At 41.8% G+C, this 59,850-nt stretch overlaps 2 protein-coding genes across 14 annotated transcripts; both read right to left on the bottom strand.

The window, feature by feature from the left end:
• Positions 1-17,713: 17,713 nt before the first annotated feature.
• Positions 17,714-40,964, bottom strand: LOC109907520 (retinoic acid receptor RXR-beta-A). 13 transcript variants are annotated; one of them, XM_031793612.1, is made up of 13 exons: positions 40,304-40,961; positions 39,698-39,842; positions 32,142-32,371; positions 29,748-29,895; positions 28,995-29,174; positions 28,375-28,398; positions 26,669-26,835; positions 26,296-26,425; positions 25,932-26,064; positions 23,783-23,824; positions 23,089-23,180; positions 22,860-22,965; positions 17,714-22,763 (listed from the first exon to the last, which is right to left on the bottom strand). In XM_031793612.1, exons 2-13 carry the CDS (start codon positions 39,711-39,713, stop codon positions 22,616-22,618), a joined length of 1,416 nt encoding a protein of 471 aa, XP_031649472.1. In that variant the 5' UTR covers positions 39,714-39,842; positions 40,304-40,961; the 3' UTR covers positions 17,714-22,615. The 13 variants fall into 13 exon arrangements, with proteins under 13 accessions (XP_031649472.1, XP_020361106.1, XP_020361116.1 ...); XM_020505517.2 differs by having other exon boundaries at positions 40,316-40,961; XM_020505527.2 differs by having other exon boundaries at positions 39,720-39,842; positions 40,316-40,961.
• Positions 40,965-43,059: 2,095 nt separating this feature from the next.
• On the bottom strand, positions 43,060-52,849 carry slc39a7 (solute carrier family 39 member 7). The gene is made up of 8 exons (XM_020505516.2): positions 52,702-52,849; positions 51,568-52,058; positions 50,558-50,726; positions 50,211-50,288; positions 49,898-50,020; positions 47,715-47,831; positions 45,344-45,540; positions 43,060-45,098 (listed from the first exon to the last, which is right to left on the bottom strand). Exons 2-8 carry the CDS (start codon positions 52,051-52,053, stop codon positions 44,844-44,846), a joined length of 1,425 nt encoding a protein of 474 aa, XP_020361105.1. The 5' UTR covers positions 52,054-52,058; positions 52,702-52,849; the 3' UTR covers positions 43,060-44,843.
• Positions 52,850-59,850: the final 7,001 nt, after the last annotated feature.

The following is a 59,850-nucleotide window of genomic DNA, read 5'->3' as shown; positions in this document are numbered from 1 at the left end:
GAAATTTTACCATGAGAATTGACTGTAAAAACATTACTACAGTGTAAAATCTGCTGATAAAACAAGCAGATGCTCTTACTAAATCTGGGCAGCAGGTTTTAGGGTTAAGTCTGAACTACCAATTACGGAGTTTACCTTGAATGCCAGCCTCTTTAAATTAATAAAGCCTAGTCATTTGCCGGCAGTAATTTTAGGGTTAAGACAAAGACCGCAAGGCTCCGTGGTTCATCGTTGGCCTCCCACGTGCCGGATTTTCAACACTCAGCTAGCGAGAACCAATTACATTTCATTGGCTATGATGATGTCACTTGATTTACTGACGGGCTTCTGCGTTGCTGTGCCAAATAATAATAAACCAAATGAGAGCTGGCCGGGGGAGTTGAGGGGGGTGCAAAAGAATAGCAACGAGTGCCGTAGAGACAGACACAGCAAGTGCTTGTGGGTAGCCTGGCTATTTCCAAAACGGGAACCTTGTAATTACAATAAAGCGACCATATTATACTGTTGACTTCCTTGGAAAGTCTGTATTTTACTGGGCAGGGCTGCAAACCGAGCACACACACCCTACTCGCCACATAACACAGAAATAGATCAGAGAGGGGGTGGGAGGAAATGGGCGAGGGAGGGGTTGGGGTATTAATGTAGGATTTTAGCACAGAGTGAATGTGTGTGTGTGTTTGACACATGCATGGCCCTGGGCACACTGATAGAGGTGATGCAGGACGAGAAGAAGGAATTGAACGAGAGAATGGGTCACTGACGACCGTGAACACGCCCAACTAACCACATGCACTCGAAATAGGCATTCAGAGGAGAGAGAGAGAGAGAGAGAGAGAGAGAGAGAGAGAGAGAGAGAGAAAGGAGAGAAAGATGGAGGGAACAGAGGGGCAGAGAGAGACAGGCCTACACAGAGAGAGGGTATGCATAGATGGGTGTATTTATCTATGTGTGGGGCGGGTGTCTGTGGGGTCTGGAGTTGGTATGCCACCCTGTGTATGATGGCTGTGTGTTGATGGCTGTGTGTTGATGGCTGTGTATGATGGCTGTGTATGATGGCTGTGTGTTGATGGCTGTGTGTTGATGGCTGTGTATGATGGCTGTGTATGATGGCTGTGTGTTGATGGCTGTGTATGATGGCTGTGTGTTGATGGCTGTGTATGATGGCTGTGTGTTGATGGCTGTGTGTGCATGGAGTGGTGAGGTGGATCTGTCGATATCAATGGAGGCTGCTCAGCGTTGCATTTTAGTAGGCCAATACTGGGCATCAGGTAGTCTGGCGGTTAGAGTGTTGGACCAGTAACTGAAAGGTCGCTGGTTTGAATACCCAAGCCGACAAGGTGAAAAATCGCCCGATGTGCCCTTGAGCAAGGCACTTAACCTTAATTTGTTCCAGGGGCGCCGCACTACTATGGCTGACCCTGTAAAAACAACACATTTGACTGCACCTGTCTGGTGTATGTGACAATAGAACATGTTTTTATACTGAGTGTGATTGCCTCTATAGGCATGTCTTTACAATGGGTTAATACATGTGTGTTGAAATACTTCAAGCCATGGAAAGGTACAGGCAGGAAAAATCATAGGAATGAATAGTGAAGGAGGGAATGAGGTACAGAGGCATGCAGAGGTAGAGGGGGAATGAATGAGGGCCATTGATGAAGCGAGAGAGAGAGAGCGAGAGAGAGAGAGAGAGAGAGAGGGATCAAACAGTATTTACACAGGGAGATTCTAGAAAAAAATGGAGGTGGGGATGGGAGGGGCAGTCGACCAGGGGGTTCATTTCAGCTGACCTACTGTCCTACAACATGACTAAACTGTGTATTTCGGGAATCGGTAAACCTACAAGGGTTTCATGTTAGAATCATTTAAACAGCCCATTCCTTCAATCACCTCACTGTCAAAAGGGACAGTTCACCTTTTAAAAGTTGTATCTTATTCTATGTCCAGACAGAAACACAAGCAGTAGAAGATTCCAGATGAAATATGCCAAAAACCACACCCTCATAAAATGAGGTAGCATCCTCAACGTGGCACTGTCATAGGATGTCACCTTTCCAACAAGTCAAATTTCTGCCCTGCTAGAGCTTCCCCGATCAACTGTAAGTGCTGTTATTATGAAGTGTAAATGTCTAGGAGCAACAATGGCTCAGCTGCAAAGTGGTAGGCCACACAAGCTCACAGAACGGGACCACCGAGTGATGAAGCGTGTAGCGAGTAAAAATCTGTCCTCGGTTGCAATACTCACTACCGAGTTCAGAACTGCCTCTCAAAGCAACGTCAGCACAAGAACTGTTCGCCGGGAGCTTCATGAAATGGGTTTCCATGGCCGAGCAGCCGCACACAAGCCTAAGATCAACATGCTCAATACCAAGTGTCAGCTGGAGTGGTGTAAAGCTTGCCGCCATTGGACTCAGTGGAAACGCGCTCTCTGGAGTGATGAATCACGCTTCACCCTCCAGCAGTCTGACAGACGAATCTGGGTTTGGCAGATGTCAGGAAAATGCTACCTGCCCCAATGCATAGTGTCAACTGTAAAGTTTGGTGGAGGAGGGATAATAGTCTGGGGCTGTTTTTAATGGTTCGGGCTAGGCCCCTTTGTTCCAATGAAGGGTAATCTTAACCCTACAGCATACAATGACATTCTAGACAATTCTGTGCTTCCAACTTCGTGGCAACAGTTTGGCGAAGGCCCTTTCCTGTTTCAGCATGACAATGCCCCCGTGCACATAGCAAGGTCCAATACAGAAATGGTTTGTCGAGATCGGTGTGGAAGAACTTGACTGGCCTGCACAGAGCCCAGACCATCGAACACCTTTGGGATGAATGGAACGCCGACTGCGAACCAGGCCTAATCACCCAACATCAGTGCCAGACCTCACTAATGCTCTTGCGGCTTAACGGAAGCAAGTCCCCGCAGCAATGTTCCAATATCTAGTGGAAAGCCTTCCCAGAAGAGTGGAGGCTGTTATCGAAGCAAAAGGGGGACCAACTCCATATTAATGCCCATGCTTCGAAATGAGATGTTCAATAAGCAGGTGTCCACATACATTTGGTCATGTAGTGTAGGATCAAGTGTTTTGCAATCAAGTGCCATCTCGCCTGAGTATATCTTTATGTCTTTGTGTATGCAACAAAGATCACACATGACAACCACTGAGATCTATTTGTTTATTTATTATAAATCTGTGATGACTATATTATACATCTGACCAGATTTCTCTTGTACACATAATGATTCAGACATGTATTCATTTACTTGTGTCTTAAGGAACTCAGTTTGGTGACCCCTGCTCTACAGAGTCTATTCGTACGGTCAGCAGGAGCAGGCAACGTACAGCGTCATGCTAACGTCAACATGACCCACCTAACCATCCCTCTATCCACAGAAGCCAGCTGACCGCTGAAGTTCCGGCCTGGCTGCTGTTAAGTACTCTCACCACCAGCAACAAATTGTCACGACTTCCGCCCGAAGTCGGTCCCTTTCCTTGTTTGGGCGTGCTCGGCCGGTCGACGTCACCGGCCTTCCAGCCATCGCCCATCCACTTTTCATTTTCCATTTGTTTTATCTTTGTTTTACACACCTGGTTTCAATTCCCCAATTACATGTTCATTATTTAACCCTCTGTTTTCCCCATAGTTTTTGTGCGTGTTTGTTTGTTGTATTGTGGGCTCGGTTTTATCGACTTGTATTTGAAAGTCTTGAGTAAATGTACATGTATTACTCATCTCTGTTGTCCTGCGCCTGACTCCTCTGCACCAGCTACACCCAGACCTATTACACAAATGGAATAGTTCACATACTTGCTGCCTCTCATCTTTCATCCTTCACAATGGAAACCCCTAGAACAGGATCGTTTTTCAGTACAGCGTCATTTCATTCTAAAATGCTACATTCATGTTGGGAACATGAAAGGGTCCCCCGTGTTACAAAATGTAAGTCTACACCAATGACAACACAAACGACACAAATGACAAAAGCAAAGTAACAACATAGCTATCAAACGCCACACCCAGGCATTAACATAAATGACTCAGAATTAGGCCCTATCCCCAGTCACCAAATAGCTACCTGGAATATCAGCATTGACCCTTTCTGCACAACAGTTGTTGACTAATCACATACGCTGCTCCTACTGATCACTACCTATCATGTTGCGTAGTCACTCTATTCCTAGTTAGAGTGCATTCATCAAGTATTCATACCCCATGACTTATTCCATATTTTGTTGTGTTAAAGGCTGAATTCAAAACGGATTAAATTAATTATTTTCCTCACCCATCTACACAAAATACCCCATAATGACAAAGTGAAAACATGTTTTAAGAAATGTTTTAAAATGAAACACAGACATATCTAATTTATATAAGTATTCACACCCCTTTGCTATGCCACTCCAAATTGAGCTCAGGTGTCTCATTCAATTGTTTGGACATGATTTAAAAAGAAACACACCTGTCTTTATAAGGTCCCACAGTTGTGGGCGCATGTCAGAGCAGAAACTACACCATGAAGTCCAAGGAACTGTCTGTAGATCTCCGAGATTTATGAGGAGGCATATATCTGGAAAAGGGTATAAAAACCATTTCTAGAGTGTTCTAGAGTGTAAAGTTTCTCAAAAGCACAATGGTCTCCATCATTGGGGAAAAAACCAAGCCATGAGTTCTAAGGAATTATCTGTTGAGCTCTGAGACAAGATTTTGTGGAGGCACAAATCTGGGGAAGGGTACCAAAAGATTTCTGCAGCATTGAAGATCCCCAAGAACACAATGACCTCTATCATTCTTAAATTGAAGAAGTTTGGAAGCACCAAGACTCTTCCTAGAGCTGGCCACCCGGCTAAACTGAGCAACCGGGCCAAGAAGGACCTTGTTCAAGGAGGTTACCAAAAAAACAATGACCACTCTGACCAATCTACAGTTTCTTGGCTGTGATGGGAGAACCTGCCAGATGGACAGCAGTCTCTACAGCACTTCACTAATCTGTGCTTTATGGGATAGTGGCCAGATGGAAGCCACTTCTGAGAAAAGGGCACATGACAGCACGTTCTGGAGTTTGCAAAAAAAGACACATGAAAGACTGAGAGCATAAGGTAAAAGGTAAAGGACTCTGTGGTCTGATGAAACACCAGTCCAGCATCATCCCTACTGGGAAGCATGGTGGTGGCAGCATCATCCCTACTGGGAAGCATGGTGGTGGCAGCATCATGCCTACTGGGAAGCATGGTGGTGGCAGCATCATGCTACGGGGATCGTTTCAGTGGCAGGGACTGGGAGACTGGTAAGGATAGAGGGAACAATGAAGGGAGCGAAATACAGGCAAATCCTTGATGAGAACCTGCTAAGAGAGTGCAAACAACCTTAGACTAGGGCGAAGATTTAGTTCCAGCAGGACAATGACCCCAATCATACAGCCAAATAAATGCTGGAATGGCTTCAGAACAAGAATGTGATATTCCTTGAGCGGGTCAGCCAAAGCACAGAGTTAAATCCCATAGAAAATCTGTGGAAAGACTTGAAGATTACTGTTCACCTTCGCTCCCCATCTAATTTAACAGAGCTTGAGTGATGGAAGGAAGAATGGGAGAAAATGCCCAAATCAAGATGTGCATAGCTGATACAGACATACCCAAGATGACTCACAACTGTATTAAAAGGTATTGACTCAGGGGTGCGAATACTTATGTAACTGAGATATTTCTGTATTTTATTTTCAATACATTTGCGAAAATGTATACTGTGTGTGAATGGGTGAGAGATAAAAAAATGTATTTAATTCATTTTGAATTCAGGCTGTAATAACAAAATGCGGAATAATTCAAGGGGTATGAATACCATCTGAAGGCACTGTATGTGTACATTTGTACATCAATTACCTTATGCCCCTGCACATCGACTCAGCACATGGTACCTAGTCACGTTATCGTACTTGTTGTGTATTTATTATTAATTGCATTATGTGTTTACTTTCCTATTATTTCTCTACTTTTCTTTTCTCTCTACATTGTTGGGAAGGACCTGTAAGTAAGCATTTCACTGTTAGTCTATACCTGTTGTTTACGAAGCGTGTGCCAAAAAAACATTTTATTTGTGTATGTTGGGACAATAATCAAGGAAACAACTGAGGGCCACAGTGTACAGGAACAGGTACTGGGTCTGTGTTAAGTCTACCTGAGACACTCTAAAGGTCCACCATACTCAAGAGTGGACCTCTGTGGTTCTGTTCTCACTGAGGTGAATGAGGTACTTCCCAACGGGACTGGTCAATATGGCATGCGATAGGGGAGGAGAGGGAATGTACCACTGGGGTGTTGTGGAGGGGGGTAGGGTGGCAGGGGAAAGGCAGGGAAAACAGAAGGAGACAGGACGCAGCAGAGACGGGCCCAGTGGTACAGTAGAACCTTGGAGGAAGGGGAGTGTAGAGGAGGAGAGTGACGAGAACTGTGGAGTCTTCCTCCCATACAGCCTTACCCAAGACTAGCTGTACACTGGACGTGCTAATGATTATTCAGGTGAACAACATATATTGTAGGCACAATATGCCACATATTAAACAGCCTGATAAATTAACTTTAAGGGTCATTCTACCCACAGTCTACAACTTATTAATAACTTAACAATGTTTCCCAAAGTGCCGGAGTGAGGGGGGGACAAATGTTAAATAGTCTTCAATTCCCCCTTCACACATGATTTGAGGCTATACAGTCAAACAAGAATTCGAAAATATTGGCAAAACAGGGACAACAAAGCAACTGTGAACAACGGATAAAATAGTATTTAAAATCACGATCAAATATGAGGAGACCGGTGCAATTCCCACAGAAGAAAAGCAAATGTACTCAGCACCACAAGCAGCCAAAGTTCATTGGTTTCAACACTCCATTCAAATCTAAATTAGATTCCACCTCCCCATTCAGTTTTGATCCTGCAATGCCTGTTGGTAGAATTAGACAAATGAAACCATCAGATGTCATTATTTTATTAATTATAATAGGAAGCCGCAGAGACGGGCCCAGTGATCATGCTCTAGAACCAACCCCCAGTCCTTGGTTAGGATTGGTTAGGTGTAAGCAATATTAGGGCAAGTTGGAGCAACTACCATATTTCTTATAAATGACCTATACATTTCTTTCTATCTACATAAGTGTTTCCCAAACTCGGTCCTCAGGACCCAAAGGCGTGCACATTTAGTTCTTTGCCCTAGTAATACACAGCTGATTAAAATAATTAAAGTTGGATGATTAGTTGATTATTTGAATCAGCTGTGTAGTGCTAGGGCAAAAAAACAAAATGTGCACCAAGTTTGAGAAACACTGACCTACATGAAGTCCCTGGAGGCTATGGGTTGTTTTTGGACTGGGACTTATCTAGCTCTTAATAGGTGGCCAATGACAGGAATGTTTCCTTAAAATCAATGCATTTTGACGATTGGAGTCCCTCAGGGCTCAGTGCTTGGTTCCTTGTTGTTCTCTGTTCACATTCCTATGGTCACGTTATCAATGTTTCTTACAAAATAATAACCAATCAGCAACCCGGCAGAGCCTGACTGTGTGATACTAGTCACGGCACCACAGTAACAGATTATGTCCCATCCCTGGCCCCACCTGGGCATGAACTAGGGACCTTCTGCACAACAATATTTCACACTCACGAAGCAGCGGCCTAACCAATCATTCTACCAAAGCCATGGTTTTGGTTGAGCAAGAGCGACACTACTTCAAGTCTCAGACAGGGTGATGTCCCCGCTCAATGCTCGCTCTGATGCTCAGCTAAACTCCTAGCAATACTACAGCTGCTACACATACCTTCATAGCCTCAACTGAGCGTTTCATACCACAAAGGCCTATCCATTCAAATAACTCTCCAATGCAAAGAACCTGAGATTGATCTTGGACAACTACATTTCAGGGGATATCATTGACTTGATGTCATGCACATTCTTTCACTACAAAATCAATTGGATTTGACCAGTCCTGACACAAACAGTACTCCTTCTGACTGGACTAACAAAACCCATTTTACCTTTGGAGCTAATCCAAAGTCCTGCCTCCCGGTTCCAGCTTGCGTCAAAGTAAAGCTATCTACAGTCCTGCACACAGCAATCCGATCTTACAACCTAGAAAGACCAAATATTTTTATTTTTTTATGAAATGAAGTGTACTGAAATAAATGGGCAACACAATGAAGCCACTTTAATTAATAAGACATTCATAATCATCACTCATTCACTAATAGAATGTAAACGATACCTATCTTATGAGTGCTTTCTCATTAAAGTTACCAAACAGCAGGCAAATGATTGGCCTACAAAATATCTCCTCAGTGATCCGAAGTGGTGGAACCCACAGTGACAAGAAATAGAGATTGGGTATAGTTAATCAGGTCAGGGAAAGAGCCCAATAAAAACAATCCCAAAATTAAAGGAACATTTGAGGTCAGCAATTCCTCCTTATGTTTGCCTTTGGAAAGCCATCAAAGCAGTTCCTTGCTTGGTCTCTGTTTGGTCGCATCCGGCCTAGGCTAACACACAGAGAGCCAGTTAGAAGAATACATAACTATGATGATACAGAATAATAATCCCCCCCCCCCCTTTCTTCCTTCCTTCCTGTTTGTACTCTTCCCTTCCTTTCCCCATTTCCCCTCTGTGACACATTTCACCCCTCTCACATTCACTCCTGGCAAGGATCGATGTACTGATACCCTAGTGTTCTACATGATAGGCCTACAGGCCAACAAAAAAAATGATATCTATCTATACTGAATAAATATATAAACGCAACGTGCAACAATTATATTTTATAGGCCAAATTAACATTTCATTCCCTGCCAACAGCTCTGGTGGACATTCCTGCAGTCAGCATGCCAATTGCACGCTCCCTCAAAACTTGAGACATCTGGGGCATTGTGTTGTGTGATGAAACTGCACGTTTTAGAGTGGCCTTTTATTGTCCCCCAGCACAAGGTGCACCTGTGAAATGATCATGCTGTTTAATCAGCTTCTTGATATGCCACACCTGTCCTCACTAATCCTCACTAATCATCACTAACAGGGATGTAAACACATTTGGGTACAACATTTAAGAGAAATAAGCTTTTTGTGCTCATGGAATCTTTTATTTGAGCTGAAGAAACATGGGACCAACAGTTCACATGTTGTGTTTATATTTCTGTTCAGTGTAGATTTTAGTCTACACCAGAATCTCATTGTTATTTTGCATCCTGGAATGTTCATCAAGACAAAATCAATGTCGGTCTCTATGACGTTTTCTGGTATTACTTAAAAAATATATATCAGCACCCCATGGGATCATTTCGGCAACAACCATCACATTGTATGGTATAGCCTCTAACTACGGCTGGCTTTGTGATGTGTGTACTTTTCTTTTTGGAGCAGAACAGTATTCTCTCAGATCTAGAATTACACAGGAGCAATTAGGGTTAAGTGCCTTGCTCAAGGGCACATCAACAGATGGTTCACCTCGTGGGCTAAGGGATTCAAACCAGTGACCTTTCAGGCGCTGACTACCTGCCGTTCCCCATGCTTTGGCATATCATTAATTAAATGGTAAGGGGCAAGGGAAACATTGGTCAGTCCCTATCACTGTGTGGAAAGTGTTCCTACTCTTTCCAAGTATACTGAACAAAAACAAACGCAACATGCAACAATTTCAAAATATTTTACAGAGTTACAGTTCATATAAGGACATTTAAATAAATTCATTAGGCCCTAATCTATGGACGTTACATGACTGGTCAGGGGTTCAGACCCCCCCACAGATGATGACTCTGATGTGGTCTGTGGTTGTGAGGCCGGGTGGACGTACTGCCAAATTCTCTAAAACAACGTTGGAGGCAGCTTATGATAGAGAAATTAACATTCAATTCTCTGGCAACAGCTCTGGTGGACATTCCTGCAGTCAGCATGCCAACTGCACGCTCCCTCTAAACTTGAGACATCTGTGGAATTTCTGTTGTGTGATGAAATTGCACATTTTAAAGTGTCCATTTATTGTCCCCAGCAGAAGGTGCAACTGTGTAATGATCATGCTGTTTAATCAGCTTCTTGAAATGCCACACCTGTCAGGTGGATGGATTATCTTGGCAAAGGAGAAACACTGACTAACAGGGATGTAATCAAATTTGCACACAACATTTGAGAGAAATACACTTTTTGTGCCTATAGAACATGAAGTATTTTTTTTTCAGCTCATGAAACATGGGACCAACACTTTAGATGTTGTGTTTATATTTTTTGTTCAGTATAAATCCAAGTCAGTAAAGGATACTCCTTACATGAAGCCAAAAGCTACTATAAAACCTACTTTACTGCTTCAATTGTGCATTTACATTTAACTTCTGCATCGAACTAAGTGATCAAACAACATCAAAACAACTACAACCTTTACATGTGTATTTCTTTCAATAAAGATTGCATGCCTTTCTGTGCAACTGTTGTAACCAATGCCTACTGTGGTCATACTCCACAGCAATAATGGAGTATTAACAATAAAATACTCCATAATAACAAAGTCATAACTTGTGACAAAATATATATATATTTTAAAGGACTATGATTTCAGATCACAGAGCTTGCTTTGAAATTAGCAAACAATTTCCCTTTACTAAAAAAATGTTGAAGCTCATTTTGTTTTGGGATTTAGGGATAACGTAAATATGTGTAATTGCACAAATCTCACAAACATGGAGAAGTGACAGGGTGTTCTGTAACAGACTCTGTGAACTGTGACAGAGTAACAGAGACATGCCATCAAACACCCTAAAACACAATCCATACTTGGCCTCATCAACACCTTATAAAGCATAACACATACGGTACCTTCAGAGAGTATTCACACCCCTCGACTTTCTCCACACATTTCCACACAATCCAGGTGTGCAAAGCTCTTAAAGAGACTTACCCAGAACGACTCACAGCTGTAATCATTGACAAAAGTGATTATACAGTGGGGCAATAAAGTATTTAGTCAGCCACCAATTGTGCAAGTTCTCCCACTTAAAAAGATGAGAGAGGCCTGTAATTTTCATCATAGGTACACTTCAACTATGACAGACAAAATTAGGAAAAAAATCCTGAAAATCACATTGTAGGATTTTTAATTGAATTTATTTGCAAATTATGGTGGAAAATAAGTATTTGGTCAATAATAAAAGTTTATCTCAAGACTTTGTTATATTCCCTTTGTTGGCAATGATAGCGGTCAAACGTTTTCTGTAAGTCTTCACAAGGTTTTCACCCACTGTTGCTGGTATTTTGGCCCATTCCTCCATGCAGATCTCCTCTAGAGCAGTGATGTTTTGGGGCTGTTGCTGGACAACACGGACTTTCAACTCCCTCCAAAGATTTTCTATGGGGTTGAGATCTGGAGACTGGCTAGGCCACTCCAGGACCTTGAAATGCTTCTTACGAAGCCACTCCTTCGTTGCCCGGGCGGTGTGTTTGGGATCATTGTCATGCTGAAAGACCCAGCCACGTTTCATCTTCAATGCCCTTACTGATGGAAGGAGGTTTTCACTCAAAATCTCACGATACATGGCCCCATTCATCCTTTCCTTTACACGGATCAGTCGTCCTGGTCCCTTTGCAGAAAAACAGCCCCAAAGCATGATGTTTCCACCACCATGCTTCACAGTAGGCATGGTGTTCTTTGGATGCAACTCAGCATTCTTTGTCCTCCAAACACGACGAGTTGAGTTTTTACCAAAAAGTTATATTTTGGTTTCATCTGACCATATGACATTCTCCCAATATTCTTCTGGATCATCCAAATGCTCTCTAGCAAACTTCAGACGGGCCTGGACATGTACTGGCTTAAGCAGAAGGACACGTCTGGCACTTCAGGGTTTGAGTCCCTGGTGGCGTAGTGTGTTACTGATGGTAGGCTTTGTTACTTTGGTCCCAGCTCTCTGCAGGTCATTCACTAGGTCCCCCCGTGTGGTTCTGGGATTTTTGCTTGTGATCATTTTGACCCCACGGGGTGAGATCTTGCGTGGAGCCCCAGATCGAGGGAGATTATCAGTGGTCTTGTATGTCTTCCATTTCCTAATAATTGCTCCCACAGTTGATTTCTTCAAACCAAGCTGCTTACCTATTGCAGATTCAGTCTTCCCAGCCTGGTGCAGGTCTACAGTTTTGTTTCTGGTGTCCTTTGACAGCTCTTTGGTCTTGGCCATAGTTTGGAGTGTGACTGTTTGAGGTTGTGGACAGGTGTCTTTTATACTGATAACAAGTTCAAACAGGTGCCATTAATACAGGTAACGAGTGGAGGACAGAGGAGCCTCTTAAAGAAGAAGTTACAGGTCTGTGACAGCCAGAAATCTTGCTTGTTTGTAGGTGACCAAATACTTATTATCCACCACAATTTGCAAATAAAATCATAAAAAATCCTACAATGTGATTTTCTGGATTTTTCTCCCTCATTTTGTCTGTCATAGTTGAAGTGTACCTATGATGAAAATTACAGGCCTCTTTCATCTTTTAAAGCGGGAGAACTTGCACAATTGGTGGCTGACTAAATACTTTTTTGCCCCACTGTATCATGTATTGACTCAGGTGTGTGAATACTTATGCAAATGAGATATTTCTGTATTTCATTTTCAAAACATTTGCAAACATTTCTAAAAACAAGTTTCAACTTTATCATTGTTGGGTGTTGTCTGTAGGTGTGTGAGGAAAAACATATTTTTTAAATCCATTCTGAATTCAGAGTGTAACACAACAAAGTGTGGAATAAGTCAAGGGGTATGAATACTTTCTGAAGGCACTGCACCTTCTCCAGGTCTACCTGCATCTTTCACTTTTGACCTTAGAAAGAAACAGGATGGGACCGAAAGAAGGATAAAAACATGTAGGTTATGTGACCGATAACTGGATAGAATGAAGGGGGTGGTAATACTGACAGGAGAGGAACGGACGGACCCAATGTCTTAAAATCTGATTATTTCGACTAGATGGAAAGGAACATGGGGGGTAACAGACAACAACAAAAAAGATTTAAAAAGACACAGACACGCTGATTAAAATAGATTAGAGCATGACCTTCAAACCAAGTTCTTCAGTGATAGCGTGTATAACAAATATTTCATATCTTAAACGTGAGTATAGTGCTTCTTAATTGCACCGTGATTAAAACAATCAAACAGTACAGAAATCGGAAGCCTTTTCATATGTGAATATTTGCTGAATCGAAGTGATCAGTTCACAAGTTCAATACAGTTCTGTCTGCAAGCAGCAAGGTGTGGGAGTTCTTTAACCACACATTGCCCACCAAACAAAAACATTTGATTTAATACTCAGGAATAATATTCATTTAGAGAAATCAAACATTTGAGGCATGAGAGTTTAAAAAGGACGTGGAATTTTGTCCCAGCATAAAGGCCCCATTATGCCACCCCTAACACATTGGGGAATTGGACAAGGAGGAGACGAGGGAGATGGGTGGGAGGAGAGGAACAGGATTGGGGAGGGACTGGGAGTTGGAAAGGAAAAGTGTTAAAAAGACCCTGAGAGAGGTGAAGAAGGCGTTGCAAAAGAGGCCCCCACAGTGTGCAGCTGAGAGCAAGGTAGATGTAAAGTAGAGGGAGAAGACCATTTATTTATTTTTTATTTGTATATATTTTAAATTGAACCTTTATTAGGCAAGTCAGTTAGGAACAAATTCTTATTTTACAATGACAGCCTACACCGGCCAAACCCGGACGACGCTGGGCCAATTGTGCACCGCCCTATGGGACTCCTAATCAAGGATGAGGAGTCGTCCCATAGGCAATCGTTTCAGCCAATGCATGTCAAATGTGACTAAACATGAGTCAAAGATATATGGAGGTTCACACATAGGCCTACAATACATTTGAACCACTGCTTGACATTAAGCTCATCATGTCTCTGTCAAGGTACGTGCTCCCTCTGCTGGACACAATTGGAACAACAGACGCAACATCCTCGGCGTTACTGTGCATCTTTGTTGTTGGTACTGAGTACTACTGACTGAGGACAGGTTCCACTTCAATCAAAATCCAATGACTCACAATAAAGCTGTCAATCTGTATTGCTTGTGTAATGTAAAGTTTGACTCGGTAGTGTGCAGAAATAACTCGAAAATTACGTAAGTACAGAGCAGAAGGAATTTTTACCATTTCAGTCATAGCTGCTGTATGACAATGTACTTTTTGGGGGTATTTCATTGGGATCCCCATTAGCTGTTGCGAATGCCGAAGCTACTATTCCTGGTGTCCACACTAGACTTGACACCATTGCCTAAGACGTTAAAACTAACCTACCGCCATTTTTCATCAGGCTACTGGTTGTTACACTGACCAAGCCTGCAAAACGTGACTTTGAACAAGACATGTTTGAAACTATAATTAATTTTTTAAATGTGAAATTCAATTATAATACGGTAGATACATCTGAAGAGAGGCTGGAGCCTCAATAACTGGGGACGATTACTGAATATGAGTTGTAGAAAGTTGGCAGGCTGTATAGGCCAAGGACTAGTTTAAGTCTGCTATTTAGGCTATTGACATGGTCTGTGATTTAAGTTCGGCATTTTACCGACTCTAAAATGTTATGTCTGTTGGCCCAAATCCCCGGGTTATTGTGCAAATCATCTAGAAGGCTTTTGTAATTGAGGGAAAGGCACAATGTTGACCGAGAAGAAAATCAAACCAATGACTTCAAATTGAGGGAGGAGCCAGGGGCGTGGGGAGAGAACAGAAAATAAAACTTGTACAGAGAAGCGGTCATTACCAAACAGCGATGAGAGAAGGACGGACACACTTTCCGCGGCTGGGCAGTTTGTTACAGCAGGCCGGGGTAGAAAGGACACAGGTCGGCGCTCCCTCTGGTGGATTCATCGCTAAACTACAGCGCCACTGGGCACTCGAGGCCCGGGGGTCCTGCTGGACTGAGGACCATACCATCCCATTTCTTGACACGGGGGAGGCCAATCAAGAGATTCCGTTTATTAGACAACCAGTTACTTTCTCTAAGAAGCCTGTTGAAAAGGCTTAAACTGATTCATATCAAATCAGAACATCCGAATGTATAATTGATCTACAGTTGAAGTCAAAAGTTTACATACACCTTAGCCAAATACATTTAAACTTAGTTTTTCACAATTCCTGACATTTAATCGGAGTAAAAAGTCCCTGTTTCAGGTCAGTTAGGATCACCACTTTTTTTTAAAGAATGTGAAACAGAATAATTGTAGAGAGAATTATTTATTTCAGTTTTTATTTCTTTCATCACATTCCCAGTGGGTCAGAAGTTTACATACACTCAATTAGTATTTGGTAGCATTGCCTTTAAATTGTTTAACTTGTGTCAAACGTTTCAGGTAGCCTTTCACAAGCTTCCAACAATAAGTTGGTTGAATTTTGGCCCATTCCTCCTGACAGAGCTGGTGTAACTGAGTCAGGTTTGTAGGCCTCCTTTCTCGTACACGCTTGTTCAGTTCTGCCCACAAATGTTCAATAGGATTGAGGTCAGGGCTTTGTGATGGCCAATCTAACACCTTGACTTTGTTGTCCTTAAGCCATTTTGCCACAACTTTGGAAGTATGTTTGGAGTCATTGTCCATTTGGAAGACCCATTTGTGACCAAGCTTTAACTTCCTGACTGAGGTCTTCATTTGTTGCTTCAATATATCCACATAATTTTCCTACCTCATGATGCCATCGATTTTGTGAAGTGCACCAGTCCCTCCTGCAGCAAATCACCTCCACAACATGATGCTGCCACCCCCATGCTTCACAGTTGGGATGGTGTTCTTCGGCTTGCAAGCCTCCCCCTTTTCCCTCCAAACATAACGATGGTCATTATGCCGAAGTTATATTTCTGTTTGATCAGACCAGAGGACATTTCTCCAAAAAGTACGATCTTTGTCCCCATGTGCGGTTGCAAACCGTAGTCTGGCTTTTTTATGGCGGTTTTGGAGCAGTGGCTTCTCCCTTGCTGAGCGGCCTTTCAGGTTATGTCGCTAAAATACACATTTTAGTGTGGATATATACTTTTGTACCCGTTTCCTCCAGCATCTTCACAAGGTCCTTTGATGTTGTTCTGGGATTGATTTGCACTTTTCGCACCAAAGTACGTTCATCTCTAGGAGACAGAACGCATCTCCTTCCTGAGCGGTATGATGGCTGCATGGTCCCATGGTGTTTATACTTAAATACTATTATTTGTACAGATGAACGTGGCACCTTCAGGTGTTTGGAAATTGCTCCCAAGGAAAAACCAGACTTGTGGAGGTCTACAATTTGTTTTCTGAGGTCTTGGCTGGTTTCTTTAGATTTTACCATGATGTCAAGCAAAGAGGCACTGAGTTTGAAGGTAAGCCTTGAAATACAGTGGGGCAAAAAAGTATTTAGTCAGCCACCAATTGTGCAAGTTCTCCCACTTAAAAAGATGAGAGGCCTGTAATTTTCATCATAGGTACACTTCAACTATGACAGACAAAAATCAGAAAAAAAATCCAGAAAATCACATTGTAGGATTTTTAATAAATTTATTTGCAAATTATGGTGGAAAATAAGTATTTGGTCAATAACAAAAAGTTTATCTCAATACTTTGTTATATACCCTTTTTCACTAGGTCCCCCCCCGTGTGGTTCTGGGATTTTTGCTCACCGTTCTTGTGATCATTTTGACCCCACGGGGTGAGATCTTGCGTGGAGCCCCAGACCGAGGGAGATAATCAGTGGTCTTGTATGTCTTCTATTTCCTAATAATTGCTCCCACAGTTGATTTCTTCAAACCAAGCTGCTTACTTATTGAAGATTCAGTCTTCCCAGCCTGGTGCAGGTCTACAATTTTGTTTCTGGTGTCCTTTGACAGCTCTTTGGTCTTGGCCATAGTGGAGTTTGGAGTGTGACTGTTTGAGGTTGTGGACAGGTGTCTTTTATACTGATAACAAGTTCAAACAGGTGCCATTAATACAGGTAACGAGTGGAGGGCAGAGGAGCCTCTTAAAAAGAAGAAGTAACAGGTCTGTGAGAGCCAGAACTCTTGCTTCTTTGTAGGTGACCAAATACTTATTTTCCACCATAATTTGCAAATAAATTCATAAAAAAATCCTACAATGTGATTTTCTGGATTTTCTTTTCATTTTGTCTGTCATAGTTGAAGTGTACCTATGATGAAAATTACAGGACTCTCATCTTTTTAAGTGGGAGAACTTGCACAATTGGTGGCTGACTCAATATTATTTTGCCCCACTGTACATCCATAGGTACACCTCCAATTGAGTCAAATGATGTCAATTAGCCTATCAGAAGCTTCTAAAGCCATTACATAATTTTCAGCAATTTTCCAAGCTGTTTAAAGGAAACTTAGTGTATGTAAACTTCTGACCCACTGGAATTGTGATATAGTGAATTCTAAGTGAAATAATCTGTCTGTAAACAATTGCTGGAAAAATGACTTGTGTCATGCACAAAGTAGATGTCCTAACCGACTTGCCAAAGCTATAGTTTGTTAACAAGAAATTTGTGGAGTGGTTGAAAAACAAGTTTTAATGACTCCAACCTAAGTGTATGTAAACTTCCGACTTCAACTGTAAATCAAAATGTTGAATCCAATAGCCCATGGTTGTCAAGCTTCCAACAAGTCAAATGTTCCACATTGTTCTTTGAATGCTTATTTTGAAACGCACACTGAGAAGCATGGACAGACAAAATCCACCAAAGACAAAAATGGTACAGTATTAAAACCTTTACTCGGACATGATACAACAGAAACAGATTCCAAATTAAATGACAAAAAAAAGCCTTTCCTTCCCCAAAACAGTCAATCATTTCCACATGTATGTTGGAGTCAGAGATAAAATAATGACAAAAAAACTAGACATGAGAAAAAGGAAATTGAAAATCCCATGTGATATATCAGTTCCTGCGTGCGTTTAATAGTCCTGAATACAGATGAATCGCGCGGTCAAAGGAAAGAGTCAAGCACAACAGAGAAGCAGTGTATTTGGGCGGGAATCAACGACAGGAAATCTCCAGATCTAACGAAAACAGCTTTTCTTGATCAACAAAACATCTGATCAAGTGAGTCTACCACCCTAAGCACTTATCCCACTTTGAACGCATTCTCCTCCTCTGAGCATGTTGAGCTGGCCCTCCCCTCAAGGTCATCCGCGTAATGGGACACTATCCAGAGGCGTGACTTCAGCGCGCACCTTTGGGATCTATGCATTGGCTCCAATTTTTTACTCAGCTTAAGCCAAGTTTTGCTGGCAGTGTCCAATGCATATTTTTCTACGTAAACACACTCCTGTTTGCGCTGGACACGGAAGACAAAACCGTGATCCAAATAGTCAAATTATCAGTGTACGTTCCTAGCTTGTAACTCTGCCCTCTTTGACACAAAAAAAAGCACCAATGCACAGTATAAATCACCATAGGGACCACCCCGACTAGTGCCCTCCCCCTTGCTGTGGCACCTTTCTTATAAAGGGGAGTTCTTTAGTGACAAAGCACAACACTCTGAACACTCAACAGTCATCCACGGGACCTCAGCGTGGCACAGCATCAACGCTGGCCTTCACACCTGTTCGGCAGTGTTACGTCATCACAGGGGTGGCACCAACCAACCGCATGGGGTGTTTTGATCATCATAGAGTTGACCTTTGCACCAGGGAGTCTATTAAATAAGTATTGCATCCCGCTAGATACAAACACATGACAGCTTCACAGGATGCAAAAGTTTAAGCGTTTTTGTGTGTTTTTTTTTTAAGCAAGTGTTTTCAAAAGTAAGTTGAATATAAATGAACGTAATCAAAAGGTCCAGGCGTCTGCCTTGAGTGCACGCGGTCACGAGGGACACGCATCTTTGGGCTGCACGCCGGCGGTCTGTCTCCAAGGGCGAAGACCGCCGCAGCACTGCCATCAAGTAATACCAAAGGGACACTGCACTCGATTGGCAAGGGAAGAGAAGGGCCCGGGCAACGTGTATGCAAATGTGGGCCCTGCTCTTCTGTGCATCTTTCTGTGTTGTTGTAAACCTCTCTCCATGCTGCAGCACACCCGAGCTTGCTGGTATAACCAGACCAAGACCTCATTGTACACAGTGGACATAGTGACATAATCAACACAGGCACATAAACATAGTGTACAGGCAGTTCAAAAAAATAAAAATAATAATTCTGATAAACTGTCTGCCTGAACAACCTGAAAATGCTTAGCTTATAGAACCTGTAGAATTCTTATAGGGCTGTTATACCTATACTGTATCTCTGCTCACAGCTAAACTGAATTTTATAGGACAAGACACAACATAACAAGGGATTCTCTTTAAAATGCACTGTTACAGCACTAGAAGAGGCAAGTGAGTCATTTTGACTAAATATGAAATTGAAATATCTCTGCCATTTTTTAAGTCATGCCTCCCTCAGTCTGACTTTTCCTAAATACGTCTATTTAACACACGCATGTTAGCATTTTGTGTTATAAGCCGTTTTAAAGAGGATATATATTTTTTCGGAGCGACCAAGTGACTTTTTCAAATCCTCCTACAGAGTCACATGCAGGTAAGACTGATTTCTAAATATCACTTTTCCAATAATTACCTCTGTTCCACGAGCTCTACACTTGAGCATGAGAAAACAAAAATAGCCTACAGTAACAAACTAATGAAAATGCTATTTTGTTCTTTGAAACAATACTTTTTTTGGTATTCTATTATCTAAGACCTTCAAAAACACAAGCAAAATATTATTTTTCCAATATCATATGAAATTAATTTATTAGACTGCTAGAATGTTGGAGTCAAAGACTCATTTTGGCTTGAAGTGGGGTCCCTCAAGGTCAGGCTTTTCTACTGTTGAGAAATGGGAGATTGAAATGTGTTCACATTCAACTGAGGAAGCTCCAACAAAAAAAAAAACGAGGGAATTACACGAGGGGTTGTTGCCAACATCGTGACAAGATTGTGGTTCACACTGGGGATACACAGATAAGATACTCTACCCTGTGGGACTAAATTCCTTAAGACTGATCTCGAGTTCTAATCGTTCATTTTTATTCTGCAGCGACTGATTCATGTTCACATGCATAGACGTACATAAACCCGACGGGCATGTAAATGGTCTACAGTGCCCCCACGGCCTGTTCACAGGCTTGGAGTAGGACACCCTGTTAGACAGGTATCATCCTCCATATCCACATTACATGGGGGAGGTGTTCCTCTCCCGCCAGAAAGGCCTGACTGCAAGTCAATGTAGGAGATCGGCTGAAAAGAGTACGGCCGAGTGGGAATCCTATTATACAAGACCTCGGTTTCAAGAGGGGGAAAAAGGTGGAGGGTGTGTACTTGCACACTCTTGGCGTTTTGTTTGTGTACTGTGTTTGCATTGGTGGGAGGAGCTATAGGAGGACGGACCCATTGTAATGGAGGGAATGGAATGGTACCAAACACATGGAAACAACGTGTTTGACAGCATTCTATTGAACGGGTGGCAGGTAGCTTAGCGGTTAAGACAGTAACCGAAAGGTCGCTGGTTCTATCCCTGAGCCGACTAGGTGAAAAAATCTGTCGATGTGCCCTTGAGCAAGGCACTTAACCCTAATTGCTCCTCTAAGTCGATCTGTTTAAGTGCGTCTTCTAAAATGACTCAAATATAAATTCCATTCCAGCCATTACAATGAGCCCATCCTCCAATAGCGCCTACCACCAGCCTCCACTGGTGTAAACAAGCACATCTATAATTGTAAGACCACATGAGTCGTGTAGCACCCAACTTTAGGACAGTTGAACTTCTGTCCAGTAAGCGATACAGCATTCTCTATTCTACATCCTAATTTCTGTTCTGAATGGTAAATAATACCAATCTCCAGATACTTCATAAAACTACCCACACATCTAAATCCTTCTATGCACACAATATGGTCTCAATCGTTATGCATCTGCCAATATTGCTCACGTTGTGTGTAATGATGCTCTTTTAATATTTCAGTTCAAAGTTTGTAATGTGTTGACAGCTAGTTCTGTTATGAGGGAGCTGAATCGGCCCCTATTGTTTAGGTTTGTGTAAGCAGACCACACAATAGAGTCGCGGTAGATGGCTGGCAGGGTCATCAGCTGAAGCCTTCCAATCAGCTCCACAATAAAACACGAAGTATTGTCAAAGGCTGGGCAGGCTAAGGGCGTGGGGTCTATCGCCCTGCCCGTGACACAGCAGCCCTATAGAATACCATTCGCGTCAAGAGTGACGAAACTACTAGCACAACTAGACCTAATAGTCAGTCATAACGAGGTGGGTTTTTCAAGCTTAAGATCCAGTCTATGGGTAAAACCCTTTACGATTATATATATATATTTTTTTTTTTACAGTACATATTGAAAGTGTACAATATCTGTTCATATTGCTATCGGGGAATACTTTTTGTTGTGTGCTAACATGCTTGCTAACCCCTGTGTTTTCCCTACTGTATGCACATATTGGGATTGCCCAGTCGTGCTCTAGTGAAGGAGTAGATGTGTCATCGTATTTACATATTGTTAAAAAGTTAACGGAAAGAGGCTGCAAGCACTTGAATGACACAAACGGAGGATTCAGAAGGGGAATTGTAGGGGTACAGTAGACCACTGGAACAAGATATCGAATGATATCAAGGCTTTCTTAGACCGGATGGCCATTTCACAGAACGAAGCACGGCCATTAACACCGTGGCTCTTCAGAAGACATATGATGAGAGCTGGAGAGATTCTTTGTGGTTGCCCCAGTTTCTTAAAGACGGGCAAGATAGGTTTCTGCAGCAAATGTTTACTTACACAGTAATGTTTCACAGAGTGCAAAAATGACCATTAGCAAAGTAGAGGGTGTCAAACAAAAGAAACATCTACAACAGCACCAATGAACGCAGTGCTCTTGAACAAGGTTGCACTTCCTGTGCCCAATGGCACAAATGCAATAAAGAACACATCTTACAAGTCAGTTTCTCTCTTTGAAAGCCTGGTGTGAACTTTAAGGGCCAACCAAAGTGCCCCCTCCTTGGATTTCAATGCCTTAAAAAGGTCTCATTTTAAGAGTACAGTACTTCAGAATGAATTCAGAGCATTTAAGCATGAATAAAGCATAGTATTCAAATCCCATTCGGATTGGTGAACACAGAGGGGCGTGTCTGCCTCTATTGGCTGTGTCCCAATCAATAGAAGTTGGGTGACAGTTGATTGAAATATTACGCACCTGATCATGACGTGTTTGGGTTAAACCCAAGAGTAAAGCCTAAGACAGAGTAAGCCACTCGTCATATCTATGCGCACAGCAATGTATCTGAATAACCTACGAACCCCACAAGAAGCTGAGAGGTCTACCTTGATTCGCAGAAGCGTTGACACTCAAAGCTGAAGGCTAACTCATGATAAAACTTGTATATGCAGTTAAAAAGGAGATATTTCAATGCGTCTTAACCCCTACTGTGAAAAAGTATTTGATTATGTGTGTGTTTGACAGCATATGGGGGGGGGGGGGGGGGGGGGGGTTATGGGTGGGGTTGGTGTGTGCGGGACATAAAAGCCAGCAGACATGGTGAAGCCCTAGAACCAGGGTGCCAGAACTAGAACCCCTGGTGCAAAATGGACCAGGGCAGAACCTGGTTCTTAGGTCAGCTGGTGGGGCGCCTCTAGCATCTCCATGAGGAACGTGTCGATAGGGGTGTCGCCAATCAGCTTGAAGAAAAACAGGTGCTCCAGGCACTTCAGGCCGATGGAGCGCAGCGCTGGCAGCCGGAGGAGGAGCTTAGCGAACCTGGGGCGATGGGGAGAACGAGTGAGGTCAATCATGGCGGTGACGTGGGAGTATTGTGCGGATAGGTGCTATTGCATGTCTGTGTTTCTCTTGTACCTGCCCTGCTGGTCGGGGTATCTCTGTTTACAATAGGACTCTAGCGATGCGTACACCTTCTCCCTCAGCAATTCCACTTCACTGGGGCTGGACAGGCCCTTGGCATCTGAATGCAGGAACAAACACAGGCACTATAGCACATGACAATAATTAACATGCTATATCTGGTCTGAAACGGCTTAAAATCGTTATCTTGTCTCATATCGTTATTTGAGCGGAAATCATTTACCTGGGTTGAAGAGGATGATGGCTCGAAGGCAGCCGAGCTCCGTCTTGTCCATCTGCATGTCTCTCATCTTACTGACCAGCTCCGTGAGAACTCTACAACCAGGGTCGAGGAAGGGGAGGTGTGACAGAGGGACGAGAGAGCGGGAGGAGAGGAGTTAGCATCTTCTCTAGGGTTCACCACAGTTCCACTCAACGATGCAGCAGTTAAATAAAGAAATTAACAGAAGGGCAGGGGGGCTGGGATACAAGTTCTACATCCTCTTTACACTATGGATTTAAACGTTACACTACAACCACACAATCGATCAATTCCATCCAAGCCCAAACCACACTTTTCTTATTTACAAACTACTGCACATCGCACAAAATGTTGGGTAATGCAATAATTCAATAAGGACAGAAAGAAGATGAAGGGAAGGAAATTAGCAGCTGGTGTTTTTTCGACGCTGCGCCAGCGACCAGTCGAGCCTGCGCTACGACAGAAAAGAGGAGAAACAGAACACAACACTCACTGAAACACGAGCGGACAAGATACACACGACCCGCTCTTTTACCTGGTCTAATTACAGCACTTTCTTTGCCAGATTCTCTCACTCAACAACTGGGCCAAGAAAAGCGTTTATTTTGTGGCGTTGTTTGTTTTGTTTTGTGTTCGTTGTTGATAGGGGAAGGTAGGCGTGTAGTGATGTCATTACCTGTCAAATATGGCTCCAACCTCTGCATTGTGCGCACTCTCCCTGTGTATTCAATTACAATGTGTTATTACAATGTTATTACACAGTTACATTGTTATTACATTGTCCCCCCCTGCGTTGGTTTGGGCCCAGAGGAACAGGTAGGTTAGACTCTACATTGCATTTTGGTGCCCAGTTCCACTTCTGGGAGTAACAAGCTACAGGCTCTTGTTGATGGAGACTTGGCCTGATGAAAATGTTTTAGATAGCATTAAAACTACGGGAAATAAAGCTTGAGGAATGACAAAAATATGCCAATGTAACACAGCAATAAATAGATCCGAGAGGTTTGAGCACAGACAAGATTTAGAGGAGAAAACTTTCATATTGGGTCTGATTGAAATAGGGCAAATAGTTATTTTTTTATTTAATTTAATGCAAAAAATATATATATTTAACCTTTATTTAACTAGTTCTATACAGTATTACACAAGACCTCTGCTTATCTTCACTACCGTAGCATTTTAGGCATACTTCATTGTACTCTCGATAATTAGCATATAAAACTTCCTGGGTAAGTACGGATCATTTTTTAAAAATCCTTCATGTAAATGGTTTAACCAAATCAGCACAAAAGGGTTATGGGTATTGGCACGGGCCAATGACAGTAGAGCAGATAAGCATAAGCCAATAGAGGAGCGTAATAAATAGTCAAAGGAACAATGCAGTAATATGATTTAATCATCTTAATCAAATCGATTTGGCATAAATCATAAATGAATGAAAGAAAAATGTTTTTTTTGTTGTTGAAAAAAATAAAAAATAAAATGAGGATACAAAATGAGAATTGAGAGATTTCACACACACAAAAAAAACATTCAGCGGACCACATTTACGCAAGGATGTCTAGATTACGATGCATCTGAAACAAAAGCCTGCAACCAGTTAATCCAAGAGATGCTTCAGTTCCTGTGGGAATTGGGAGTCTTGCAGTTTATGAACTATTAATAACAATGTAATTACTGTGTAATAAACAATGAATTCACACCATGTGATATGGCGACCCTATTGAGTTGGGGTGGGCACGCTTGTTCCTTGAGAGCTGCGATGAGCGCAGGATTTTACTCGAGACAGGTGCCATGCCGCTTGATTAAAGGCTATTTTACACTACTGAATAAAATACTGACATCTGCCAATGTAAAATGGAATAGATGAGTGTGCCCCGTGTGTGTGTGGCTGTTGACTGAAGTCAACAGTGACGTCTACAGTACATTAAGCATTAGCCCCCAGCGTTCTGGCATGCTGCTGAACAGAACGAGTGTGCTCGCATACTCCCTTAAAAGACCTTTGCTTGAAAAACGAGAAAAAAGCGTGCAATAGTACAGTTTGTCCATTTTGAGACGCCATAGCTAGTATACTTCCTCAAAATAGTCCAAATTAATCTAAGATAACTCAAGAAATCTGTCATTAATTTCGACGTTTTTGCCCGAATAGATGTTAGTCGCGCAATTTTATATCTAACTAAGATGTTTGGTGCATTTTCAATGGAAAAATGTACATGAAAACAAGTCGTCTCTTGTTGAATGACAACAAAGACTTTACTGAAGAATCCCTACTGTTGACCAATTACCAATGAAAGGGCGTAGACTTAGTCTCCAAACTTCAGCTTGCCTCCAGAAAAAATGCTGGGTGCTCGAACAGCCCCCCCAAAAATCCTCACCGTAGTCCAAAATGAACAAAAACGTCACAAAATGTAATCATAATATATGCACAAACTCTACCCGAAAGTGCTCCATTCTCCCTTTAGTCTGGAAAATGATTCAGCTCATTTCAAAAAACGAATCTGGACTCCAAAGAGAAATGGCCATTTAATGAATAATAACTGTAACAGGCATGACCATGACTGAAAATTATGTTCTACAAACACATGTATGGTAAAGTGTTTATATGACGGCGTGTATGATTAAATAAAATAAACTGCCATTACAAAAACACTAGACATTAAGTGTTGACTGTTTATGGAAAAAACAATGCAGAATGCTTAAATCATTCAGGGGCACCTTTTTTTCAATCTTTCTCCCTGCAGTTTATAAGCTTTTCGATTAAAATTAACATGTAAAAGGTTGCTTCTATGTGCTTCACCGAGGTCCATCGCACATGCGGGTGTTACCTGTCGAAGATGGCTCCCACGCCGGCACTGTGGGCGCTGTTCCTGTGCACGTGTAGGCCGGTGGCCAATAGGATGCCGTCCTTCACACTGATGGAGCGGTGAGAGAAGGAAGCGATCAGCAGCTCGTTCCAACCTGGAGAGAGACAGGGTCATCAGCCTATCCATGTAGGGCTGTGAACGGCTTGGATTTAATGAGGTCAAACCTGAGCAGGGCTGTGTTCATTAGGGTGTAAGACAAAAAAACTTTTTCAAAAAAAAAAAAAAAGTTTTATTGGACATGTCCAGGTAGTCCCTCCCTGTTTCAGTTAGCTTTCTTCCATTTGGTGCCGATGAACATGAAAAGGCGAAGGCTTTTTGAGCGTACCGGCACGTAGCAGGATGACCTGGTCGTCCAGGGCCAGCTCAGAGAAGTGGGGGACCCTCTTGGCCCACTCCACCAGGGTAAACAGCTGCTTGTCTGCAGCCTGGCAAATGTTGGTGACTGGGTCGTTGGGCTGGAAAGAGAAACAGAGGGAAAGAGACTGGCTTCAACATAGGGCACAAAATAGAGACTGGAGACCTTAGGATCACATTTAAACTAAGCGGGTCTGTTACCTCAGAATATATTGTATCACAATAATTTGTTGGCTCAGTCGCACAATCAAATCTCTAGAAATTCTCAGACAAATCTCAGACAGTGGAGTAAGAGAAGTTGGTATGTGTGCGTCGCGGGGACAGACGGTGGGTCACACACACACATTTACCGAGCTGTCCCCGGAGCTCCCATCGGCATGCAGCTCGGTCTTCTGTTCCACGGCCATCTCTGCCTCTAGGATCTTTTCCACAGGCATCTCCTCGTTGATGGCACTGGTCGACTCCACCTCGCTCTCCCGCTCCTTGTTCCTCTGGCGCTCTTCCTGCACGGCTGCAGGGGCACAGGAAGGGCAGAGGGAAGGAGAGAGGGAAGGAGGGGACGAGAGAGTCGGGGAGCGAGAAGGAAAGAGGCACAGGAGGGGAGGAGGAGAGGGGAAAGTAGGGAGCAGCAGAGGGAGAAGGATGGAGGGGGGAAAAGATAAAGAAAGAGCAGGACAGGGAAGTGAGATGGAGAGAGAGCAAATGGGAAGCAAAAGTGAAGAAAAAAAGAGAAAGGTGAGAGAGAAAGGAGGGGAAATAAAAAAAGAAAAGAGAAAGAAGAAAGTTGAGAAAGAGAGGAGTGTGAAATGAGGAAAGTAAAGAATGACACAGGTAGAGGAAAAGGAGATACACAGATATGTACATTTCTCGGTTAGTTCAAACGACAAAGATGTTTTTACCTTTCACACCAGGGGTCTCAAACTCAAGGCCCAGGGGCTGATATCTGATTCCCATCAACCATCAAGAGAATTTTCCTATTGGAATCACCCCACAATAAGGTTTATTCCTATGGCAATAAGGTTCACCCCAAACCACATAAAATGGCACAATACCAATCATCTGTGTACCACAATCAGCGAATTCAGGGAAATATCTGGAATCAGCCCGATACCACAGTAATACGATTTTACACAATGTCAGCGATACTGAGAACAGCAACACTAACTCCACGATAAGCGTTACATTGCTATTAGCGTTGTGTCAATGTTGTGTCAATGTGTTGTTTTGAGAGCGGAGAGGAACAGAGGGGAAGAACATCTTTCCTCGATTTTCTCCTACTGTACCTTACCATATTCATCAATTATGCGTAAGTACAATAGCTTTGGTCCAGTTTTCATTAAAGTACTGTTCAGTAAGTTCATTAAATTGTTGGTAGTGGTTGTACTATATGATCCTCTAATTACACAAGTTGCCTTTGTTTACATTGTGAACCTAGCTAGTCAACGTAGCTAGCTAGCTAGAAGTAGTAGCTTCTTGACTTCAGAAATCTAAGTAAAATAACCAGTGGTGTATAGCGGAGGCTATATGCAACCAAAATCAACTTTATTTCTCATTATTCCAATGTACAAGACGGAATGAACGCGGCGTCAAGAATTGAACCTCTGCAATTCTTGAGCTTGGGCGCTGCCATTGGACTTGACGCAACGCGAGCGCAACAAGGGTCGCGAGCAGCTTTCATTGATTTCAAAGGATGCATTTCATCAACGGCTGATGGCAATGCCGTACGCCCGATGGCTATAGTATATCAGGGCCTTAAGACTTACATTGCGCCTGGTAATTAGAGTTTCATACCAATACATTCTGCAACATACCTCACCCAAAAATGGACCATCACAACAAAACAACTAAATATTGTTGTTTTACCTCTTGACCAAATAAAACATTTGAAAAATGCACAAACATTAGAAAAAGGATGATTGTTTCAAAGTGTTGTAGGCAAGAGAGCGCTGTCTTCCGTGTGGTATGGTCCATTTCTGAGCATTGACATAAAACCACATAACAAGTACTCTGCACTATTCCCCACCAACTAATTATATGCCATTCTCCTTACATCTCTGTCGTTCATCTTGGACCACTACAGAAGATGGGAGAGAGAAAACGAGAGGAAACAAGAGGGGAGAGAGAGGGGGGCAGGGGTTAGTGTTTACAAGGCTCTCCATCCCCCTCTCTCTACCTCTTTCTCGTTCTTTCCATCCCCTTTGAGTACAATCAATACTCTCCCCTTAGAAATTCATATTACAATATTCAAAAAATCTTAAATGCTCTTAGACATCTTTATTATACATAGATTATTTCAGTGGATTTAAAAACAGCAATTGGAAATAGTTTTATAGCAAGTAGGCTATACAATCTTTTCGGCAACAATGTGAAACAGTGTTATTTCAGCAGGGCAACAGGACGGTTGGTGAGTGGGGGTCTTTGGGTTAGGGGACACAAGGGGCCCCATCCCTCTTACTTCTACATTATTACTATAGCAAAAGCCAATTTCAATAAGGATCCTAGCTCTCCCTCACTCTTTCTGTCTTGTCGCGGTCTCGCTCCTCATGTCTCCAATTGCATCCCTCTCGGCCTCTCCCTCCATTTCAAGCCTTACCTGCTGATAGCATTGCCCTTTTAATGAGCCATATTGAATGCTAGTTGAGGACAGCAGACTGCTAGGCTCCCCCTTACCTTCCCTCTTCATGCCACAGGCCAGGCACTTCTGGTAGCGGCAGTACTGGCAGCGGTTGCGCTGGCGCTTGTCCACCAGGCAGTCCTTGTTGTCCCGGCAGGTGTAGCTCAGGTCCTTGCGCACCGTGCGCTTGAAGAAACCCTTGCAGCCCTCGCAGCTGTGCACTCCGTAGTGCTTACCTATAGAGAGAGAGAATGACAAGAAAGAGGAATGCAAATTGACAACAATAGAGAGGGAATAGGGGGATAGGAAACGGAGGGAAGGTTACATCAGTAACAAACCCCTTTCAATCCTTCAGGCACTAAGCATAGAGCGCATAGTTCTTCAGGTGTGATGGTAATGAAAATACATGGAAGTGTTTCGGTCGCTTTTAGGAGAAACTGAACTGGTACAGACAAGGGAGAGATGAAAAACAATTCCTTACTGTGTTTTAAACATTTTATGCAACTTATATTTTTTACCATTTTCTATACTACGGAAAGATATCCCCAAATCTAGGGTTATATGACGTTTCCATACCATAAAGGCTATAGGTCCGTGTAGCCAATGCCATGTTGTGTAGATCCCACTATGCACAGCGGAAATCTATGGGTTTCATTCAACAGCTGTAGAATTTTGGACAAAACTATCCTTTAATAAACAAAGCATATTGCACTACTGCTTCTCTCTCAGTCCCCCCCCATTCAATTCATCTCTGATCTCCACAAGAGCATAGGGTCTAGGGGCCAGTTTGGGATTGGGCCTAGACTTACCGGAGGAGCGGTCACCACAGATGGCACACAGGCGCTTTTGGGAGAGCATGGGGCCCCCTGGGCTGTGGCCTCCCAGCCCGAATGGAGGCTTCACGTCATCCGAGCTGCTGACCGCGTGCAGCCCCGACATGGACACTGTGGAGTTGATCTGGAGGCAGAGAGAAAGGCGGGAAGGGGATATGGGCAGGAGTGAGAGGGGAGGATGTGTCATGAACTGACAGCGCATCACTACTTAGTTTGATTATTTGGAGTCATAGTTGCAGAGCTGTCATATTTCAAGAAACATGACAAAAAAACATCAGTACTTTCACGCATCCAACAATCACATACATATTGCCAGCTATCCTTTTGAGTGGTTGATCAGTATTAAAGTCACATTCAGTTACCCGTTCGCACGCCCAGGCATCCTTGGTCGGAGAAAAGAGCCTCCCTCGCCCTCAAAGCAATAGAGGTTACAGAACACTTCTCGCCCTCACCAGTTCAAGCAGGTTAAGTCTCAAGGCATCCTCATAGCCGGATTAATTCGTGGGGACGTTTGAGGAGAATCAGAGGCAAAAAGTGAAATGGAGGGAGGAGAAAGAGAAAAAGCAAGAGGGGGAGGAGGAGAAATAACACTGAAAAGGACCATGTGATGTGAGAGGAGATAGAGGAAATGAAACAACCAATATGGAGAAAGGTAGTGGTGGTAATAGGGGGGGGTTCTTACCTCTGAACTCCTGGTATACATATTGATCTGTGAAGTTAAAAGGGATGAAGTAGAGGGCAGGGGAGGAAAGAAAGAGGGATGGTGGGCACACTCAGGGACGGACAGTACGGGTATTTGTTTGGATATTCACTACTATGCTGCCACTACGAGCCCCTTGGACCAATCATCTTGTGCCTGGAAGAAGAAAAAAAATCTACATAAAATGTTCGCAAACGCAGATAAATTAAATGTAGATTTAAAAACTGTACTTTGTGCATGTGAATTTATGGATTTTATGTACAGTACTAGTCAAAAGTTTGGACACACCTACTCATTCCAGGGTTTTTCTTTTGTTTTACTATTTTAAAATAATAGCGAAGACATCAAAACTAGGGCTGTCTTCTGTATACCAACCCTAGTTTGTCACAACATAACTGATTGGCTCAAACACATTAAGAAGGAAAGAAATTTCACAAATTAACAAGACACACCTGTTAATTGAAATGCATTCCAGGTGACTACCTCATGAAGCTGGTTGAGAGAATGCCAAGAGTGTGCAAAGCTGTCATCAAGGCAAAGCGTGGCTTTTTGAAGAATATAAAATATAAAACACATGTTGATTTGTTTAACACTTTTTTGGTTACTACATGATTTTCGGATACTACATGTGTTATTTCGTAGTTTTGATATTTTCACTATTATTCTACAATGTAGAAAATATTAATAGTAAAGAAAAACCTTTGAATGAGTAGGTGTGTCCAACCTTGACTGGTACTGTATATCTTTCATGGAAATATTGCAGAATGTGTTCCCTATTTTCTAGTCATACGCAGGAAGGGGACAGGGGGAGTTGGATCTTTTGATGTGTGGTTTTAAAAGTCAGAACGCATTAAAAGAAAAAGGGCAACATGTTTAAAAAAGTACCCAAATAATGCTGTTTCGAGGTTGATTTCACGGATAAAAAAAATTCTACTTTTAAGAATCAATGATTTACAATATTTAGATATGTATGGTTTCACGTTTGCCTTTGGTAATTATCCACAACTTCACTTGACCTATAAGGCTGGGAATTGCCAGAGACCTCACAATACGATATTATCACGAGGCTTAGGTGCCAATACGACATATATAGAATCGTGAGAATCGCAATACGTATTGTGATTTGATACTGTGATTTTATTGCGATTCGATGTTCCAAACATATTGCTCACCATGGCTCCCTATTTTAAAAATTATATGGAAAACAAGCTTTGAAGGAAAAATACTAGAGTTTTGATGCAGGTACAGCTAGCTCAAAAATAATATTGCGCTATTGCCTAAACGATGTTAACCGTCAACAATTATATCCCTATATTTAACTATTCATTTTTCACCTATCACTATTTAACAATAACCTACATCACAGTATATTGCACATTTTAGGGGTTGTAAAATAGCAGCCAATTGTTTATTTACAATAACAGTGAGCTCAACAAGTGATACTCTTCTCAACCAATCACTTGAGTCTGATGATACTGGCAGATACACGCATATTGACTGCAGCCTATGAAGTCACACTTGGTTCACACTGGCCACTACTGTAAAGCAGAATTTATTGACCATGGCGCCAACTTCTCATCTCTGAATGGCCCTGAAAGGTGAAAGATGAGGCAGGAGAAGAGTGGTAGAACAGAACAGTGTTAGCTACCTGTCTGGAACTCGGGTCTCACCTGGGGGCTGCTGATGGGGCCGTAGCCCACCGAGGGTGTCCCGGGCAGGCAGGGCGACCCCAGGGAGGAGCTGATCACAGAGAAGGGCGAGCCCATGCTGCTGATGGGGCTGTTGACGGCCGAAGTGACGGGCGGCAGAGAAGTCATGGCAGCAGCTGTGGGGGTCAGGGGTGGCGAGCGCTGGCCCGAGGGAGGGGAGGACACAGAGGAGCTATCTGGGCTGCGGGAATCTGGTGAGAAACAACAGGGATTATATACCAGAAAGTGATGACACCGTACAAACAACTAAAGTTTAAGAAAAAAATGAATGATATTTCCCCTAGCTACAATGAAGTTAGTTTTGTTTGTGCTTACCTATTACAAGGGTCATGCCCAGGGGTGTCAATTGGGTATGGCAGTTGCAAACCCTAGATCAACACCAATTTAAAAATAGGCCACTAAAATCATTCTAATCCCGATTAAAAGGCAAATGCAGTGTAGCAGTATCAGAGAGCTGGCTTTAGGATCATGCAGACGGCTCAGAACCGGGGGTTGCACCTAAGGATGCTTTTCGCGGCTGGCTGGCTTTGGGACAGCGCATCAATGCAGCTCCGCAGTGAACAGAGCAACTTTTTTCTCAAAACAGTACAGAGGTGGTAGATGGTTAGTTAATTGCTGTTTGACATAAGATGAAACTGGAGTTCTTTTTAACCTGGTTGAGCTAGTGTGAGCTAGTGTGTAGCTGCTAATTGTTGTAAGACAAGTGTTTGTAGAATGTCCCCTATCTACTAAGGTGAATGAAGTTACAGCAGCCAAGGTGATAATGGCTGTTTTTGTTTTTTTAAATTGCATTTAGAGTTTTTAAACTATGTAGAAATGCAGTAAATTACCCCTTATATAGCACTTGGAATAATTATGTATAAGCAATAATAATGAATTTGTAAAGTATATTTCCAAAGTTCAATGCACACCTTCAGAACGTATTCACACTCGTTGACTTTTTCCCCATTTTGTTGTTACAAAGTGGGATTGAAATCTATAATTGTCATTTTTTGTAAATGATCTACACAAAATACTCTAATGTCAAAGTAGAAGAAAAATCTAGAAAAATGTATTCATATAAATAAACAAAACACTACATCTTGATTAGATAAGTATTCAACACCCTAAGCCAATACATGCTAGAATCACCTTTGCCAGCAATTACAGCTGTGAGTCTTTCTGGGTAAGTCTCTAAAGGTTTTGCACACCTGGACAGTACAATATTCGGCCATTATTAAAAAAAAAAAAATTCAGGCTGTGTCAAGTTGATTGTTAATCATTGCTAGACAACCATTTAAAGTCTTGCCATAGATTTAAGCTGATTTAAGTCAAAAGTGTAACTTGGCCACTCAGCAACATTCAATGTCGTCTTGGTAAGCAACTTCAGTCTATATATTTAACCTCGTGTTTTAGGCAATTGTCCTGCTGAAAAGGTGAATTTGTCTCCCAGTGTCTGGTGGAAAGCAGACTGAACCAGGTTTTCCTCTAGGATTTATTAGGAACAGTGGGTTAACTGCCTTGTTCAGGGGCAGAACGACAGATTTTGACCTTGTCAGCTCGGGGATTTTATCTTGCAACCTTTTCTGTTACTAGTCCAACGCTCTAACCACTAGGCCCCATGTTGCAGCCACCACCATGCTTGAAAATATATAGAGTTGTATACAATGTTTTTTTTGTTTGTTTCAGTATTACTTTAGTTCCTTGTTGCAAACAGGATGCATGTTTTGGACCATTTTTATTCTGTAAAGGCTACCCTTTTTTCACTGTCATTTGTTAGTATTGTGGCGTAACTACAATGTTGTTGATCAAACCTCCTTTCTCCTATCATAGCCATTCAACTTTGTAACCGATTTAAAAATCATTGTTGGCCTCATGGTGAAATCCCTGAGCGGTTGTAATCCTCTCTGGCAACTGAGTTAGGAAGGGAGCCTGTATATACCTAGTGGCTGGGTGTAATGATACACCATCCAAAGTGAAATTAATAACTGCACCAGGATCAAAAGAGACCTTCAATGTCTTTTTTTAATTTTATATACCCCATCTACCAATAGGAGCCCTTCTTTGTGAGGCATTGAAAAACCTCCCTAGTCTTTGTGGTTGAATCTGTGCTTGAAATTCACTACTCGACTGAGGGACCTAACAGATAATTGTATTTGTGGTGTACAGAAATGGGGTAGTCATTTAATAATCATCTTAAACACTATTATTTCACACAGAGTGAGTCCATGCAACTTATTTGACTTGTTAAGCACATTTTTGCTCTTATTTAGGCTTGCCATAACAAAAGGGTTGAATACTTGACTCAAGACATTTCAGATTTTCATTTTGTATTAACTTGTAAACATTTCTAAATACAAAATTCCACTGACATTATAGGTTATTGTGTGTAGATCAGTGACACAATTTTTTTTTAATTCAGGCTGTAACACAAAATGTGGAAAAAGTGAAGGGGGGATACTTTCTGAAGGCAATGCCAGGCAGAAAAGAAAAGTCACAATACATCAAAAAGTAGAGGAAAGAAAACTTCAAATCAAATCACCATACATCAAACCATTACATACTAATACAAAACATAGACTTTAAGCAGACTAGGTGATCAAACATTAAAAGCTAGCTTGAAAGGGTAGGTCTTTAGTTCTGTTTTAAACAAGGAAATTCAAGCTGTCTCCTTGACATGTGTAGGTCACCCATGCTGCACAGGTTTGTAACTTAGGTGAATCATCCTTAAGGGCCTTAAAAGTGAGCAGCAAGAATTTTACATTTGATGGGGGGTTGAATGAAGTAGGGTAGTCTGATTAATCAGGCTGTAATAAGCAATTAATTGGAATATACTAGAGGTCGACCGATTATGATTTTTCAACGCCGATACCGATTAAAAATCGGCTATTTTGGTTCATTAATTTATTTCTAATAATGACAATTACAACAATACTGAATGTACACTTATTTTAACTTAATATAATACATCAATAAAATCAATTTAGCCTCAAATAAATAATGAAACATGCTCAATTTGGTTTAAATAATGCAAAAACAAAGTGTTGGAGAAGAAAGTCAAAGTGTTGGAGAAGAAAGTCAAAGTGCAATATGTGCCATGTAAAAAAGCTAACGTTTAAGTTCCTCGCTCAGAACATGAAAAAAATCAGATGGTTCCTTTTAACATGAGTTATCAATATTCCCAGATAAGAAGTTTTAGGTTATAGAAATTCATAGAAAAAATCATAGAAATTATAGGACTATTTCTCTCTATACCATTTGTATTTCATATACCTTTGACTATTGGATGTTCTTATAGGCACTTTAGTATTGCCAGTGTAACAGTATAGCTTCCGTCCCTCTCCTCGCCCCTGCCTGGGCTCGAACAAGGAACACATCGACAACAGCCACCCTCGAAGCATCGTTACCCATGGCTCCACAAAAGCCGCGGCCCTTGCAGAGCAAGGGAAACAACTACTCCAAGGTCTCAGAGCGAGTGATGTCACCGATTGAAACGCTATTAGCGCGCACCCCGCTAACTAGCTAGCCATTTCACATCGGTTACACCAGCCTAATCTCGGGAGTTGATAGGCTTGAAGTCATAAACAGCTCAATGCTTGAAGCACAGCAAGCCTTTTGAAGCCTACCACTGCTCAGTCAGACTGCTCTATCAAATATCAAATCATAGACTTAATTATAACACACAGAAATACGAGCCTTAAGTCATTAATATGGTCAAATCCAGAAACGATCATTTCGAAAACAAAATGTTTATTCTTTCAGTGAAATACGGAACCGTTCCGTATTTTATCTAACGGGTGGCATCCAGAAGTCTAAATATTCCTGTTACATTGCACAACCTTCAATGCTACGCATCACCGGGGGCAAACTACCTGCCCTCCAGGACACCTACACCACCCAATGTCACAGGAAGGCCAAAAAGATCAAAGGACAACAACCACCCGAGCCACTGCCTGTTCACCCCGCTATCATCAGAAGGCGAGGTCAGTACAGGTGCATCAAAGCAGGGACGGAGAGACTGAAAAACAGCCACTATCTCAAGGCCATCAGACTGTTAAATAGCCATCACTAACATTGAGTGGCTGCTGCCAACATACTGACTCAACTCCAGCCACTTTAATAATGGAAATATTGATGTAATAAATGTATCACTAGCCACTTTAAACAATTCCACTTCATATAATGTTTACATACCCTACATTACTCATCTCATATGTATATACTGTACTAAATCTATACCATCCAATGCATCTTGCCTATGCTGTTCTATACCATCACTCATTCATATATATGTACATATTCATTCCTTTACACCTGTGTGTATAAGGTAGTTGTGAAATTGTTAGGTTAGATTACTCGTCGGATATTACTGCATTGTCAGAATTAGAAGCACAAGCATTTCGCTACACTCACATTAACATCTGCTAACCATGTGTATGTGACAAATAAAATTTGATTTGAGTTGTCATAATTACGTAAAATTCTGGCAAATTAGTTCGCAACGAGCCAGGGGGCCTAAACTGTTGCATATACCCTGACTCTGCGTGCAATGAACGCAAGTGACACAATTTCCCTAGTTTAATATTGCCTGCTAACCTGGATTTCTTTGAACTAAATTAGCAGATTTAGAAATATATACTTCTGTGTATTGATTTTAAGAAAGGCATTGATGTTTATGGTTAGATACAATTGTTGCATGAATGTGTTGTTTTTTTTGCAAATGCGCTTTTGTTAAATCATCCTGTTTGGAGAAGTTGGCTGTCTTTGTCAGTAAGAAATGGTCTTCACACAATTCGCAACGAGCCAGGCGGCCAAACTGCTGCATATACCCTGACTCTGTTGCACAGAATGCAAGAGAAGTGACACAATTTTCCTAGTTAAAATAAATTAATGTTAGCAGGCAATGTTAACTAAATATGCAGGTTTAAAAATATATACTTGTGTATTGATTTTAAGAAAGGCATTGATGTTTATGGTTAGGTACACATTGGGGCAACGACAGTGCTTTTTTCGCGAATGCACTTGTTTGCCGTTTGGCAAAGTATTCTATGATTCAATGATAAATTAACAGGCACCGCATCGATTACATGCAACGCAGGACAAACTAGATAAACTAGTAATATCAGCAACCATGTGAAGTTAGCTAGTGATTATGTTAAGATTGATTGTTTTTTACAAGATACGTTTAATGCTAGCTAGCACCTTACCTTGGCTCCTTGCTGCACTCGCATAACAGGTTGTCAGCCTGCCACGCAGTCTCCTCGTGGAGTGCAATCGGCCATGATCGGTGTCCAAAAATACTGATTACCGATTGTTATAAAAACTTTAACTCTGCCCTAATTAATCGGCCAATCTGATTAATCGGTCAACCTTTAGAATATACAGCCTGAAACTATAATGACTGCAAAATCATGTAAATGTTCCTTACAAGCCAGAAAGTTTAATAAAATTACATTTGATTTTACTCTACCCATTGTCCATAACCAACTCAGTGGCCTTGTGGTTAGAGTGTCCGCACTGAGATTGGAAGGTTGTGAGTTCAATCTCTGGCCAAGTAATACCAAAGACTGTAAAAATGGAATCTGATGCGTCTCCGCTTGGCACTCAGCATTAAGGGGATAGATTTGGAGTAACAGGCTGACCACACCGCTCGCATCTGCATTGCTAAGTGCTAAAATAGAAGTCATTCCTATTTCTGACGCAGATCGCGCTGCAAGTCCTGCCTCTCCCATCTCCTCATTGGTTATACCCACCCACATGGGTGATTGAAAGACAAACTGTTTTGCCGGTCGTCGTGGTAATACTATGAAAGTTTAAATGCCAATCACCATAAAAGTTCAAAGATGAAAAGGCCTGGAAGGAGGAGAGATGACTAGAAACGATTCGGTTGACCGTTTTATGTGTGGATTAATTGTCGGAGTAGAGGACCTTGTGCATTTCAGGTAAAATAACAACTCAATGTTTGTATCCCAGGACAAATTAGCTAGCAACAGCAAGCTAGCTAAATAGGCCAAATTAGCTAGCATGTGCAAGCTAGCTAGCTAAATTGCCATACATGTTTAATGCTTTTCAACCTGTCCCCAAATGAATGTAATTGGTTCAGAGTTTGTTTTGATATTTTAACCTGAGTGTCGTGATTGTGTTTGGTGTGGGGGGACAAAATAAATTGATGCACAATGGCGCCGCCGGTTTGGGTTCCGTGTAAGGCCCTGCGATAGACTAACGTCTTGTCCAGGGCGTGTACTTGTACATCAAGCAAGCGCTACAGAAACAAGAGATAGGTTCCTACCCTAATGAGCTGTTCCGGATCGCACAAGTCAAGGCTACTTACTTACTTACCGGTTGCCCAACACCATGTTGGTCAAATTTTGAAACAAATTATCCACAGGAAAGTAATTGTTTAGCTGACTTTTTAGAGCGCCTGTACTGAAGTTTCTATCATCGCACATGCGCAGAACCATGTAAATACCTGCTGACTTCAGTATGCATGCATCGCGTGTTTGCTCATGACCGAAAGGCACGTGCACAAGACGGAAGTACATGCACGCAACGCAGGCAAACTAACTGAAGTCAAGTTTTATTAGTCGTATGTATGGGATACACATGGTATACACGTCCAACTAAATGCTTACTTCTTAACAATATAACAATAAGAAATAATAAAATATAACAATGTGAAAAAAGTAAATGGCTCAGTAGAGTAGAATAAACATTTTAGCATAATTATAATACAGTATCTAGCAATCATAATAAGAGTCGGGTAGCAGCAGTTGTGATGTGTGTGTGTGTGTGTGTGCGCCAAGGTGCGGAGAGTCAGTGCATGTGGTCAGTCCAGTTCAAGTGTTCAGTAGTCTGATGATGGATGTGGATGGAAACTGTCTGAGCCTTTTGATATCAGACCTCATGCTCCGATACCATCTGCCCGACGGTAGGGGAGGGAACAGCTCGTGTATGGGGTGTGATGACCGCTGCAGGCCTTCCTCAGGCACCATTTTGAGTAGATGTCCTGGATAGGTCCCAGTGATGTACTGGTGTCAGCAGGTGTTGACATGGTTTTGAGCATGTGCCAGGTGATAGAAATGTCAACTTCAGTACCGCCGCTCTAAACAGTTGAGTAAACAATACTTTCTGTGGATATTTTGGGTCAAATTTCAACCTGAAAGTCCAACACCACAGAAAACTAACTGGTAGAGTCATTTCATATAATTGTATTAAACATTCTGGCTTGTAAAGAACATTTACACAATTCATTTCAAGCTGTATATACCAATAAGTGTGTAGTAATCAGACTAAAAACTGGGGTGATATGGTTTTTTGGTGTAATTTGTGAGTGCATCCTTGTAGCTATAGCCAACTAGGCTATTCAGTTTGGTAGCTTAGTAACGTGTTATGCCTTGAGCCATTGCAAATATTGTCAACAAGCATCTCTAATGCACCAACTATAGTTGACCACTGTAGCTGGAACATGAAAAACAAAATGCTGAAGTGGCTTGATAGCTAGCGAAATTCATTCGAAAACAGCAGTGGCATTCTCTTACCTCTGCTGTCACCCATTATTACCTCCTTGGTGGAAAAGACGTGCTGGGACACCGATAGACGTGCTTCAATCACACTCCGCTATCTAACTCAAGACCGCGGACTGGGGCCCGGGCCAGAGTCGTTTTCGGATGACCAAAAACAGGACTGAAAAAAATGGGGGAGGGAGAAATTCCTTAAATAACAGACGCAAACGTCAACATTTGGCATCAGGCACGGTTTTCATAACATGAGGCATAAGCATCCATTATCTTTTTTTTTTTCATGTGTGTGCATTTTGGCCAAGAAGCATGTCGTAAACTACCTAGCTAGCTGACGTTATATATATATATAAAATGACTAGCTACCTAGATTGTGACAAACGCGGAGTCAACCAAATTGTGGCCTGTAGACAGTGCAGCCACAGAAAGTAGAAGGACGATTTGTATCCGTTGTGCAGTTAGCAACCTAGCTATCTATCGTAGAGCAACAACCGACCAGAGAAAACTCGCAAGTGATAAGTTAGTTGGTTTGTAAACAATTCAACATTCTAGCTATACATTACCCCAACAGTAAGATATAACGTTAACGCTAAAACAAACTATGCTATGCATCAACAATAATTATACCTAATTACTAACGTTTTTGACAGTGCAGTTTCTTCGCATGAAAAGATGTGGTGGTCAGGCCCCGAGTTCGCATGAAAAGATGTGCTGGTCAGGCCCCAAATTCTTCCTCTCCTCTCTCCTCTCCACTTTGCCTCGCCGTCAGCCCTCCCTTTCCCTGTACAGCCCTTCTGACTGTGGCTGACGGAGTAGCTACCGTACCAAAAACAGTACCGTTTGAAGAGGTTTCTGCATTACGATGCATTTACATGCCACTTCAACATTCTATGGCAGCCATGTTAGCTCCTGATTAACATTATATGGGGAATATTAAATAAAAACTATACAACTGAATGTCTGTAATGAGCAGTATGATGCATTTACATGACACTACAACATGCAGCCATGTTCCCCATTAACATTACATGGGGAATATTTAAACAATGTTATGTTATGAATGTCTTGAATTAGAACAATATCCCAAATTCTAAAAGTTGGCCCAACACATCTACTTCCCATAGAGTTGATCATGCTTTTGATTGTGGCCTGTGGAATGTTGTCCCACTCCTCTTCAATGGCTGTGCGAAGTTGCGGGAACTGGATCATGCTGTCATAAACGTCGATCCAGAGCATCCCAAACATGCTCAATGGGTGACATGTCTGGTGAGTATGCAGGCCATGGAAGAACTGGGACATTTTCTGCTTCCAGGAATTGTGTACAGATCCTTGCAACAAGGGCTGTGCATTATAATGCTGAAACATGAGGTGATGGCGGCAGATGAATGGCATGACAATGGGCCTCAGGATCTCGTCATGATATCTCTGTGCGTTCAAATTGCCATTGATAAAATGCAATTGTGTTCATTGTCCGTAGCTTATGCCTGGCTATACCATAACCCCACCGTGTGCTCACCCCACCGCCACCATGTTCAGCAAACCGCTCGCCCACAAGACAACATACACCTTTGAAACCGGGATTCATCTGTGAATAGCACTTCTCAAGCGTGCCAGTGGCAATTGAAGGTGAGCATTTGCCCACTGAAGTCAGTTACGTCGTCGATCTGAAGTCAGGTCAAGACTGTTGTGAGGAAGATGAGCATGCAGATGAACTTCCCCGAGACGGTTTCTGAGTTTGTACAGAAATTATTTGGTTGTGCAAACCCACAGTCTCATCAGCTGTCCGGGTGGCTAGTCTCAGACGATCCCACAGGTGAAGACGGCGGATCTGGAGGTCCTGGGCTGGTGTGGTTACACGTGGTCTGCGGTTGGATTTACTGCCAAATTCTCTAAAAAGACGTTGGAACGGTTTATGGCAGAGAAATTAACATTAAATTCTCTGGCAACAGCTCTGGTAGACATTCCTGCAGTCGGTATGCCAATTGCACACTCCCTCAAAACTTGAGACATTGTGTTGTGTGACAAAACTGCACATTTTAGAGTGGCACAATGTGCACCTGTGTAATGATCATGCTGTTTAAACAGCGTCTTGATATGCTACACCTGTCATGTGGATGGATTATCTTGGCAAAAGGGAAATGGTCACTAACAGGGATGTAAACACATTTATGCACAACATTTTAGAGAAATAATATTTTTGTGAGTTTGTAACATTTCTGGGATCTTTTATTTCAGCTCGTGAAATATGGGACCAACACTTTACATTTTGAGTTTATATTTCTGTTCAGTGTATATGGCTCTGGGCACAAACTGCTTCTCCAATAGACAGGTTGGCTGTTTAGCAACAAAACAGACGGGGTTGGCTTAGATTGTTGACATGTAACTATATTTCGTCTACAATGTTTATTGAAAACATACATTTGCACAATGAGCACTTGTCTCAAACACATCGTTACAGTTGTTGGATAGCTAGCTAGCGAATTTGAACAATATTAGCATAGGGATCCTACCATAGACAATGAAAGCACCTCAAAATAATACATGGTATCAAGAACAAGATCAAACTAGAGGATGACTTTACAAGTAAAGATGCGGGCTTGCTTTAATTCGTTAACATTTTTGTGGTAAACGTGAAAGTTTAACTATGATATTTCAAGCAGAGCAGTTACATACACAGTGCACAAAACATTAGGAACACCTGCTCTTTCCATGACATAGACTGACAGGTGAATCCAGGTGAAAGCGGTGCTCCCTTATTGATGTAACTTGCTGAATCCACTTCAATCGGTGTAGATGAAGGGGAGAAGACACGTTAAAGAAGGCTTTTTAAGCCATGAAACATGGATTGTGTATGTGTGCCATTCAGAGGGTGAATTGGCAAGACAAAAGTCAAGTGCCTTTGAATGGGGTATATATAGTATTAGATGCCATGTGCACCAGTTTGAGTCTGTCAAGAACTGCACCGCTGATGGGATTTTCACACTCAACAGTTTCCCATGTGTATCAAGAATTTTCCACCACCCAAAGGACATCCAGCCAACTTGACACGAATGTAGGAATCATTGGAGTCAACATGGGCCAGGATCCCTGTAGACCGCTTCCGACACCTTGTAGACTTGAGGTGGTTAAGTGCAAACGGGTGTGCAACTCAATATTAGGAATGTGTTCCTACTGTTTTGTACACTTAGCGTATGTATATTATATATAAGAATACAGTCACACTTAGCCTGCATCTTGTGTGTGTGATCGGTTGTTCATCCCCCCCCATATCTAGCTTAGGTTGGATTATAAACTAATCAAGTATTGAATTGCTTGTATTTTTCATGTTCTCTTGCATTATCTAATGAGAAACACAGACCCATTAAAATACAATGTTTACACTATAAGGGAATCTTAATTGTTTAATGAAAAGTCAAGAAAACAAAGTAACACAAATTCCACCATACTCTCTTACTAAATCTCCCACCCACCACATTAACATTAGTCCATTTTACTTGGTCCCTCTGATTAAAAGCTCTGATTCCAAATCAAGCCATTGCACCCAACTATAAGCCAATGTTGACAACTTAAGGCATCTGATAAGACTGGCAATGTAAAGGAATACATTGGATGGAAACAACCTACTTATTACAAATGCCTAGGTAAAGCAGCTTACTATACAATAGACAATACAAACCATCTCAGATACATAACAAAAAAGTCAACAAGGTAAATGGGGATAGCAGCGTGGGGTTGGTTTGGAATCAGCCCAGAGATGCAGTCGTGTACATACAGAATGGTTTAGGGTGAAGGAGCTCTTTCTAACCACATTACAGCTACAGCATTGATTGTCTTTATGACACATAAGGCCTACTGTATTATTCAAGAGTGGAGGGAAAGCAGACACCCATTCAAGAAAAAAAAGAATAGTACACGTGAATAAAAATGAATAAATGTTACAATTCAACAAAACCTGCTACCGCAGCTTATTAACACTAAACGAAAGTAGAAGAGGATTCATCATTCAGTCAAACATTCCTTCCAGACACATTAAGATGAATTAGGGTGGAAGACATTTTTTGTTTTGAAGGACTGTATCTATTTCCCCAATTCCTGTCACTGGATAATCGGTTCAGTTTCCAAATGGCTCGTCCACCCTAAATACATGAATTTACTGTACTTCCACATTATGAAGGTAATTCATGTGACGGGCACATTTAAAGCAATTTATTCACTATAAAGCTAATCATACTCCAATGGTCCTCTAAGCACAGCTTACATCACTTACCCATTGAGTAATAATTAAATTAATAGATAGTCACATACTGGTACAACTCATGATTTTCATGCAACTCGAAAGCATCCAACAGTTACAAACAAGTGGCTTGGTCAGTAACTGCCGTGTGCTGTAGACATCTAAAGCAGCTTATTCATGTTTCCCAATAAGTCACATTCCAGAAGCTGATGACATTTCAGGAGCCTCTTGGCCTCATATATGTCAAGTATCTAAGATGGCTGCTGTTTGGGGACCTGGTTTATGGACTATACGTTATAATATTATGCCCTTTTCATTTCATTGGAATGTTCCAGTTGTAGACTAACATACTCGGATCCAAATAAACGCTGAAAAAAAATGCCCTAACCACTTTACTGTCTAGTTCTATTGTGTTCAATCTGTGATCTCTGCAAGTACAATTAAAGGCAAAAGTAAGCATTAAACATATTGGTATGATTGCAATTCTTGATTTTAATTTTAACTATAGTTCACGGCAACTTAAACGGACACTGTTTTGGTTAGCCTTTTTATGACCAAAAGGGAATAAACTCTGCAATTATAAATGGACGATGAACTACAACTCCCAAGTCATTTGCGTAGCTTGCCTTAGATAGGTCATCAAACCGAGACTGACTTAGACATGCTGATGAGGACTTTGTACAGTACATATCTTATTGCTCATCATCCTGCAGATGGTTTGTGGTGAAATGCTACTCCCCATTCAAGTCCCCTTTGGAACCTAGTCCTGTCCTGTGAAAGCCATGTCTGTCACTTATCTTCTCACCCTCTCCTTTAAACTCCATCAGTATCTTTCCCTCCAATTGTATAAATCCATCTCTCACATTCGGTTTCTGCTCCTCCTCTAAATCCCTCCCTCCCTCTACCGCCCTTACTTTTTGATGACTCGCTGTCTCACTCATACTCTGCGATTAGCACCATCATGTAAATTCCCACCAGCATCGCTAGGATCTCCATCACTGATTGGCCCAGACTGGAGCGGCCAACCAGCAGCTCAGGCAGAACCGTCACCGTGGCAATGTACACAAAGCCACCCGCAGTGAATGGTAGGATCCAGGCTGTGGCGGCCGCACCCACCCCCTCAGCCAATAGGGAGCAGGCTGTGCCGGCAAGAGCCCCCAAGGCTGTCAGCAGCTGTAGACACATAGCCTGATGGGAAAGAGGAAGTTGTCACTGGACATTTCTACCTACAGAGACTTTCTCATACAGGCTGTTGGAACAGAAAAGACACGAATCCTACTGCTGCCACCATGTGTCAATAGGCTTTGTGTCGTCGTCATGACAGATGTTGTACCGAGCATGTTTCAGTACATAGTCAAGAACATTTCCCTTTCCTGTCCGACATCAGTATGTGTAACATCAATCATTGTGAAAAGCTGAAGCTTGTGCATTACCTTCTTCTTGGTGCAGCCAGACTGGACCAGGATGGCAAAGTCTCCAATCTCGTGGGGCACCTCGTGCAGCAGGATGGTGAGAGTGGTGACTGTGCCTACTGCTGGGCCCACCAGGAACGATGCCCCGATGGCCAGCCCGTCAGTGAAATTGTGTGTGAAGTCAGCAGCCAGGTTCAGGTAGCCCGACACCTTGATATCTATATTGATAGGGACGTCAAACACTCATCCTGCTGCACAGACCCTATGGACTCTAGTCTAGAGCACCTGGTTAAATTGTGCTAAGGAGCATTTGTTAACTCTCTCCATGGTTGAAGTACAAATAAATACATATAATTGTTGTAAAAATTACATTTACTATTGTAAAAAAGTTTAGTCATCACAAATACATTAAATCGATTGCTTAAAAAAAGTTTCATATATTTAGTTTGGTACAGTTGATTTTGTTACACGTGCCTGTCCGACGCAGGATTTTTAAGCTCAAATGGGAGACAATTTGGGGCGCTCTCTGTATAAAAGTTAATGGCAGGGCCTCCCGAGTGGCGCAGTGTTCTAAGGCACTGCATCGCAGTGCTAGCTGTGCCACTAGAGATTCTGGGTTCGAGTCCAGGCTCTGTTGCAGCCGGCTGCGACCAGGAGGGCCCATGGGGTGGCGCATAATTGGCCCAGCGTCGTCCGGGTTATCCTTGTCTCATCGATGATATCTAGAGCTATTACTGCTTTTAGGAGGTCTGTTCGATTAAAAAATACATTTTTTTTATCACGATTTACGGTTTCGATTATAAAAAAAAAACATGAAATGCACTATGCATGCTGTAACACAGAAAACAATACAAGTCCCATGATGGTAGTGACTGCCCATGACTGCTTATCATTTATTAACCCGCATTTATTCACATTACTTCAAATCAAATATTTCAGTTACTTATATTACTTGTTTTATTTGATCACTATTTTATTCCAAGTCATCATCTCACCTCTATAGAGCTGCTGCCGCCTGTGCTGTCTGACAAAACACTATTTTGTAGTTCTTCAAAGTAAATAAGGCATACTTTTGACTGCTGAATGACAACTATCAATCACTTAGATGATGTATTTTCAGGTAGAGATACCTCGCAAAGAAACTGCTCTCTATATAAAAGAGACACAGACCGGACTAATTTAGCCGTGCAGTGGATTGTGGTCATTGTAGTTAGTTTAGCTCGGAAAACATGATATTTATATAGAACACTACAGACCCGGGTTAATTCCCGGGCTGTGCCACAACCAGCCGTGGCCGGGAGTCCCTTAAGGCCAGCGCACAATTGGCCCAGCGTCGTCCGGGTCAGAGGAGAGTTTGGCCGGTGGGGCCAAAAACAAAAAAAAAGAATGAGGGTCATCGCGCTCTAGCATCTCCTTTTGATGGGCCGGGTGCCTGCAAGGCTGACCCCGGTCGCCAGTGTTTCCTCCGACTCATTGGTGTGGATGGCTTCTGGGTTAAGCCGGCAGGTGTTAAGAAGCGCGGTTTGGCGGGTCATATTTCAGAGGACGCATGATTCCACCTTCGCCTCTCTCTCGAGGCCGTTGGGGAGTTGCAGCAATGAGACAAGATCGAAAATTGTGGAGAAAAAGGGAGTAAAAAATAAAATTATGAAACAAAATAATTGCCATTTCGGTTAATTGCTCAGCAAATTATTTGTTTCTGCCCCGTTCCAGCAGACTCCCAGAATTTCGAGCCGGCATTCTAGAATTTAGATGACGCAACAAATTCTCTTCTAACCAGTGATGTAAAAATTATTCTCAGATGTGTGCAGTTTATAAGGTGCTCGTTTAAAAAAAATACAAGTAATCTGATTACTATTCTTGCACATGTTCTTTTTTAGTATGTCTTATTTAAACTGTTTATGTTTTCAATATATCAGGAACTGTTGAATCATTACTTATTGATTTGGACACATGAACCGTTTTGACATTGGGATATTTATCCAAATGTCTTGTCAACAGGAAGCCACGACAGTATCATTTTAAATTTAAGTTTGAGGAATATAAATTGACCTTTCTACATACATTTGCAAAGGTATTGCACTTAAATGAGGTTAAAAACTTCTGAATGAGTCCAGAAACATGCTGTGATCGATTTAATTTGATGTACCAGAAATCACCAAAAAGAGTTTGCCCTGCTTAATATTGAGAAGGGAGAGTGGACAATGATCACAACATTGCAATAGTTACATACAACAGAGAAACTGGCTTGATGGGACGCTGGTAACTGAAATGTTGTCATAAAGTAAATATTCTCATGGAGCAAAAGTGGTTTTGAGATTTTAAAAGAGCCATTTCAGTGAAGGCAAACTGCCCACTAACAACTTAAGTGACAATTATTCAACTATCTTACCTGTAGTTTTCTCCTCCACTTCTTTTGGAGTCTTCTCATCTTTGTTTTCTTTTAAATCTTTCTCACCCTCATTCTTCTTCTTTTTCTCCCCGTCACTCTCCTTTGCTTTAGGAGCAGCTGAAAATAGGAGACGAGAAAATAGGAAAGAAAATAAAAAAATGTTGCGCATAACTCTTTGATTTACTGACCCTGCCTTATTCCAAAAGTAGAAGAGTGGCATCAAATCACCCAACCATACAGCAGCTCTCGGCTAGAGGAAAATCTCATCAATTGCCAGATTTCAAAATGGACCCAGAGGTCGGGTTACGAAACCAACTCGCTAGCCTAATGATTTGGCTGCATTCACTAGGTCTAGGGGTCCTAGGCCTAGCTAAATGGTCTGCAACCTGATTTAATGTGCACATTTATGTGAGAGGACCATGTTATATGCATGTGCCCAGGAGACACTTTACCTGTTTTCAGGGCCAGCTCCGTCCTGACACCTGAGTCGGCCAGCCCAAGCGGATTATCATTTGTTCATGGTGATAAAATAAATATATACAAAAACAGTACAAAAAGGCCTGAACCAAAACTAAGGATAACAACAAAAAAATAACTGATTGCAGATCCTTCTTATCAAGGCTTCACAAGACTTATTTTCTTGGCAGAGCACTTAACTTCTCTATGGTAGGGGGCAGCATTTGGAATTTTGGATGACAAGCATGCCCAAATTAAACAGCTTTCTACTCAGGCCCAGAAGATAGGATATGCATAATTAGTAAGGATATGCATGATTAGTAGATTTGGATAGAAAACACTCAAGTTTCCAAAACTGTTAAAATAATGTCTAAGTATAACAGAACTGATTTGGCAGACAAAAACCTGAGAAAAATCCATTCAGGAAGTAGGATTTTTTTTGTTTGTTGTAGTTTTCTATTCAATGCCATTACAGTATCCATTGACTTAGGACTCAAATTGCAGTTCCTATGCCTTCCACTAGATGTCAACAGTCTTTAGAAATTTTTTCAGGCTTGTATTCTGAAAAATGAGGGCGTAAGAGCAGTCGAAATGAGTGGACCCTGCTGTGTTTCATGCGCGCGACCAGAGAGTGCCTTTCTTGCTTACCTTTTATATTGACGACGTTATTGTCCGGTTGAAATATTATAGATTATTTAGGCTAAAAACAACCTGAGGATTGAATATAAACATCGTTTGACATGTTTCTATGAACTTTACAGATACAATTTGGATTTTTTGTCTGCCTGTTGTGACTGCGTTTGAGCCTGTGGATTACTGAAGAAAATGAGAAGAAAACTGAGGTTTTCGGATATAGAGAGAGACTTTATCGAAAAGGAACATTAATTTATTCAATAAATGTCTTCTGAGTACCACCATATGAAGGTCATCAAAGGGATTAATTTTATCTCTATTTCTGACTTATGTTACTCTTCTACTTGGCTGGTTACTGTTTGTGATGATTTGTCTGCTGGGCTATGTTCTCAAATAATCGTACGGTATGCTTTCGCCGTAAAGCATTTTTGAAATCTGATACAGTGGTTGGATTCACAAGAAGTTAATCTTTAAACCAACGTAAAACAGTTGTATCTTTTCGGATTTTTTTATAATGAGTATTTCTGTATTTGGCACTCTGCAATCTCACTGAATGTTGGCCAGGTGGGACGCTAGCATCCCACATACCCTAGAGAGGTTAACCAACCAGCTGCTGCCCCCCGGGGGTGGAGTGTGGTAGTGTAGTGTAATTATGCTACTAAAACCTCATCTAGGAGCATTGGTTAAGAGCGTTGGACCAGTAACAAAAAGGTCGCTGGTTCAAATCCCCGAGCCGACGAGGTGAAAAATCTGTAAATGTGCCCTTAAGGCACTTAACCCTCATTGCTCCTGTAAAACCCTCATTGCTCCTGTAAGTCACTCTGGATAAGAGCATCTGCTAAATGACACAAATGTAAATATTCCATAACAATTGACATGCATTACATAGATATATATAGACAAGGGCAGAAGTGGGCAATAGGCAAAAAAATGCATTGCATAACAGAGGGATCATTTCAAGGCATGTGAGTTATGGTAAAGAAAGCTCTTATTGAATGGATGTAGCCTTGAAATAGCAGGGGCACATGCATCATTTCAAATTGTTGTTCTGTTTTTGCCCGTGCTACAAACTCAAATCAAAATGTATTACCTACCCTGAGAGTGGGAGTGTCCATGTCCACCCTTCAGCAGGCGAACAAATTTCTCCACCACCAGGAAGGCCACGATTCCACCGAGAACCCACAGCCCTACTGACATCATGTGACCATGGGCAGCACCTACAGGTGTGATAAGGAACACCGTCAGGGACATGCTGTTTGCCAAAATGGCAAATAAATAATACAGAGTATAATACAGAGTAGAAGAGAGTGAGTCAGTGTCATTCTGAAGCATGCTAAATACTGGTATGTAATGGATATGCTGGATAGTATGATGATGGTAAATGTAGAGATCACGATGGAGCTATACCATGTGAGTGGCCATGATACTGTGATTCTTCACTGTCAGAGTGGCCTTGTCCCTCATCTCCATGGTTAGAGTGAGGCTCTGTGAAAACAAGCAAGAGAGAATGAAAATGAGAGAAAGAAAAAAACAGACAAAGAAACAGACTGGCATGACTACATCCTTTTAACTACAAACCAATAAATCAAAATAATGTTGCTCATGTTAGAGCTTAAATTTGCTTCACTGATCATTGCGTAAAGATGAAATCCCAGAATCAGACTTAAACATATTCAATAGAATAGATAGGCAATCAATTACTTTCACTTAATTAAGAAATGTACCGTGGCAATACTTGCGATAGGTTCACTAACCCAGGGCGTGAGGGATGAGGTGCAGAAAGGCGTCTCCCAGCAGGCCACCAGAGGCGAAGCTCAGCAGCACCTTCAAGAGGTTCTGGTGCTGGTCTGTATTGGACTGGACCGGGATCAGGAAAAGGATGAGGAAGGGAGCAGCACTGATCAGCAGAGTGGCACCGATGGCCTAACAATAAGAGAGAAACATAGACAGCAGGTCATAAAGGACCACTTTAACAGGGTGCTTGTGTGTGGTAAAATAATCTCACACTTGATAAGGATGGCTGTGCCGAGTTTCCAAGGGTCTCAAACCAATCTAATGAACTTCATCAAATAAGGAAAAGCTATTTCCTGTCTACAAAAGTGCTTGGATTCCAAGCCTTTCAATAATTGAATGCCGAATATATACATTCCAGTTTCAGTCCAATTCAATTGACAGTACCTAAATAGTTGACCACCTGAGTTGTGCTGACCAGCACATTTAAATAATGGTAAAACGGTGTCTAAGAAACCTAATCCTGTTGAACATAGCAAATAAAAATGTAAACTTCATAACAGAGACATCTCGCTCTGCAGTCAAAACCAACAGAAAGTTAATGGTAGTACACTGCTGAGGTTGTCTAGTCCAGTTGTCAAAGCCAAACTAGTCAATAGAACTCGACATCAAACTTAGCAACAGACTCACTGGCAAAAGGGAAATGTCTGTTGAAAAGTGAAAGCAGTAACTTTGTTTGCTTTTGTACCTACAGCAGTGATCCGTTGAATCTGGAGAGATAGGTAGCCTATGTTTGCACAGGGAAAGTCAGGTTGTTGGAACGAACAGGAGGGATACCGACAGACAAAGATATGACATTTTGCATATGATTTGATTGAAGGTAGGCTATGACCACTAACGGGCATCTAAATGTAGCACAGGTTCTGGACAATAATAACGTATCAAATATCCAGAACACATTCCATGTCCATTCATGTATGGCTCCAAGGTCTCCACTGACAATACCTGGCTCCAAGGTCTCCACTGACAATACCTGCATCCAGAGCTCCACTATGTCCCTCTTCTCTCCCTCCACCTGCCTCTTCACCCTCTCCCCTCCTTGGGTGTGCCCGTGTCCACTCTCCTCCTTGTGCTCATGAGCATGACCATGGTCATGGGCGTGGTCATGTCCGTGAGCATGACCATGGTCATGGGCGTGGTCATGTCCGTGAGCATGACCATGGTCATGGGCGTGGTCATGTCTGTGAGCATGACCATGGTCATGGGCGTGGTCATGTGAGTGATCATGTCCGTGACCGTGGTGCGACTCCTCTGCTGGGGGCAGGTTGGCCTCAGCACTCCACTTACTCGCCCCCTGGTGCAGCTTCTGACCGCCATGGGAATGACCATGGCAACCGCCACCCCCATGCGAATGTGCATGCCCATGGTCATGAGAGTGACTGTGAGCAACAGTTAGCTGGGCGGCTAGCAACAGCACCGCTCCTGTGAACAGTGCTAGCAGACGTCCATGGGCCATCATCTCACCTGGGACAGACACCCAAAGGGAAGATCTATGGTTACAACAGGCTGCTATAGTACAGCAATACTAGCTTCATACAGCAACATCTTATTGTTTTTAGATTGTGGGTAGTTACAGTGGATGGCTTTAGCTAGCTATTTATGGAACAAATATTAGGCTAACTAGCTAGTTAGACAACAATTAACATTATCAACATCCCATCTGCTATACCTAACAGCATAATGGCCCTCTGCTAAGGCAATAGGCGTACAGGGGGCGTATGAGGAGTCAAACACTAAGGAAGAGGGCCAGGGTCCCAAATGGGGTTAGTAGCCTAGCTGAGTAACTAACTTAGCTAGGCCGTGTTATTAAAGAGATGGCTTGAAACATACTGTATGTTAATTGTTGTTGTACCTAACGCCTAGCAAGTTAGCCACTAACTGTTTGGCTAACAGCTAAGTTAGCCACATCAACAATAGCTGCCTATGAATGCGATTAACCGAATGCAGATGTCGCAGTTTAGATTTGCATGCAAAATCAGTTGGCGGGATACTTAACTAGCATTGTACAATAGCGAACAATGGTAAACGTTACCTACATAACTTAGGTAATTGGAGTTGTTAGCGGTAATGACAATGTTGCAGTATAAACGAATTACCCTAAACTCACCAGTCTGCTGTAATTATGCACGGATAGGCAGTCTGCAATGTTGCGGGTCAGTGATAACGGTTTATCAGATAAATTATTCCCAACAGAAGATCTCAAAAGTGTGTATTCGTTCTCAGACGTGGCATTTAGTCAAATGAATAGAAACCTCGCGTGATTTCATTCGCTGGTGTAACTAAAGAGTACGTGTCATAATATCGCGAGACTTATTTTTTTGTAATCTCATCCTGCATAGAAGCAGGATGCGGACTCAAATATGGTGGATGAATGGAGGCGTCCCACTCAAGCCGTTTACCAGTGATTTTTTTTTTGTTGCATTAAGCAGTCGGTTCTGTTTTGCTTAGTTGATTGACTGTGTATGAACCTCTTCTGTATCTCTCTGACTACTATTTTCAGGGAAATTATTGCAAAGTTAACTTTGGAAAAGACAACGACCAATAATGGAATGATCTTATTTAGGGGAGGTTAACTTTCAACTGAGAGTGTGTTGTATTACAGTTTACATGTATTGCTCTCTGAGATTCCACATGAAGACTGGAAAAAAATGTAGGCCTAATTAAATGAAGCATTCTAGGCTACCCTTCTACACTTGTACTATTAGAAATGGGAATATTTCACAATATCAGGACAGGAATACCGCATTTGATGTTGAAGTTTCCCTATGAAAAGCAATGGAATTCCAATTAACAAAACTTGTATTGATGGAATGGAAATACTGTATCATTCTATTCAGGGACTGAGAAAAAAAGGATTAGGATTACAGTTGAGCCATGTTTACATTTTTCTACCATGTCTCTGCACACTTTTCTCTTGTCCCATGTCCATACCTTGGCTCAACCCTGACCCCAGCCATAACCCTAACCATGGCTTCATGTTCACACCACAGGTGGCTGATGAGGGGAGAACAACTCATAATAACAGAACGGCGCATATGGAATGGAAACCATGTGTTGGATGTATTTGATACCATTCCACTAATGCCGCTCCAGCCATTACCCTCGAGCCCGTTCTCTCCAATTAAGCTGCCACCAACCTCCTGTGGTCCACACCCTGGCTCAACCCGAACCCTAGCAATAACCCTAACCTTAGCCCAGCCTTATGTTCAACCCTAACCCTAATCTTAGTTTGTCATACTTTTATCCTACTTTTCCAAGTTCCTGGCTCTCCCATTGACAATAGTGCCTTTTGCATCCCTTTGATATTTCAAGTAGAAATTGTGCCCCAATATTGCATTTTAAAAGCCTGTTTTGTTAAATTAAGTGCCCTTTAATATAGACCACATGGGGAATTAAATAAATCACATTTATTTTCTACATGAATAAAGACACACTAAAGTGCCAAAATCCAGCATTTTGATATGTCCCTCCGTGCACCCTCTGTCACCACACAGTTGTCCAAGTTTTCACCCTAATTGAAAAGCTCGAGTTATTTTGTTGCTTTGACAAAGTCATTTAGTGTAATTAGTGATTCATTTACATCTGTCCCTCATTTTAAGGTCAATCCTGTTATTAAGTGAACTGAACTCTCTTTTTAAGTGAAACTGTTCCTTTTAAAATATTTTTCAAAAGAAACATTGAACATCTAATAGTCAAATCATAGTGTAAAAGCAGGTGAGCTGGTTCTACTGTGTTTGCTGTTTTGTGGTGGAAAACTGAGCTGGCTGAGCATGACATGTCAACCCTGTTACCCATAGATAGACAGACTAGAAATATTCTAACAATTAAAAATAAAAATAAATGTGAAGCTTGTGTTCAATTGCTACTCCCTGTTGCACACAACAAGCTTCCATTCCCCCAATCAAAAGGGGATTTGTAGCTGATTTAAGATGAAATCGTCAACCATGTTACAGTCAACCTGTTACTATATTTGGCAGTTAATAGGCACTTACTATAGCATTTTTTATCAGTTGAACATGTGCTCTTTATGACAGAATTACAAAAATGTGTGAAATCCAGCGTTTTTTTTCATGAAGTTACACTTCTCAAAAGTCATCGAATTGGTAGAATGGCCCAGCCCCAGTTCAATTTAAAAGTCAAATTGCAGACAGATTTGAAAAAATATCAATATCAAATTATTTCTGAGTACCTTACTGTGATTGTTTTCAATTAAAATGGGCAAAAAGAAACAAAAATAGCTTCTTAGCAAAAGAGCAATTTCTCAAGAAAGAATTTAGATAGGACTGTCTGGGAGTGGTCTGGGAGTGGTCTGAGTGGGGTGGAGAAAACGTACCATTATTGACAGAGAGGTTTGGAACTCTTTTTCTTATTGGTCTAATTTACTAATTTACTGCCTGGTGATGTCACGAGACAGGCCAAAACTCTATCTCGCCAAAACAGGTTGACATTTCAGGTGGTCTTTTCAAACAGCACTGACACTAAAAGGCCATTATCATAATTTTCACAATTACACAGTATTATTCCAACCTCATAGTGTGGAAATATATATATAAAACATGGAAAAATCTCGTTTTTGACTGCTCTGGGCCTTTAACCACTGAATACAATATCCCTTAATCTGATATAATACAAGTTTATAGGAATAGAGATACATTTAAAATAAGAGTGACAGATATTGCATTTATAGGAAGTATATCCCATATATATTTAATTCTGTGTCTTCCCACCAAGCAGCAGTATGCTTTCTTTATGAAGTTCACACCTTTTCAGATGCTGCTTATTCCATGCAAGGGAACTCGGTTGACCCCTAAACCCAAGGCGGGATGGGAGGCCTATTGTATTGATGCAAATCAGTGGTACCAATTTAACATCCCACAATTCGATTAGACATCTGCATATTGAGCATCTGCCTCCTAAATCTGCCAATACCCCCCCCCCCTCCCCCCACACCCCCCGGGTAGCCCCCACGACCCCAGGGCAGCCTCGGTCCCTGGTTCCTCCCTCCCCCTGACCCTGTCAGACCCTTGCACAATTGTTGACCCCACCCTAGAGACAGAGCAGCCGGAGTTCAAGGTAAATGTTATTTTCTCTGTCCGTCTGCAGCCTGCCCAGTCCTGCCCTTGCCCATAATCATATGCACCGCTCTTTTCACTTTCTCACAGTTGTCACCCATTGGACTAGATTTGACTGTCTTGAAAATGAAGCTTTTCAGTCATTTCACTGAAACGTTTTCCTTTTCTAATTTGGACCCCACAGATTGCTTTTCAATGGTGGGAATGATACAAAAGTGTGTCAAAAGTTTAAAGCAACATACAACACACAGCATAAGTGGTAGAAACAACCCTAAAAACGTATTCACGCAGTATGTAAAACCTTTATAAATTTTAAGACATTACACAAATGATACATGGTTTGCGCTAGTGACAGCAGATCACATAGCTTTTCTATTTCTTATGAATAACCTGTAGGTAGCAATGGTAATTTATTTTAACAAAGCAGGAAAAACTAGCTGGCGTTAGTTCTTTTTTTTTGTAACTCGTTTTCAAAACTTGACAGCATCATGCACCTAACATTCTACCTTCACATCTTAAAGGTCAATGCAATTACTCACAAACACTAGTCTAATATACTCATTTAAAACATGATTTGTATGGTAATCTCTTCAGTTTTAATAGCTGTTAATAGGGGAATCAATATTCAAGTGGTGGGATTTAAAAAAATATATATACAGTACCAGTCAAAAGTTTGGAAACACCTAGTCATTCAAGGTTTTTTCTTTATTTTACTATTTTCTACATTGTAGAATAATAGTGACGACATCAAAACTATGAAATAATAGATATGGAATCATGCAGTAACCAAACAAGTGTTAAACAAATCTAAATATATTGTAGATTTTAGATTCTTCAAAAAAGCCAGCCTTTGCCTTGATGACAGCTTTGCACACTCTTGGAATTCTCTCAACCAGCTTCATGAGAAATGCTTTTCCAACAGTCTTGAAGGAGTTCCCACATATGCTGAGCACTTGTTGGCTGCTTTTCCTTTACTCTGCAGTCCAACTCATCCCAAACCATCTCAATTGGGTGCAGCACTCCATCACTCTCCTTTATCAAATAGCCCTTACACAGCCTGGAGGTGCATTTTGGGTCATTGTCCTGTTGAAAAACAAATGACAGTCCCACTAAGTGCAAACCAGATGTGATGGCTCATTTGCTGCATAATGCTGTGGTAGCCATGCTGGTTTTAAGTGTGCCTTGAATTCTAAATAAATCACTGACAGTGTCACCAGCAAAGCACCCCCACACCTCCTCCTCCATGCTTCACAGTGAGAACCACACATGCAGAGATCTTCCATTCACCTACTAGGCATCTCACAAAGACACGGCGGTTGGAAACAAAAATCTCAAATTTGGACAGATTTCCACCGGTCTAATCTCCATTGCTCGTGTTTCTTGGCCCAAGCAAGTCTCTTCTTCTTATTGGTGTCCTTTAGTAGTGGTTACTTTGCAGAAATTCGACCATGAAGGCTTGATTCACACAGTCTCCTCTGAACAGTTGATGTTGAGATGTGTCTGTTATTTGAACTCTGTGAAGCATTTATTTGGGCTGTAATCTGCGGTGCTCTTAACTCTAATGAATTTATCCTCTGCAGCAGAGGTAACTCTGGGTCTTCCTTTCCTGTGGAACAAAGTAACAAAGTAACAAAGTAAAATACTTTGAAGTACTACTTAAGTATTTTAGAGGGTATCTGTACTTGACTTTACTATTACACATTTTTGACAACTTTTACTCCACTACATTCCCAAAGATACTTTTTACTCAAATGCAATGCCTTTAGAAAGTATTCACACACCTTATTAAATTGATATGTTTTGTCACTGGCCTACACTGGCCTACACACAACACCCCATAATGTCAAAGTGGAATTATGTTTTTAGATTTAAAAAAATAATAATAATTGAATGAAAATGTCTTGAGTCAATAAGTGTTCAACCCCTTTGTTACGGCAAGCCTACATAAGTTCAGGAGTAGAAATGTGCTTAACAAGTCACATAATAAGTTGCATAGACTCACTCTGTGTGCAATAATAGTGTTTAACATGATTTTTTAATGACTACCTGATCTCTGTACCCCACACATACAATTATCAGTAAGGTTCCTCAGTCGAGAAGTGAATTTCAAACACAAATTCAGCCTCAAAGACCTTGGAGATTTTCCAATGCCTCGCAAAGAAGTGCATCTGTTGTCAGATGGGTAAAAAAAAATCAGACATTGAATGTCCCTTTGAGCAAGGTGAAGTTATTAATTACACTTTGGATGGTGTATTAATACACCTAGTCACTACAAAGATACAGGCGTCCTTCCTAACTCAGTTGCTGGAGAGGAAAGGAAACTACTCAGCGATTTCACCAGGAAGCCAGTTACAGAGCTTAATGGCTATGATAGAAGGAAACTGAGGATGGATCAACAACATTGAACATACACTTAACAAAAATATAAATGCAACATGCAACAATTTCAAAGATTTTACTTAGTTACAGTTCATATAAGGAAATCAGTCAACTGAAATAAATTCATTTGGCCCTAATCTATGGATTTCACATGACTGGGAATGCAGATACACTATATGACCAAAAGTATGTGGAAACCTGCTTGTTGAACATCTCATTCCAAAATCATGGGCATTAATATGGAGTTGGTCCCACCTTTGCTGCTATAACAGCCTCCACTCTTCTTGGAAGGCTTTTCACTAGATGTTGGAACATTGCCGCGGGGACTTGCTTCCATTCAGACACAAGAGCATTAGTGAGGCCGGGCATTGATGTTGGGCAAAGGCCTGGCTCGCCATCGGCGTTCCAATTCATCCCAAAGGTGTTCGATGGGGCTGAGGTCAGGGCTCTGTGCAGGCCAGTCAAGTTCTTCCACACTGATCTCAACAAAACATTTCTTTATGCACGGGGGCATTGTCATGCTTAAACAGGAAATGGCCTTCCCCAAACTGTTGCCACAAAATTGGAAGCACAAAATCATCTAGAATGTCTTTATATGCTGTAGCGTTAAGATTTCCCTTCACTGGAACCAAGGGGCCAAGCCCGAACCATGAAAAACAGCCCAAGACCATTATTCCTCCTCCACCAAACTTTACAGTTGGCACTATGCACTGCGGCAGTTAGCGTTATCCTGGCATCTGCCAGACACAGATTTGTCCGTCGGACTGCCAGATGGTGAAGCGTGATTCATCACTCCAGAGAGAACCCATTTCCACTACTCCAGCCGACGAATTGCATATGATGAACTTCGGCTTGTGTGTGGCTGCTAGACAATGGAACCCCATTTCATGAAGCTCCCAAAGAAAAGTTATTCGGCTGATGTTGCTTTCAGAGGCAGTTTGGAACTCGGTAGTGAGTGTTGCAACCAAGGACAGACAATTTTTACGCACTATGCGCTTCAGCTTTCAATGGTCCTGTTCTATGAACTTGTGTGGCCTAACACTTCGTGGCTGAGCCGTTGTTGCTTCTAGATGTTTCCACTTCACAATAACAGCACTTAACAGTTGACCGGGCAGCTCTAGCAGGACATAAATTTGACAAACTGACTTGTTGGAAAGGTGGCATCCTCTGACGGTGCCACGTTGAAAGTCAGGGAGCTCTTCATTAAGGCCATTCTACTGCCAATGTTTGTTTATGGTGATTGTGTGGCTGTGTGCTCGATGTTATACACCTGTCAGACACTAATATGATGGGATGTCCGCATACTTTTGTATATGTAGTGTATTTTGAATCCACTTCATTAGCCATGGGGTCGTGAAACTATTCATGTAAAAAATATATATACAGTGCCTTGCGAAAGTATTCGGCCCCCTTGAACTTTGCGACCTTTTGCCACATTTCAGGCTTCAAACATAAAGATATAAAACTGTATTTTTTTGTGAAGAATCAACAACAAGTGGGACACAATCATGAAGTGGAACAACATTTATTGGATATTTCAAACTTTTTTAACAAATCAAAATTATTCAGCCCCTTTACTTTCAGTGCAGCAAACTCTCTCCAGAAGTTCAGTGAGGATCTCTGAATGATCCAATGTTGACCTAAATGACTAATGATGATAAATACAATCCACCTGTGTGTAATCAAGTCTCCGTATAAATGCACCTGCACTGTGATAGTCTCAGAGGTCCGTTAAAAGCGCAGAGAGCATCATGAAGAACAAGGAACACACCAGGCAGGTCCGAGATACTGTTGTGAAGATGTTT

This window comes from Oncorhynchus kisutch, linkage group LG17, assembly GCF_002021735.2.
Source record: "Oncorhynchus kisutch isolate 150728-3 linkage group LG17, Okis_V2, whole genome shotgun sequence".
Taxonomy (NCBI): domain Eukaryota; kingdom Metazoa; phylum Chordata; class Actinopteri; order Salmoniformes; family Salmonidae; genus Oncorhynchus; species Oncorhynchus kisutch.
This window is presented reverse-complemented; position numbering and strand designations above follow the sequence as displayed.

Excerpts from the sequence above, each read along its gene's own strand:
- LOC109907520 (XM_031793612.1), bottom strand. Across the intron at positions 28,399-28,994 it reads CTGTGGCATGAAGAGGGAAG|TGGTCCAAGATGAACGACAG; the intron begins GTAAGGGGGAGC and ends CATCTTCTGTAG. Across the intron at positions 26,065-26,295 it reads GGTCATCCTGCTACGTGCCG|GTTGGAACGAGCTGCTGATC; the intron begins GTACGCTCAAAA and ends GTCTCTCTCCAG.
- slc39a7 (XM_020505516.2), bottom strand. The coding sequence starts at position 52,053 with ATGATGGCCCATGGACGTCTGCTAGCACTGTTCACAGGAGCGGTGCTG. Across the intron at positions 50,727-51,567 it reads TAGTGGAGCTCTGGATGCAG|GCCATCGGTGCCACTCTGCT; the intron begins GTATTGTCAGTG and ends TCTTATTGTTAG. Across the intron at positions 45,541-47,714 it reads AGTGGAGGAGAAAACTACAG|ATATCAAGGTGTCGGGCTAC; the intron begins GTAAGATAGTTG and ends CTATCAATATAG.